This window comes from Falco peregrinus, chromosome 3 (genome assembly GCF_023634155.1).
Source record: "Falco peregrinus isolate bFalPer1 chromosome 3, bFalPer1.pri, whole genome shotgun sequence".
NCBI classification, from domain to species: Eukaryota; Metazoa; Chordata; class Aves; order Falconiformes; family Falconidae; genus Falco; species Falco peregrinus.
In genome coordinates this window covers 93472400-93535649 of record NC_073723.1, presented here as the reverse complement: position 1 = coordinate 93535649, position 63250 = coordinate 93472400, and the positions used below count along the sequence as shown (strand labels likewise).

The 63250-nt window shown below is 38.5% G+C and overlaps 1 protein-coding gene and 1 long non-coding RNA gene across 6 annotated transcripts; one reads left to right on the top strand and one right to left on the bottom strand.

Moving 5' to 3' along the window:
• Positions 1-13559: 13559 nt before the first annotated feature.
• Positions 13560-39620, bottom strand: PRPF4B (pre-mRNA processing factor 4B). 5 transcript variants are annotated; one of them, XR_008746626.1, is made up of 19 exons: positions 39112-39620; positions 34106-35299; positions 30906-31079; positions 30493-30648; positions 29690-29771; positions 27976-28186; positions 25380-25453; positions 23811-23901; positions 23306-23453; positions 21951-22088; positions 20708-20861; positions 19632-19746; positions 18963-19114; positions 18396-18482; positions 16837-17610; positions 16278-16323; positions 15669-15754; positions 14805-14850; positions 13560-13744 (listed from the first exon to the last, which is right to left on the bottom strand). XR_008746626.1 is itself a non-coding variant. In XM_055800379.1 (15 exons), exons 1-15 carry the CDS (start codon positions 39495-39497, stop codon positions 17407-17409), a joined length of 3366 nt encoding a protein of 1121 aa, XP_055656354.1. In that variant the 5' UTR covers positions 39498-39620; the 3' UTR covers positions 16072-17406. The 5 variants fall into 5 exon arrangements, 2 of the variants coding, with proteins under 2 accessions (XP_055656354.1, XP_055656355.1); XR_008746625.1 differs by having other exon boundaries at positions 16278-17610; XR_008746627.1 differs by lacking the exons at positions 13560-13744; positions 14805-14850; positions 15669-15754 and having other exon boundaries at positions 16072-16971; positions 17333-17610.
• LOC114012634 (uncharacterized) lies at positions 37220-62481 on the top strand. The gene is made up of 5 exons (XR_008746628.1): positions 37220-38791; positions 40090-41172; positions 44303-44403; positions 58129-58252; positions 61699-62481. It is a non-coding gene; the product is annotated as an uncharacterized LOC114012634 (long non-coding RNA).
• Positions 62482-63250: the final 769 nt, after the last annotated feature.

The following is a 63250-nucleotide window of genomic DNA, read 5'->3' as shown; positions in this document are numbered from 1 at the left end:
TGTTTAGGGTCTTCCTTAACCATGTGTGAAGGGTGATGCTGCCACACGGGATTGCCAACAAAACCAAGTTTGCCGTTGTACGGGATGGTGGCAGCAGCAGCAGCATGGGGGAGAGAAGCGGGGGAGGGGGCAGGGGAGGAGGAGAGGGTAAATCTGCCAGGGAGGCCTGAGACCAGCTGACGGGAAAAAGCAGGAAACCAAAATAATTTCCTGCTACCATAAAATAACATGGAAAAGGTCCGGGGAGAGCACGCTTCCAGCTTCCCTTGGCAGAAACAGCCAGGGGACGTTCCCCCCCAGCACCCAGGGAGGGGACATGGCCCCAGGCCCCAAGGCAGGCGGTGGGAGGGAGGGAGACCATCTCTGTGGGGTGACACAGGCAGCACTGCGGGGCTGGTGCAGTGGTGAGACCAAGGGGTGGCTGAGGCCCAGGGGGTGGCCGCAGGAGAGGCAACGAGAGAGGCTGAGGCAGAGACCCAGGTGGGCAGTGAGTGCTGCTGGAGGGGCTCAGGGCCACCACGGTGCCACCGCCCCACGAGGCAACGGCCTCTGCCATCCCACCCAGCCGCCCCCCGCCGTGGATGGGCAAGGAGCACGCGGAGGCAGTGGGCTGCCCGGCGGGGCCGCGCTGGCTCCAGGGAGGCATTGCCGGAGCACCCCAAGGCGTGAAGCTCCGTGCTGGCTGCAAAATGGTGGCAGCTGTGTGGGGCGCGGAGGAGGCCAAGCGCTTGGGCCAGGCCTGGGGCAGCCCTGGGGCTTGGGGCAGTGCAGGGCATGTGCCTCCGGGACCGGAGAGTGAAACATGGCTTTGTCCTTCCGAGGTTCTTGTGGCTCATACGCTTTTTTTCCCCTCTGCCACATTGCTCACCTGAGCCTGAAACACTTTCTGTGGGGTTTTCATGACACTGTGATGCCACCATAGTGGTGGCCGTTGTTGGCGTAGCCAGGTTAAACGGTTGTTCAGTCTTTTGAAAACTCTTTATCAGTGACAATGTTTAGTAGATTTAGTAGTGCATGAGCTCTGTCAACAAGTGTATTTTTTGTGCACGTGTGAGATGTGTTTGCTTTCCTCAAGGAAAAATGCAGCCATGGATAACCTGTTGCTGGATGAAATAGCAGAAACAGGGTTTCCTTGATCAGTATACCAGCATACAGCAATGGGAGATAAACCATGACTGGTTTTGTAATGAATTAGATCTGTGGAAATATTTCCTCCTGTTCTGACTCTCCATGAATAATGACAATAAATCAACGTTGCTTCTAGGGAATGGAACTCATGGGTTTTTAGTTAACTTCTTGAAAAGTTAAATCATTCTCTCAGATCGCTTATGAAGGTCACTTCATAATTTCTTTATTCACAAAATGTTTGTTTCTCATTAGCAGAATCTTTAGTAATTTATACACATTTTAGAGGTGCCCAGTATTAAGAACAACAAAACAAGTCTGATGAATCTCTTCAAACAACTTCTACTTACTCTATACCACAAACTAGTAACTTTAGATACTTTTTTCTGAAATGCAGTCATTTATGGATTGTGAGAATTACATCAACTGTTCTTGAAAGTTTCTTAAGTTCCCCTTCAAGGTATCACTATTGGGTGGTGTCTATCTTGCTAACACGGGTGTGCAATGTACAATAGAATTCAGGTCACGCTTGACACAATTATACATGTGCTTAATGATCTGCCTTCGTGTTTGCATAGAATCACAGGTAAGTAATCAAATAGGTTGCACAGAAATACAAATGGCAAGGTGTCTGCACCGAGTTTCAGAAAACAAGGTGTTCTGAGCTTACACTGGATATCAGATCTGCAACATTCATTGATTATATTCATTAAAGTTACTGCTAGTACAACACCTGTTTGTCTAAAAACATATTTGAGACCAGCAATTAGAAATCCAAAGTGTGTCAAAACCACAAAACTCTGCATATAAGGGCATTGTGAAAAAAACTATTTTCAGGCTGCATCATGATGCTGGCTTTAGTGTTTCTAACTTTGAATTTACAGTTCAGTTATATATACTCCATAACAATGCTGCTGTGTTAAAGTGCTTGTTCCAGATGAATGTGATCACTTCCATGAGGGCAATGTATCTCAGATTTAAACATAGAATTTTATGTTTTTCAAACAAGTTAGAATTTATGATGAAAAACTCTAAACTCTGGTTATTTTTAAAATGTTTCCTGCATCTATAGACTTTCCTAGATACCTACGGACAGACAGCTATGCATGTTATATAATCTTGTAGAAACTAAACAAAATATTTCCATTTGCCACATTTCCTTGAAGGATTAATTTTCCTCTTTGGTTTGCAAGCGAGCAAACTTTAAAACACTCTGTGTTGCCTGTAACAGGTGAAATGTAATATCAATACTTTTTAGCTCTAAGTAGGTGGAATAGATCTAGGATGCAACGTCTAAAACCTGGGGGGGGGGGGAACCCATAACCAAATCCTTCTATGAATTATTAAGCACTTCTCCATTCAATATAATCAAGATGTGTAGAGCTGAAAGCAGTTTGTATAGAGTGTTTAGTGTGATATTGCTTTAATTAATTAGTTGTAGTGGAACACACCTGTCAGCAGTTCAGCAGCTTCTCACCAAGAAGGTTACACAGCACAGGACGACGACTAACAGAACTGGCAGCAGACTGCAGAACTTTGCAAGGCAACCAGTTTGGGGTTTGCAGAGGGCTGCAGCAAAAAAGCTAAGATTTCTCTCGTCATATTGTCCAAAACTTTGGGACTAAAATACAAATCTATACAGCTGAAAATTCAATAGTGGCTTGTCAGGGAGTAGCTGCAGTCTAGACCAAAGGGTTGGTTTTTTTCCATTCCTGACAGAAAACCCTGACTCCCTCAGGCCTTCTCTCATCACCTCCCGGAGGTCAGGCTGAGAGCTGGTGGGATGCTGCTGCGGACCTCGTGTCTATTAGTCTGCCACAAGTGGTACAGGTGAGAAGTGTCATTCGAAGGAGTGCCAAGCTGCATGCAGATGGTTGGTCATAGTGCTGCTGCAGAGGAGTCCCTGCACAGTGTTTGTTCCTACATGAACCTTCCTGCTGTCCCAGGGGTGCCCTGAGCTCTGCACTCCAGGTGGGGATATTCTTTTACTGAGACTTGCAAACATCACCATTTTCATGAATGCCAAGTTTATATGCACCTGTATTATGTTAGAGACATAGTGTGCTAAGAATGCGAACAAAAAGTTTGTAGGAAGATATCCTTTGTTAGAGTGGTTAGTGTAGCAGAAAAAGTTGGAAATTTTTCTGGCACTTAGTTCTTTCTTCATGTATCCTCAAAAGCACACCTCTTTTCTCCAACTATGGTAGTTGGTTTTATAGAAGTTATTTCTCCCCACATAAAATCCCCTGTTTGTTGAAACGCAGATTCAGCATTTTGGGGTATGTTGTTGAAAGCCAGATTCAGCTCACTGGAGCTAACAGATATACAGATAACAGAAATTTTCTAGAAAAAGACCAAAGAAAAAAAGTAAGTGATAATTGCTGAGAAGTGTTTTCGCATGCACTATATCCCAAATTGGTTTGTTCTTTATGCAGGACTCTTGCAGAATTCCAGCAGACCTATTGCTAGATTTGAGGTCATCTGAAAATATGTGTAGCGCAACAGAAGTGGACTTTGTTGGTCAAATAAATTAAGTATCCTGTTTTATTTCATATTCCTTGTGCTCATTCTGAAACATGTTTCTGATAGCAAAAGAAAACTGTTTTCCTTACTTTAGCTAACTCAAAATATCAGCAAAGAGTGTTTCATGCCTGGAAGAAGACACATAATGAAGGCAATATTGCTGTGAGCAGGTAAAATAATGTTTTAATAATTATATCAATTTAAATTGAGTAGTTAATGTCATAACCAGCCAGCCAGGCTGAACAGGTGAGAGCAATGCATGCAAAGACATGTTAGCAGTCTGTGGAATTAAATCTCAACAGGTAATTTTCAGCTTATATAGTTCTAATTGAAGCACTCAAAGGGCTTTTATTAACTAATGTAGATTTATTTTCATTAAAGTTAAGGAAGGGCACCTGGGAGGTAACAAACAGTATTTTCAAGTAAAAGCCTTTTGTCTTCTAGAAGATGTTATTTTGTACCATAGTTACACCCTAAGGATGCTTGTAGATATCTAAGCATACAATTCATTAACTCTATTATTAGCATAATTTCTTCAGTATATTCTCTGTATACTCTGATGTTTGTTTTCATTATTAAAGGAGCAGTGTACAGCAGAGAAGGAGATTTTTGTTCGGCTATTTTTGTTTTATTGGTACTAGGCTTTCTCTTCCACTTTAATTAAGACCCTAGAACTGTAAGAGCCACTTCAGTAGTTTTGATTACAAACAACATTTCTTATACACCACATGTTCTAATGCATAGGAAATACTTATGCAGATTGAAAACTTCAACCTGAACCTTGAATAATTCACTTACCTCATTTTCCCTGAATGTATCTGTAAAAAACATGATGGTATCTCCAGTTTGTATCCTTCACAATAGTATATGTTCACCTTAATCAACCTTTTGTGGTGTGTAGGGTTTCATAATTTTCAGCCGGTAAAACATCTATTGCAGGTGTATTTTTTACCTGGCATTTTAGATAAAAGTAGTATAACTAATCTCACAGATATGAAACAAGGAAATCCTTACCTATGGATATGAAGGTTAGTTTAAAAAACTGTAAAAGATTTGCATAGATAAAAATAATTCAGAAATTAAAGTACTTACAGAAATTCCATGCTGTTTCTAACAGCATACCTAAAAGAAGATAAACAATCTGTAAGTTGTGACAAGTTGCATTGTTTGAAGGGATGTTTTTGCTGTCTCACAGCACTGCTAAATATTGTTCTATTTCTTTTTGACATTTAAAGTTATTAGATTTGAGTAATGTTTTAAAACTTTAAAAAGAAGTATCTAAGCAACAAGAGGCAGAAGCTAACTTCTGATCATGTTGTTCCATTAGCTCTGATCTTCTGAATATGTGTGATTTGAATGTGAGAAGAAAGCATTACATTATAAAATAGGTGGCTAACACCAGGTTTTAAGATCATCTTGGTGAGTTGGATTGTTCATAATCAACAGGCTGAATTTCAATAAAGAGAAGCACCTTTCCACTTCTACTACTACAGCTGAATTGTCTTTTGACAATTGTACTGATGACTAGATTATCTTCTAGTGATGCTGAAACTAGATACGCCAAGAACTGACATAATTGCTCTAAAATGGTTACCTCAGAACTATTTCAATAGTGATTATCTTATTTTAGCAAAACCTTAAGTATTTTCACTGATCTGCCCATAAAGGGTCAACAAATTCTGTCATATGATTCTGCTGACGATACAGAGCCGGGAGGAGCGGCTGATCCACCCGAAGGCTGCGCTGCCATTCAGCGAGGCCTGGGCAGGCCGGAGAGCTGGCGGAGAGGGACCTCATGGGGTTCAGCAAAGGCCCGTGCAGGGTCCTGCCCTGGGGAGGGACAGCCCCGCGCACCAGCACGGGCTGGGGCTGAGGGCTGGGAGGCAGCTCTGCGGGGAAGGGCCTGGCAGTGCTGGTGGGCAGCCAGTTGCCCGTGGGCCAGCAGTGTGCCCTGGTGGCCAAGAAGCCCCACGGGACCCTGGGGTGCGTGAGGAGGAGCGTGGCCAGCAGGTCGAGGGAGGTGATCCTGCCCCTCTGCTCGGCCCTGCTGAGGCCGCACCTGGAGTGCTGGGTCCAGTGCTGGGCTCCCCAGCTCAGGGGAGACTGGGAACTGCTGGGGAGGGGCCAGCGGAGGGCCATGGCGATGGTGAGGGGGCTAAGTGCTATGCGCAGAGCATAGTGGGGAATTGTCCCAGGTTTTGCTACTCTGTGCTGTAGCTAGCAGAGAGCACACTGGTGTGTGTTTGAATGGTTTCATATGCAAATGCATTTTTCTTGATCCCTTCGGCAGCAGAGTGCAGGCTACAGTTTGCCTTCACTTGGAAGGGCATCCAATACACCTGGAATCGACTGCCCCAGGGGTGGAAACACAGCCCTACCATCTGCCACGGACTGATCCAAGCTGTGCTGGAACAGGGTGAAGCTCCAGAACATCTGCAGTACATTGATGACATCATTGTATGGGGTAATACAGCACAAGTTTTTGAGAAAGGGGAGAAAATAATCCAAATCCTTCTAAAAGCTGGTTTTGCCATTAAAAAAGCCAAGGGATTCACACAGGAGATCCAGTTTTGTGGAATAAAATGTCACAATGGACATTGTGAGATCCCAATGGATGCGATCAACAAAGTAACAGCTTTGTCCCCACCAACTAATGAGAAAACTCTGACTTCCTGAGGACTTTTGGAGAATGCACATTCCAAACCACAGTCACAGTGCCGGAGCCCTGGGACAGGCTGCCCAGAGAGCCTGTGGGGTCTCCTGCTCTGGGGACATTCAAACCCGCCTGGATGTGACTGTGCAGCCCTAGGAGACCCCACTTCAGCAGGGGTTGGGTAGATGCTTTCCAGACCTTCCAACCCTGACTGTTCTGTTGATACAGGAAAGAATCCAAAATACATGCAAAACCCCTTCTGTTAAGCACTTCCCAAGCCCTCCACTTCCTTCATATTTTTTTTGTCTCTAAGAATGTGCTCTTCCTTTGTGCTTCTTGGAAAATAAAAGTGAGAATAATGGTGTAGAGTGGGGAATTGTCCCAGGTTTTGCTACTCTGTGCTGTAGCTAGCAGAGAGCACACTGGTGTGTGTTTGAATGGTTTTTCATATGCTTTTGTAAGTTTTTTGTAAACTAGGTACTTCAAAAGATTTAGGGAGAATCTCTGTGGGATTACACTTCCTGTTACAGGACATTCCTGTAGCAGTTGTGTCATCTGCTTCTATAGGAAGTTAGGAAAAAAATGAAGATATGCTTGATTGTCTCTGCTGGGAGCCAACTGGAAACTGGCTTCTGCCAATCTCTCTTTCCCTACTCCATAAAACCTTGTGGATGGTCAGTGGCTTAAGCAGTGCTCAGTGAAGGCAGTTAATACTTTACTTCTGTAATGGCTAGTAAACCAAGGAATGACTTAAACTTTTAAAAACAGCTTTCACTTGCATTTGGTGTGAAATCAGGTTGAAACAAACCAGTTTCCCTTGTGCCTTTCAAGCTTCATTTTCTTTTACCATTCCTATTGCAGATAAACACAGGGATACTGCTTTATTTTCTTCTTCTGGACAGTATCTAAATACAAGTATTCATCACATGGGCTTCTCCTGGTTATTGGGACAAAGGAGATTGGAGCTAGAATACTTTTTTAAACCAAACCCAGACTACTCTGTTTTTTGTTATTATTGCCCAGTATCTAGCTGCGTTAAGGCAGTTTTTGGGTAGTTTTCCATTCGTCATGTTGCAACACATACTCTGAACAAGGATGTGCTTTGCCACAGTAGGATTCCTTTCATGGAGGGTCAGCTGGAAAGAAGGAGGGAAGCCTAGAAGGTGGTACATTGGCGTAGTTTGGTACCTATGTTTGGATGTCTTGGTCTGTGCTAGTGTTCGCTTTGTTCTGTAACGGGTCTATTAGAAAAGCAAAAATACATACTGTGTTGTGAAGCCAGTAGGAACAGTACGTAAAAGGCCCTTTGCCTCCCCCAGCCTCCCCCCGGCCCGAGGAGCGTAAGGAGCTAAACTGGGGGTGCGCCGTCTTTGGGAGTCCGGAAGAAACTTGCAAGTCTGTTACACAGGATCGGTTTCAGTCTCTGGGGCTGAACACCACTCATGCAGACTACAAGAACGCATGTTCCTTTTGGGAGCGCCCGTTTTCATGTAGAAGATAAAGAGCACAGGATTACTTTTTTAAAAATAAAAATTCACATTACATTTTTTGACAATAGAATGGATGAGTTGCAAGCTGAATATGTAATACCCTGAAGAGAAAAGCAGAAGACAGGGAACGCAGCAGGATGTTCAGCTTTTGATATTTTCATAAAAATAGCAACCTTGCATTTATCCTTGAGTGAGGGAAGTAGAGTTGGTTTTTAGTTGCTTGTAGGCATTGAAAAACAGTTTGAGCAGTTAGCCCACATTTATTATACGCTTAAATCAAAATAGCAGCAAATTCCAAATGAATCTAGTGGAGTACTGCTTTCCTCCTTGTGACACACACCCTTAGCATACAGAGTATAATGAAGGCCAAGGTCTTTACTGGATTCAGCAGTAAAAAAAACCACTACTGCAGTTCTAGTGTATTTTCCTCCTCTAAATGGAATCTCCAGTTTATTTTGGTCTTTTTTTCCTTCCTTGGACACACCCATAAGCCTCCAGTGGAAACTCCAGCTCACATGATAACTTTTAAACTTCTTTGCTGCTAATCATGCAGTGGGAGGTAACGTGAATGAATATTTAACAGCATCTTACAACAATTTTCAGCAGACACCAATAGTAATCTGTTGGGCAAAAGGAGACTGGGATATTTTTTCAGTACTGGAACCAAAGCTGTTATTTCTGACTTTGAGCCTGCTGGTGAATGCAGTACTGAAGATCCCCTCTCTGTTTCCAAATGTAATTTTGGGTTACAAAATAGTTACACAGAGGACAGACTTTTTATGGAAGAAACTAGTGCATCTGAGAATGAAAAGACAAATGATGGTTTGCCTAGATATTTCAAAGGCATAAAGATAAAGCTATAAGCAATAGAAAACAACCAAGGAACTAATAGCCAGACATGAAAACAAAATATTCCTTTCTCTTCCCTTCCCTGCCATTCATTAGGCTTTACTAAAGGCAGTCTTTTCAAAATAGGATGACCACAAGTTAGGTTTTGATGTGTCCCTGGAAGGCTCTGATGTGACACTGTTCTCTCATCTTCTAAAATGGAAGGAATGAAGTCCTTGACTACATTCCAGGAGAAGACCAAGACCTCACAGCTTCTCCCTGATGGTTGTCAGCAATCGACCTTATTTCTTCAAAGTCCATGCATCAGTCAGCCAGGGCTATTTCATTCTCCCTGTCTTCAGACGGCTTTTGATCCAGAAAAAAATGCAGCTGCTCTACATGTGAGCAGAGCTGTTCCAAATGTGTTTGCCAGTGCTGTGGGCCAGGCAGGTGCAGAGTGGAACACCCGCCGCTGGGAGTTCGGCTGCGAAGGCAGTTAGAGCATCACGCAATTCTCCAGAGAGCTCTGAGACGCCCACCACGTTAAACTCAAACCATACACCGGTGAGATCTTCCTCTTGCTCTGTTGCTGAACCAAGCTCTCATTCGGCTGTTGTAGCGCTTTCAAAGTTCCAGCCACCAAATACAGCTGCCTCCAACCCTTTCTGTATCATTCTGCATGAGTAATACAGGACAAAATGTTCTTCAGAAAGAGCTCAGTAGCGAGTAAACTTTTGCCTCGTGAAAAAGGTAGAATCTCAAGCTTGCTGTGGCAAAACTGAAATACATTAGTACTGAAAAATATTAATTTCTTGGATTCCTACTTGTTGTGAGTGAGTCCCGTTCAGCACTGCTGGTTTAGCACGGTTTATAAATTAAGCCAGCAAGTGTTTTCTTACTGTTCAGAAGTGATGGGTAATACCTCATCAGAATTGAACACAACTGTGTTATTAAAAAAAAATAAAATCAAATTTAATTCATTTTATGTGCCAGAATCTTGAGACACTTTCTAAGACCTGTTTATAATACTGTCTTCCAAAGGGAGGATGCCTCGCTACAACTACAGCTTATTTCAAATATTTGTAAAACAGTAATAAAATGTAGCATACAGACTGCATGTTAATTACAGATGTATTACTTAAATACATTGAAACAGTGTAAATGTGGTGATACGACTTAGATAGTCTCTGGGCCACATTCCAACTGCCTAAAACTGGTGTGGGCTGAAAGTGTTTCAGACTCCAGTGGAATTAATTACTTGTATTTACCTTGGTATGAATAGAATAATCTGTAAAATAGCTTACGGAGAGCTTGACTGTTGCCTGAGACCAAATAATGGGTGGCCTTGTAAATAAAATACATACGTGAGTTCTGTAAATACATTTACCCCCTCTCAGAATCTAGGACCAGAACATGTTCCTGTGCGCTCCTGGATTTTGGAAAACTATGATAATTATTCCAAGAAAACCACCTTCAACTTTGAAGAGTAAATTGCATACTTTGTTTCATCTTTTTTTTGCTATAAAAGAGTTATTGCCATTAAGTATGTGTTTAGACTGCATTCATTTCTCTGTCTGTGTACAGGAGCCTCCCACACATGAGTTTTGCTAGTTTTTGTTACTTTACAATTCAGCTGTTTCTTCAGGTTTGCAGATCTTCTTTGAGATGTCTTAAATTGCTCTTAATCACATATATGCAATACTGTGTAATGTACTACATGGAAAGAGAATTTCTGCATTATTTTTAAAGAAGAAAAACCTTAAGAAAGAAGCATGTTGACCTAGGCATTACTTCAGACTCTCGTAAACATAGCTGAGTTTTTCACTAAGCCTTTATGAACAGAAATGGATCAATTACTTCCAAATAGGAACGGATTTACTATATTAGATTTAATGAGCTAGCAGAGCAATTTGAGACAGGTTGTGAAATCACCCATTTCCTATCCTGTCAGACTGCCTGGATGTTCTGTAAAAGAGGCAGGGAACTCTGCACCTAGATTTGTCCTGGCAGATTTATTTAATTTAAGCCTCCTAGGGGAGGAAAACAGATAGGCATTGTGCATGTGCACATTGCAGATTTAAGTTCCTTTAAAATTCCCCCAAGGAGTGGCTAAACTGCCATTTTCCCGTGTGCAGGAGACCGTTCAAAGGAGGAGTGATTGCTGGCACTCCTCCTGCTCAGCCGTGATGAACCATCTTCCTTCAAGAAGCTGAAGGGAACGGTGCCTTTACCTGCTTCAGCCAGCTGGCTTATTTTGTCCGGATATTAAATCCAGACTAAATTTTGTAAAATTGTTTATGGAGTTCTGTGCATTCCCTTTCAGATGTCTAGTAGATACACAAGTAAACAAGGTCATCTTGGTTTTAGTTGAGCAGAACTTTGTTCTTTCCCCTGGCAAGGCTGCAGCCCAAACGTAGAGCTGTTCTACACCAAGTATCTCATCCGGATAATGTTTTTAGGATGAGCTTTATTTTAACATAGGAGATAGATTTGTAGAATGTCAGAGCTCTAGGTGTATTTAGATAAGGTAAAGCTCCTTTTATAGGTAGCATGTGAAGTTCAGCTTCCTCATTTGAGAACAGGGTTTAAGGGCAGAAAGAATACAGATAAATTGAGACCGGTGAATGTGACAGCTCAAAGCCACTGTCAAGAGTATTTGCAGGAGAAAATTGTTCTTGTCACAAATCACAAACATTAGTTCTGCTGCTCCTGCTTGTAATGCGCTCAGCAGCATAATTGCTCTTTGCTGGAGTTCAGCTCACATTCAATCAACTGCAGGAAGAATATTCTCCCATTTATTCTGAGGTTTTTAAACACTGAGTGAGAATTGTGGTAACAGTGAGGTATAGGACTCATAAAAGGATAAGACTTCAACATTTGTGTTACTTTAGAACCAAAACCTCTGCAATTCATTGCAAGGAACTCAGCATAAAAATCAACGCTGCTAGTAAATAAACCTTTGCAAACGACAGAAAAAAAATCCCAAATCATAGCAGTCCTCTCTAAGCTGTAGGTCATTTGGTCTGGCCCCATGCTTGAAATAAGGCCAGCTGCAGAGGGAAATCACATTCCTCGGCACCACACCTTGTTCACTGCCGGCTTCCCATGACACCACCACAATTTCCAGCAGCCTACCAGGCAGGCTGCTTCCCTGAGTTACTTCCCCATCTGCAGCAGCAGCTGCACCATTTAGACCCTTATACTCCAGTCAGGATGCAAGTAACGAAGTGGCCAGGTTTCCAGCTTGTGCAAACTGAAAAACACCCACATGTAGCCAGGGTGGTTCGCAAGTGGTAGAGTTAAGAGTGGCCATGGACTGTTAGAAATGTGGACACACAGAATGTCAACACCAGACAATTACCATTTATTCTGCTTAGACAGCAGATGACTTACAGTGGTTATGTCTTTCCATCAATGCAGAAATTCACCTGCATCCTCTCCTGAAGAAATTGTACTTCTGCCAGATAATCTACCAGATTCTGTGACAAATCTACCTACCACAAGGAACAGGTCAGCTGCAGCTGCAGGTCTAAAGAGGCCTTCAAAGACTCATAGAACATGGCAGAGACAGTTTTACTATGAAAAGATCCATTTCCGGTAACAATACAGGATTAGTGGTTCTGACACGTTACTGAAACCACAGTGCTTACTTTTTGGAGGAGGAGGATTGGTTTGCCCCTTGTGAATGCAGCGAGGGCTGGGTATGGGGGTGCCACGGGCTCCAGGTGGGGCATTCTGTCCTTGCTCTTAACGGGACCTCCGAGAGAAAGCGGCCCCCCAGAAACACCAGGCACCCTGCACACACAGCGCGTGGCAGGGCAGATGAGTCAAGAGTTTTCTTCATTCTGCAGACTGCAGATTCCTGTGCCCAGTATCCTCCTTTACCAGCTCATGCTCGTTTTTAAAGCCATACAGACTTTCTTTGCTTATTATTCTTGATAGCAACTATCAGCCCGATTCTTATAATGGGGTGTATTGTGGTTGTCCCCAGTTACCCTCTCCCGTTTCTGTTTTACAAGAACACAAAGCCACATTTGTTGCATTCCCACTTGAAAAGTAACAGTTTTAAGACCAAACCAGGAACAGTTATAGACAGTGACTGTATCAGTATCCACCTTCCAGGTTATGACCTATTTATTTCTTATCTGTAGCTTTACATTATTTCTCATTAACTTAAACCGAACGCTTAATCTTTCTAAATATTCTCCCTGTGCTTTCACTATTTTATGAATAATTAGCTCATACCTACTTTATAGAAAGATCTGGGCCACAACCATCAAAATCGGTGTTTATAAGGGAATAATCGAGACAATGAAGAATTCAAAAGGTATAGCATGGAAGGAAGGGCCAAGTTTTTCATTTAGAGAAAGTAATTTAATTTGTTACAAGTTTATATTAAGTTTTAGTTATTTAAGTATTTGGATGAAAAAAACTCCAAGATGTGAAAGCCTAGGAGGTATATTTGGTAGTTTCACTTCCGTACCCACGTAATGAGTACAATGAAAATACACATTCCATCCCACTTTACCATGCTGCTTCTCCCATTTGATTAGCCTCAATTTTTTTCTTACAAAGATTAATCTATAAATACACATGGCTTCCCTTCACTGTAATACAATTAAATTCTTTCATCTCCCAACTCATACAGGGTGGTAGTACTTCCCTATAAAATATTAAAAAAAGGCGTGGGAAAATCAAAGTGAAATCCACATGAATTCTTTGGCACTGACAGGGCTTCCAAAAACCAGGAGATGAAGACAACAGCTCCATTCTACACACATTCAGGAAGACTTTTTCACAGATTCTGTAGTACCTCTGATACCTACGCAGACAACTCCGTTCAAAGAACTACACTGGTTTTAGTGTGTTTAAAAATTGTTCATATATTTAGCAGCTTTCCAGTATGACATTTGTAAACACAACAGAAGACAGGATGCAACTAAGTTTTAAGCATCCTTTATTAATTTCAAACAACTGCCACTTCCCAACACCTTCCACCCGAGTTACAATTTTACACGTACTGTAGAAGATTGCTCTATCTCCAGCAGTGTCACAGACTGGTCTGCCTTCTGTGTACAGGTCAATATACAGATAAAGGCTCTTCAGAGGTTTAAGGCCACTTACCCTATGTATGGAGATAAAGTATTATTAAAAAGGTTTTAAATGAATCATTCTATCAAAAAACACTTAAACAGTTTTTAATTTTTAAATTATATCAGTATACACCAAGGTAATAAAAGCACATTCTAACTGCATAGGGCTGGTATCTTGTTTTTTTTCTGAATGCCTAGCAAACTAGGGATGTTAAATGCGAAGCTCCTTGTCACCATGAGGGAGAAGGGAACAGAAATCAGCACAGCAGATTTAGCCAAACTTTCTATTTGTAGGACCTCAGGTGAAGATACAAATTACATCTTCATGTACAGGAGAAAAAGAGCAATTATCCTCCCTCTCAGATCAGCTGAGAAACATTCAACATGAAAACTCTTGTTGCACAGCTCTTCTGTTTGCGCCAAGCTGCAGCCATGGGAATTCAGCTGACTGCAGCAGCTCTACTCAGAGCACAGGCTACCGGGACAGGTACTGCCTAAAACTGGAGAGGTTCCTCAAGACTGTCAGTTAAGTCCTTGATTCCAGAGGCTTTTGAAGCCAGAACTAAAGATTTTCTATTATTGTGAACAAGAAGTATCAGCTGAAGCTGACACTGGACGGAGGACTGAAATCCACTTGTTTTGAATAACCCATCAGCTATTCTCTGTATCAACAGTAGTTGGAAAGAATTAAAATAAATAATGAACCTGCTGAAGTTAAAGAAGAAAGTGCATCACCTGTTTCAGTATTTACTAGTTAAAACAGACATATTTTAACCAAATATAATGGGAGATTTTTTCCTAAATTTCACAGGTTTTGTACTGATCATTCTACCATTTTAAGAAAACTACATTTAAACAGTAATACCTATTTACCTACATTTAATCACAATAAATAAATAAATAAATAAATCTCTTCAACCAGAAATGAAAAAACCCACATCTACATAGCAAATTCTAATACAGTAAACAGTCTGTTTCAGGAATTATCAGTACTGCAGCAGTGTTAATCAATTCTACATTGGAATGCTGGAAACCAAAAGATTAAGACAGAACTACATGAAGAGTATTTTTCATATCTTATAGGACAGAAACCTTTGTTCATGTCTTCCGGTAGCCATCATCTTCTTTTGAGCTGCACCTACAACACAAAGAACAAGTAAACGAGCAACTTTATGCTTCTCCAGAATAGCTTAAAACAGTTCTGTAGGCATTAAGGGGCATCTTTTCTACTGCTTTGTTCCTGTATCACCACCTCATTTCATTGTTTTATACTCCTATTTTAAGAATAAGGTACAAAGCAACAGAAAGAATAAGCTACTACTACATCTGTGTAAAACTGCCCTCAGAGGTGCTGCCTACGTTTAAAAGTGCAAGGTACTTTCTGTATTTAGCTAGCAAGCAACTAGTGTTTCATTAAACGTGAAAGCTAATTTTTTTCATTTCCTGTATGAACAAGATACCTTAATATGTTGAAATAAGGAGAGATTATTTTTTATTAAGTATTTTACAATATAAATTGAGAAGAGACAGGCTGAAGGTTCCAAATAGGCATACAAAACCACCCATCTCCTGCTTGTTTTCGTAGTTAGTTCATTACATCTCCTCGGTGGGGTATTCCCCACCAGCAGAATGACTGCTTTGTGTCATTTTTCCATTCTTGAGTGCACTAAGAGTGCATGATTGCTGCCATTATGTACCTAGATGGATACAAAAACCCTTCTTAGTTCAAAGAAGTATCATAAAGTACGTGAAACCAGTGGGGTTTTCACAGCTTGTCAGGATATGTTAATAAAAACGAAAAGGTGACTTCTTAACATTGTCAAACAGAACATTAGAACAGCAGTATAGACCTGAAAAGTTGGTTCTGTTTTCCTCACCCTGTATAACCAACTCAAATGTTTCAAGCTCTTTTAATTTGTTGCTAAATGTTTATCTACACATGCTGTCAGAAATAACCTTGTTAGGAAGGTGAAGTTGGTGTCTCAGCAAATCAGACCCATGGAGTAGGCGTTGAGTGGCCTGTGACTCGCTTTCCTTTTTCTCTTTCAGCACCATCAAAAGGAAAAGTGAGAAAAACAGCACAAACATTAGTTAAAGCCTGAATTTAATCCCATGTCCTACAGGAATAATTTCATTACAATGAAAGCAGACAGACAGTATCTGTAGGGCTTTTTGCTTTGTTTTCGTTTAAGCAGTGATAATTATATATCTAATTAACATAGCCTATAGCTCTCCCAAAGATCATAATGTTTAATAATCCCTTTAATTAAATGATTAATAGGAAATGCAGGGGTGGTTCTTACGGATTACCTGATTTACCATCACTGAAGACAGATTCTTTTAAAAATGGCTACAAATGCCTTGTTCACAAAAGACTTTATTATCTAATGATGCATACTGAAAACATACAGAAATCTGCATGGTCCACTTTACATGCAGCAGAACAATCTTCACTTTACAATAAGTAAGTGTCAACTGTTTTATGCAAGAGACAACACTTTAAAGTCACATTTCTTAAAGAAAAGCTTCATTTACAAAAGAAATAAAAGGTAAAGAAGCAATTACCGCTTTTAAAAAGCAGCTGCTTTGTTCAAGAGTGGAAGGTTTATGCCTGTATTGAAAGACAACATGATCACAAATAATGAAAACAATGAACAAATGAAACACTTTTAGCATAAAGCAGTACACTTTCAAAATGACATACAAATAGTTAAAAATTTCCTTATGTTGTCTATCTATCCTTTAGATATAAGGTCTTTCGAATGAGATCCCAACATACGTAATTACTAAATGAAAACTCTTCTGTAAGTATTGGTTCTATGTCATAGTGAACTGTATTTAACAAAATGTATACAAAGTCTATAGCAAGTTGATTAAAAAAATTAAAGTAATAAGAAACAGTACACTGAAGGCGCTCTATCCATCAAGTGCGCACTTTCAAAGTTTTAAATGTGATGAACAGAACAGAAGTTGTAACTATGCCACGGTTGCAATGCCAGAAAATAAAACAAGATCATTTATCAAACATGCAGGGAATTCTGCCACAATGCTATTGTCTCTCATTTGTCAGTTCTTCCAGTAAAATAACAGCTTAAACACCGGTGATGTTGATGGGTTAGCTTACCTTCAGTGTACTGAAAGTTGTACACAACCTGCTTTAAAAGAGGAGACCATCCCTGCGGGCAGGCTCAAGAAGGAACAGACCCCCTTCGGCACTGACTACACCAAGGGCATGCTGCTGTGGCCTGCACACACACACCTAGGAAAATGTGAATATAAACAGCATTTATGCTGGCCATTTTTTAAAGACAAAAATGAAGCCAAGTCTGCTAAAAACAAATCAACCACCCAGTATTACTGCTCTTTTTTTTTTCTTCCTTTTTTTTTTTTTATAACAGATGCTTTTTTCTTTTTATAATATATACGAACTGCAACCATATACATTAGCATTGTACTTCTGTGCAGTCTTGGCAATTAAAAGAGTTCTACAGTGAAAATTTTCACATAAGACACAAAACAGAATTACTCTAACATTTCTAAAAGAAATATCAGCCTTGATGTTAATTCAAATGTATCATCTCTTCCTCAACTTTGCAGGGGAAATATTTATGTTTATATACATTAATAACTGCTGTGAAATTTCTTCAGTCTTTGTATCTTAATTACTCAAACCCTTTGAACTTCTTCATCTGGTTTAAATTTTTTCCTGGATGAAGGCGTGCTGCAGAGCCTGGTTGATGCTAATTCGTTTAGCTGGGTCTAACATTAGAATCTGGTCCAACAAGTCCTTTAGCTGGTGCACTTTTTTACGCTGGTCTTCAGGGAGTCGTTGGCACCCAATCAAGTCTGCTAACAGGTCCTTGGTTGGATTTATGGTGCTCATAACAGTAACTTTCTCCTACAAATACAAAAATGGCAACCTTGTAGAACGGAAGTAACACACAAACCCCCCTATCCCTGTTACAGAGCTTCAGCAGCAACTTCTCTGCAGGGTTCTCTCAGATCTGATTAGCAATGCCCTTCCTCATCATACGGCCTCATAAATCCCCATGTGGGCAAAGGAAAAGTAGAAATAATACTGTCAGGGGCAGGCCAGGCTGCATCCTTCACCAACAGCCAGTGCATACACGAACCTAACATCCCGGTTAATGGAAAACATCAAAATTTCATGTGGAAAAGTCCCCTAATTCTGTGATTCGCAATAAATATACTATGTTAAAATGATACAGAAAGTAATAGTGATCTTGTGAAATATCTGTGATTATGTGAAATCCCCTAATTCTGTGATTCGCAATAAATATACTATGTTAAAATGATACAGAAAGTAATAGTGATCTTCTACAACATAAGCATATCATACTGGAATTGGACGTCCTTCTCCAAAATAAAGGCAGAATTTCTTTTATTAGTAATTTAAGGTTAGATTATGTGGAGGTACCCTGTGCACCTACCAAGATAAAACTCAGCTTTCTCTTAAACGTGTTCCTAAATAGTAGGGGGGGGAAATTAAAAATCTCTGTTGCCAGTTTACAACTATGTATCTTATCCATACCACCACGAAAGGACATTCTAACAGTTTGTAAAAATCTTATCTTTAATTAAGAGGACAAGATACATTTGAAAGGTCATAATAGTAAGAAAGCTTGGAAAAAATGAATGTTAGTCAACACATTAAGGACTTACCCTCTCTGTCACTTTATCTACTTCTATATACATAAAGTTGAGATTTTGATCAAAGTGCTGATCTTTGAACACACCTTTTCGAATCATCTGGAAAATGAGGGAAAGGCAAGAGTTTCAGGCAAGTTCTCTGTGTTTTACAAATTCCACAATTAGCATTGATGTCTACTAACTTATTGGAACATGAATAATTCGAAACTAATGAAAAATATATCAAAAGGACAGCAAGAAATATTTAGATTGAATTAAAAAAAAAATACAGTTCAAACCAGTTGAAAAAGACACAGGATCTTACATTGACTTACGTATTTTTTTTTCAGGTCAGTGCTTAGAAGTTTTCTGCTTTCACTTTATACTTAGTCTATGAAAAAGAAGCTGTATACTTTCACTTCATAAGATTTTAAATCAATATAAATTATACAGTCAGAATGAAGTCTGATATTTACTTGCTGTTAAGAGAAGATGTACACGATAAGAAACAGAATGCAGATTGAAAAAAGGAAGTATGTTCTACTGTTCATTTTAGCAGTTTCAGATATTAATTAGAAATCATATACTTATTTTCCTTACCTTGTTTGGCATCTTTCCTTTGAGATCCATGGCTAGTTTCAACATATGGTTATTGGTTTTGCCAGGAAAGAGTATTTTTCCTGTATAAAGTTCATATAATGTGCAGCCTACAGACCACATATCTATACCATAGTCATAGATTTTTCCTATAACTGAAACAGAGCAATTCCAGTTAATTCCATAAAGGAGCCTTAAACAGTATAATATCACAAAACCAGACAGATGAACAGTTTCCAATTTGTAAATTATATTGGTGCTCCTCCTCTTAGGAATAAGAAGTTACCCTAAAAGGACGCAGACTTAACTTTTACAGTATCCCTATTTTAGAAAGGGAGGTGTTTACCTAACACCCAAACTAATCAGCATGAATTAAGTTAGTAAAAAAACAAGAAGTCAGAACAATACCTCTAAATTAAAACATAACTATAACCAATCAGAATGACTTCTCCCTGTCCTCACTGAGCTGACCACCAACATACATGAAGAGTCACACAAGCATGCTTTCAAAGTCTGAATTTTTGACTGCCATCATATTTCCAGAGTGGTGTTTTGCTAAGACCAAACAGAGAGTAAATTCAAGTCAAATTCTCATTTGCTAGTACTGGTATGGTATATAGCTACGTTAAGTATACTGCTTATGATACATGTAGCCAGTACAAAGGTACTTACTGATTTCTGGAGCGCGATAAAATCTACTAACTAGATACGGTGTGATGTCATTATCTGCGACATGTGAAGCTGATCCAAAATCACAAAGCTTTAATATCGTTTTAGACTCATTCACCTGAAAGTTAAATGTAAATATCCATTAGCACTATTTGTAGACAGAATTGCCAATAGCACTGTGAAAGTGACAATACATAAAGTCTGAGATAAGAAAAGCATTCAGCCTTTAAATTGGAAGTTCCTCCCATATTTCAATCCTTCCTCTCTGTATTCTGAGGAAATTGTGAAACTTTCTTAATTGAAAGTGACAGTTAATGTCTTGAGATCCTACAAAACACAAAAAGGTCAGTTTCACATACTTTTCCTTTACCAAAATATCCTTGGTGGATCCAGATTTCATTCAAGATACTGAAATTGTATCAGTTTAGACTTCTAATTCTAGTATCTGGAGTACCACTCATAAAACAGCATATTATTTACATAACCCATGCTTACATAGTAAATTTTACTGCTGTGGTGGCAAGAAGAGAACATTTTAAATCAAATAAAAATACGAGTTTGTCACAGGGATGACACCAAGAAAATCAAAGGAAATGTGTTTGATTCCTCTGTTGTAGATCTCACACCCTGCTAACCCGCAGAATGTTTAATGGAAACAGAAGAGGAAAAAGGCATCAAGGACTTTCTGCCATTATCTCATTCACACAAACAAAATCTCCATCCAGACTCAAACCACCTACTTCCATTTTACAGAAAGCAAGAACATTTTTCAACTACTGATGGAAAAAGTCCCAAGATTTCTCCTGAGAAAGAACACTGGAAGGTATGCTTTCTATAAAGAAATGCATGGATGCAGGTTTGTTTGAGAAAGACTGTATTGAATAAAAGATTTTATTTAGATGCTGTATACTTCTTTCTATTTATACCACAATAGCATCTTGTATCAAAACATGAATCCCTAACATTTTCAGATAAAGTGAAATTTGACTTCATCTAAATTAAAAGAATTATATTAATTGTAAATATTTAATTTTCCAATATAGACTCTGCAAAATAAGTTTCAATTATTTATTACTTACCAAAATATTATCTGGTTTAATATCTGCATGTAGGATATTGCATCTTTTAAGAAGTTTTAAAGCCAGGAACAACTGCTGGCTGTAGGAACGCACAGCTTTAATATGGAGGCCAACATCTTTCCCATACTTCTTCAACACCTCTCGTAAATTCATACTATTAAAAGAAAGGAAGAGAGAAAGAACAGAAAAGCTTACCAAAGACAAACATAGTGGCTTCCTGAACTGTAAGACAAACTTCCTATATTGTATAATTACTTACTAGACTGGACTGGCTTAATTCACAACACATTCTTAATCAAGACTAATTTGAGTGGATTTATTTGCACATGAACAGCATTTTCTTAATAACTGTAAAGCCTTTGTACTTGCTTTCTTCAGAAATAAATAAGGAAGGAAGTATGCAAAAGATACAAGTTGAGAAGGTGATTTTTTGGTGACTTAAACAGCAGATAAAAAGAGCATAATTCCAGGACAAAACCATCACTGGATATAAATAATGTTCAAGTGTGTTATAAAGAGATAGTGCAGCACAAAAATAATAATTTGTTGTATGGCTTATTTATGAAAATATAATAGCAATTTCATAAAGTTTGCATTGCTTCAGCATACAACTTATCTTCACCTGAAATATGGCAAAAATTAAAATGACATACACAGAAAACTCAGGATAAGAACAACTGATGTCTCTAAGTGGGAATGGGAACTAAGGCAATTAATATATCCACATCTACCATCAAATAGTGTCTGCCATTAACCTGTCATAAGACCTTAATTATTTAAAGGAAAACTGAGCATGCAAAGAAACCACCGTAACAATTTTCTTCCTTAGAGCGTTGTTATATATGTACTCTTCACAGAATATACAGCGCTTGCTGAACTTCTCTGCGAATTAATTATGAAAACTAACAAGAATATTGTGACATACACACAAGCCCCCCTGTGCCCTGCAAACCAAAGAAAAAAAGAGCAGCATTGGTGAGATGCCCCATTTTTAATAATACATTATTTTATTTCAAATATTGTCCAGGCAGAAAATTCACAATGATGCTTTAAGTACATCAGCAATACTTCAGCATTCTGTTCGTCAATTTGTGCCTCCAGATAATATTTTTTTTAAAGGTCCATGCGTTTTTGAATCTTGGCAATAGAACAAGGTATCAAAACAATAGCCAAAATAAAAAAGTAAAGATCACTCAATAGTACATTACTTTTTACAGAGAACCCCAAACATTTGTCATCTTACCTGAGTGGCTCAAATACCAGACAGAGATGTTGTTTGTGGTAGAAATGCCTGAACAACCGTAGACAATGAAACTTGTCATCAGGATCTGCATCATTGAGCTTCTTCAAAAATTCCAGTTCTTTTAGGCCAGTTTTTTGCCTGAAAACAAAGAAATATGATTATAAAGGAAAACCAGTGAAATTCTAATACCTTTTTAAAAATCCAGACATTCACTAGTGCGGTTATAATTATCCAGAAATGAGAAGTGTCTTGTCACTACTTAATGCACCACGTCTTGAAAAAAAATCACAACAGTCTTTTGCTGTCAGAGTCGACACATTGGGTAAGTTTGTTTAATTCCCTGATCCTCATTGTGCCTTTGTATTCTGGTTAACCTTTTCCTCCTCCCTCCTGGTTGCATGTAAAGCTAAAATTAAGATTTCCTCCTGTGATATGACATTTTAGTTTCAAACAGCACTCGCTCGAGAAGTTTAGTTTTTTAAAGAAGTACTTAACCACATACATTATTACAAAAAGTTTTCAGCTTAAGACTTTTAAGAGTCAAGTACACACCCAAACTTAATGATACAACACACCAAACTGAAATAGCTTATCACCCCCCTCCTTTTTTAAAACTTTTCCAGATACCTATTCATATAACTCAAAATAACACAGTTATACACACAGCAAGTCAACTTTTAAAACCTCCAAGGTAAAACGCATGGAAAATATTTTTATTTAAGTTGTCTTTAACGGAAGAGAACATAATATACAACTGCAGAAATACAGCAGCAGTTACTTAATACAGCATTATAGGTAAGTCCTCACATAAAGTATGATCTATTAAACTGTGTTATTCTGAAAGATCTCAAAAAAAATTTTTTGCCAACAGAGAGTCCCATTCCTTTTCATATATCTTATATACATGTAAACATATAGACTATACAAAAATAAATAATGTACACAGGTCTTTTTGTAAGTTACAGGTGATCAGTTAGGATCCAACCCATACGCCTGACAAATCGATTTGGTCCATCAAAACAAAGTTTTTTTTACAGTCCACAACTCCCATCTCAATAATTTTAGGGCTGGGCTGGCCTCGTATTGCTACCACTGTTCCCTGCAGTTTTGCAAATGAGAAAGTGCTTGATGAAAATGCAAGTACCCTTCTTCTTCCTGTGATAGCTGTAAAGAAGTGTGGATACATAGTCCTCAAGCGCTTCCCATTATCTGGCTCATATTAGCAGAAAAGGCAGGAAATCACAGCTGTAATCTGTTACTTCACTTGAAACAAAGGGAGATTCAAATCACAACATGGAAATCGTCCAACTGTTACATACACTGTATTATTATCAGTGAACAAAAACATTACTTACATAAGTTCATTGTTCCTGATGATTTTAACCGCTACTTCTTGGTTTGCTCTTGCCATGTCCCTGGCTCGCACTACGTTACTGAAGACTCCCTGACCAGTGTAACCATAGACATTGTAACGTTTATCTAGAACTTCACCTATATTAACACCTGAAGGATAAAATCAAGCAATTTAAAGTTAAGTGACATATATAATGAAATTTTAACACTCTCTAAATTTCAGAAGAAGAGGGTAATGGTATAATCACTTCATTTCATAATGTGCAATGTCTTCTATCACCTAGCTTTACGGAAATTATGGGGAACAAACTGATTCTGGAAGTCTGGAGTCTTTTTGTAAGCGAGGTTAAAACCTGCATGATCATTTCATCCAGTACATTACACAGTCAGTCAGGGCACGCGTGGTACATCTACACTAGAGTAACATTTCAGTACTTTTACATGAGGACCTTTTCCATTCAGCATCCTCATTCTAGCTGTCCCTGCCAATCAACAGATAGAACTTACGGTAATAGCCTTCTGCATCAGTCCAGTTATCCCTGAGGTTGGGGTTTTCTTTGAAGTCTTTTCCAAACCCAGCAGCCCTTAGACGAGCACTCTGAAATAAACAGAAAAGTAACAGCTTTGCTTGTATGCTCTATGTTCTTCCTTGATGTTTACTTATCAAACCCCCTTTTTTCCTACTGAAACACTGTTCCTCTCCACAGCACAAACACACTTATCTTGTAGGAGAGAGAAACTACTGAACACAAAATGCTATTTACATACCAGTATCTATACACTGATACAAGGGAAGATGATGAGGTCCAACCAATAGAACTATTATTAAAAATTAATGGGAAAAGTTTCAGTTAGTACTCAGGAGGAATTTATACAAGTCATGTTAGAATGCACATTTTGGACCATCTGAAGAAGATTTTTTACTTACAGTATGTTTGTAGTAAAGAAGTTTAGCAATTTGCAAGGAAAATGTAACTGTTTAAGCCTTGAATTTCTGTTCATTCAATGCCACTTCACAGATTTCATACTATTACACTTACAATCATAATATTACTAAAATTGCTATTGACATCTCTGAACAAATTTAGCAATATATTATCACAAATTAAAATCTGTAAAGTAATGAAAATCTTCAACTGAACAACAGTTTCTGGAAGGGGGATTGCATACTTACAAGCCATATATATCTCTACTTGTAACTTTCAAATCTTTAAAATGACACACACACTCTTCACTATCCTTCAAGTATCTATCTTTTTCCAGGTCAAAGTGGTTTTGATTTATTTTATTATTATTACCAGTGTTACTAGAGTGCCACCATGGCAGCCTTTTGTCACCAATGCTTCTGCCATAGCAAATAGGTTTTACCTGTCATCACCGAAAAATAACTAGAGAATTTCTAACTTGAGGAAAGTTGTTGTCTTGAGACTGTTGTCTCAAGTGTTGTACATCAGCAACGATGAGGTAGATTTACAGAGAATGGCAAGAAAAGTCTCAAAACTGGTCACTGGACTGCCCATATTCACAGGCCACTTCAGCACATTTAGAGAAAAACTGGTGGAATAGGGCAAAGTAAAACCAGGAAATGTATCTCTTAAAAAACAGCCCCAACCAAAACCAACCAACCAACAAACCCCACCAAACAAATCACCACATTACTCCAACACAGCATCATCAGGAAATTAAGATACCTTACATACACTTTTTAATTAACCATACATGAATCTCTGAAAAAAAGCACCTATTTAGAACAGTGCAGCGTGGTAATATTAACATAAAGCTTAACTTAGAAATAGGTTTATTACTGTTTGCCACTATAGGCCCTATCCAAACAGCAGGTGAATTCCCCAATTGCTTACTCTGGCCAAACTCCCACTAATTTCAGCAGGTTTTCTTTCACTGAAATACTAATTAAGAGCTACTTTGCCTTGGCTGATCAAAAGATTCAGAACATATTATCCACTCAGTTACACATCCTCTTACAAATCAAAGTTCCCACAAACCTCAAGTGACAGTAATTCTCTAATAAAAAATGAAGCAAAAAAGTCATATATTTCATCTCCAAGAATTACCTACATCAAAGTATGCAGCGAACATATCATCTGATTCTGTGAACATATCAGGAGCTAGCAGCTTCTTCTGCGCTGAACCTTAAAAATGAAATCTAGATTACTCAACATGAAAAAGATGACAAACCACTAACTCTGTTACCAGTATAATTCGTGACTTGGTATCTTTACAATATAATCTTAGGTCAGTATGTTGGCAAACAGGTGGCTCTACTAATGTTTCTAGCAAATACCATTTTACAGTCTAGAAATACAAAGCTCAAGATTGGTTAAGTTCTTCAAAGCACTCAAAAATTTGTATCTCCTTGAAAAATTAAGTACAATAGCTTTCAAATAATTCATGTAGTAGCAAAAGTAGTACATACTTATGTGATCCCTACAGATAATTACTATATCTATATAGTATATATTATAAATATACTCTCTCTATATATCTATTTATATATGTTTATGTATAAAAAGAAACCTAGAATGAATGTCTATGTATAAAAACCAATACAGACATGGTTTCAATATAAAATTCAGGCTTTTCTGCTGACAAAGTATTTTACTCAAAAACAAAGCTGTAAAGCCCAAAAGATGTGTCTTTGGAAAATGTTTTCTTCAACCCTGCCAAAAAAGGACCTCACGCATAGCTTTTAGTCAAAGACAATGTTTACTCTTACATTTAAGAGAAACATTTTTAACGTGGGCAAGATAATCCCTTTCTCACCTTTTTATCATCTCTAAAGTTCCAAAGACATTTTACTTGGTTGATAAAAGCAGACAAATATAGATTAAGTACACATTAGTGAAAACAAGTAAACTTCAAACTATCTCGTAACACGCATTATGGTAGCATCCCCTCATGACCATGGTAAATCACAGGCACTCCCTCGAGGGTATTAAGCAATGGAGAAAAATAAATGGTTAATCTCAGGTGCTTCAGGTCTCAGGATGTATACAGCCAACCACATGCATACAAAATAACCAGACTGAAATCTTTCAACAGCATCAAAAACTCTCATCCATCACACTGACACAGTTGTTTCAAGGTATAGACCTGTCACCTGATACTATGGGGAGACAGGTTACACCATCATTTCACAGACAGACCCTTCCAGCAACTTCCTCAAATGTCTTTTTTAGTTCCAGTTACTCACACTTGCACTGGGCTACAATGAGTTATTAACTAGTTCTGTAGGAACTTACTATCCTGGCTCTGTATGAGGTCAGGATAGAAATAAAAAATAGCTCGTACAAAGAAAGATGATCCACTGCTTCCATCTGTTATAGCCACCTCCAACCCCGAATCTTACCCATACGTGAAAATTGCCAGATTTTAGAGTAACTGCTCTGTTTTCAAAACCAAACCTTTTTCATATCTTAAAAATATCTACATAGTTAACAGCTATATTTTCATATGCTTTGGTGGACAAAATTATAAAGCAGTACATGCCTCGACAAAAAAGTAAAAAGACATACAAGAAGACTAAGTCTAAATTTGCAGTATGTAAATCAAGAAAAAGTGCGTAAGGTAGTTCCTTTCTACCTCCATTGCAAGAGAACAATCTGAACACACACTGCTCAAGGGTAGACCAGTACAAACTACAGGGCAGTACACCGGTCCCAAAGAGATGCAGCTTTATTACTTCGAAGAGAAGCATCCACTAGAGGATAGTGTATTGAGCCCCCAGGGATACATTTAGTGCATGACACGAAATACAAACCAACCGTCCAACTATTTCCTGAGGGGTTGGGCAGCTTTCACAGCCCTTGTTAAACAGCATGCTGTTGCAATTAAACTGCAAAAAGAAACTGATGTAGGGAAAACGAGCTCAAAGTACGACCACACAGCAACTAGGCACACCTTTGACTACTTTAAGATGTACAGTAATCCACTTTCAAAAGACAGTGAAAAAAAATAACCAACCCCCCTGATTTTCAGTATTACAGGCTGCACTGCAAGATGCTTTATGTTCCTTTTACCACAGCAGGCACAAGGCCGGTTTTGTATCAAGATGTATTTCATTTCAGTATTGCTGTGTAATAATATATAATGATCACGTGCAGGGAGGAAGAGGAGGAAATGTCCACTTCTCCAAGAAATTATGCCACCAAAATGGACTTACTAGCATTGACTTTCAAAAGCTTTAATCATTCTATAAATGACTACAGACCCACTTACACTTGTCCGACACCGTGGTTTTGACCAAAAAAAGGGACAAAAGGGGCACAGTTCCCAACCCACCCCGAAGTAAAGACTAGGACTATATTAAGCTTCTACGAAAAGAACATGCGTAAGTGAAAAGAAAAATTTGGAAGTTAAAAGGGTAATTCTTAATTATAAAGACAGACATCGTTATTTACTCTTCCAAATGTACAGGACACATTGTATTGTGTTAAGAGTTACTAGAAATACAAAGAACGTGTTCCGTTTGCATTCTCCTCCTCCTTACAAGCAAGCTGTATTTTAACGTTGTCAGTATGTAATATTTGTGGAAATTCTCAAATTCTGTCCAAAAAGTCAATCTACTGCCAAGTCCTGAAGTATAGTAAGGAAACTAAGCAAAATGTCTGAGCTTTCATAACCTGCACTATACAGTGAGATTTCAGATTCTTACCGTTGTTCTGTTCAACTGTCATGAGGTTGTGCTTGGCTTTTACTGACGCCTCAAATGTGTCCACGTTTTCTCGTTCGTACTCCTTAACATCAGCAGCTACTCTTTCTAGGATGTCATCTGGTGAGTTCGAGCGACTACGCGTACTGCTTTGAGGACTGCTTGGTTCAGATGGTACAGATATATTACTGTCTTCTGTCTGGCCTTTGTATTTCTAAAAAGAAATCTAATTATTAATCTCACCATCACAGCTTATCACAATTTAAACATTTTTACACTCACCTTTTCAACAGTTTGTGCTAAACCTTAATCTTTGCTTTCATAATCATCTACACCTCTAAAAGCAATGGATTATTTGCAGAATGGGATAGACCTTCTGAAAATTATTCTACCACAACACACCACAACCCAGAGCATAAAACAAGACTGAAAAATTCATGTGTCTCTATTTCCTTAAAAACTGATTTTTATTGAAGATTAACTATTTTGTTGTTCGTGACAAAATGTCAGTAGAGGTAAAATAAACCATTCTAACATGTGTTGAAGTCTTTAAGGACAAATTAATGATTTTACATCTTTCATCCTAGAATCTTTCCCATTTTTATTAGTGTTATGTTACAGAAAAGTAGTTTTTAGATTCAGGGGTTTTTATTTGAATTGGAAATCCTGTTTATTCATTCATTCTTGTTGAAAAAGTTCAGATGCATTAAAAAAGTTCAAGACAACACCTGTACAAATTATTTTTTTTTAAACTTTAAGTAATATGAAAGTATACAAATGTCATTTCCTCTCCCAAAAGTTAAAAATCAAAATGAACAAATGCTGAGACCACTCACTTATCAAGGTCGAACTATTCAATAATACAAACAGAGGTTTCCCATTGTTTTTGCTTCCTGCATGGACCAACAACAGGTGTAACCTGCCTTTAAAAATAATTTACTTTATATGGTTTTGCTCAGTCATAGTTCTGGAAGGATTTTACAATGGGCTTTGCATAGCAGTCAAATCATGAATGCTATTTTTAGTGCTGCTTAAAATAAGCAGCACATTATAAACAGTGGTTTTATAACTAAATACTAAGTAAATAAGCCACAGCATTTTGCTTACTATGTTGTAGCTGTGAGCCAAATAAAAAAAAGATACCCGATTCGAGCTGTAGAATTACATCCCCTTTTGCCACAGCTCCCTTTCAGGGGTCTCAATCACATTATTACAGTCATTACTATTACCTTCTTATCAGGAATACAAAGTTCATGGGAACTCACATGTGTAACTGAATATATCATCTATATTTATGAAGGGGGAACCCATGTTAGTGGCTTTACAAAGTTTTGGAAATGGAGAAGGATAAATTCTACTTGAAACAACTGACCATTTTGCTATATTGACAGAATGATATCAATGATACAGCTATGAAGAAAACCTACAGATTAAAATAACTGAAGAACTTTTTTTAACATCATAGGACTGTCAGAGAACGTCCAACTGTAGCACAAAAATGGCTGACAGAAGAGCTGCTTCAGTTGTAAAAGCCATGCTGTTGCAATAGGAGTGTAAAGTTTAATGGAGACCAACATTTACAATAAATTAATTGGAAAAAATACAGTAATTACTAACATAATGTAGTAACGAGCAAAGAGCCTTCCTTTATCACAACATTCTACACTAAAAACATAAAATTACTTTCTGTAGCCCACATGATAATATAACCAGGTACCTGAACAATTGCTTGCCGCTGTAATCTTCTTTGTCTTATCTCGGCTTCTTCATCCTCTTCTTCCAAATCAAAGTCTTCAAGACTATAAAAATACATTTATTTTATAATGTAACATCATAAACATAGAATTATCTACTGAATTTTACCAAATGTCATTCTTCTATGTAGAAAGCACACAATGTATTAAACAATAGCTGTTCAACTGACTCAGAAAGCAAAGGTGTATTAAAGCCCAGTGTGTGTATTTACATCTCCTTACAGAGAAAATTTATCTTCTGGTATCTCATTGGGACTTTGTGTATCTCATTTTTAACTGCAAACAATTAATAGTAACTGTTTTTAAAGAGAAAGAAAAAAACCTTCTTCATTTTCATTCCATCATTCTTCCTTAGTAATTATTTGGTTAAGAATGCATACGCTTGAGCAATTTAATTAAGTAGATATTTAGCAAATATAAAACAGATTTGCAGATAGCAATTAACCCTTTCAGCTATTACCATTTTTCCTCAAGGAATAAGCTTCAGGAAACAGACCAAATATTTTCACAAGGTATTGATCAAGTTGAATTTAGAAACTTAACACTGTATCATCCCCTCAGGTCTGCCCACTAGCCAACAGGTCCTGGTGTTTCTTGCATACTCTAAAGTTTTTCAGATCATCCCAATAGTAATTTCACAAGATCACAAGTACTAAAACATGATTAAGGTTTTAGATGACAACCACCCAAAAAATATCAATTCATTCGCAGTATCAGTGGATCTGTATTTTCAGATAATCAGTGCAAGTTAGAAATTTATTCTTACTTTTCATCTGATGAAGACTCCTGTTCAGCTTTCATACCCTCAGAAAGACTACCTTTAAATTTGTCTTCTTTAGCTTTGCTTCTGCTCCTTCGTCTGTGGCCACCACGTGACCTGGACCTCCTTCGAAGGCGAGATCTACTTCTTCGGCCTCTATCCCTGGTAACAGTAAGGAGGGTTTGGATTTTGGTTTGGTTTGTTTTTTTGAAGAGAAGGAGAAAAATCTATTCATAAAACACCAAGGTACATAATGACTCCAAGTAATAAGACAAATAAATTCATGGAGAACAAAATTAATTCAACCATGCTAGCATATATAAATGTGGGCAAAAAAATGCATCACCTTTTTGCACAAAAGATAGCCATCTTTTAGTAGTATTTTACAAAATATATTAAAAAATGCAGTGTGCCTTTACCTCCTCCGAGGAGACCTACTCCGCCTTCTTGGAGATCGGCTGCGTCGAAGGGGTGAACGAGACCTCCTTCTAATGGGGGACCGAGACCTTCTTCTGGATGGAGACCATCTACTGGGGGGGCTAACATCTTTTGATCTTTCACGTCTAGATAAAATATCATCTCTGGTCCGCGTTCTTAAAACAGAGGAAGAGAATGGTGGTAAAATCAGGAGCAAGCTGAAAACAAAAATCCCAATTCCCTCTAAGGCTCACTTCAAAATCTTACTGCAAGTGAAAGGCCACTAGAGGGGCTTCTGAGGGAGGGATGGGTAAGTATGCTGCAGAGCTGGCTGCCCTTCTGCACCTCTCCCCCGTACGTACCCTGGGAAATATGTGCCTATACATAGGTCTAGTTGAGGACAACCCTGAAAAAAGAGCTTGTTAATTGCTAACACAACGCTAAGACAGGTTTTAAAACAAAACCTGTGCTTAGGTCTTACATAAATATTGACCTGTTTTTGTGTTTACCAGAAACTGTATTTTAACAATAAATAAAACCCAAAAACTAATTATTGAGAATTTTCTCAGCAACTTTACAATTCGGTATTGAAATTTAGGGCCATGCTAATCCACAGCAACGACTTTAATGTCTAGTTCAATTTGGGCACTAGAACTGGACAGCTTTAACATTTTGAATATTCTAATAAGGCAGCTGAAAACTAAAATTCTTAATTAACATGTAAACTAATCCTTCTCAAATTAAAAAACAAGTCTGACACTATATACTATTCAAAATTTGCTCATTCCTGTCTATACACATTCACAAGTATTCAAGAAGAAAAACTGTTGATAGGACAACTACATTAAAAAGCTTAATCGCATTCCACAACAGCAAGTCTTCAACCGCAAACTGTAAAAGGATATAAGTTAAAAATATTTAACTACTATTCTAATGAGGCTGCCACAGAAACTCTTGGAAAATACTTCCACACCATGGTTTAAAGAAAACGTTGCCACTCTATTTCTCCCTCCTGCTACCCCCCCCCTTTTTTTTTTAAACCAAACTGGGCTAAGTTATTTCAGGTGGTGTATTTCATCAATGAACAAAACCTCTGGGGTCTGAAAGATTAATCCCACCCATTCTGTAATGTTTTTTTGTTTGTTTTGAGACTACTATATCAGCTTTAGTTACCTTAACTACGTATAATGACCAGGCATACAGAACTGATGCAATATACTAAAAGTGGGACAGAAGGAAACTTTATGCATATGCAGAAGTACTGGCAGTTTCTACAAGAAATTACTGTAGACTCAAATGCTGAAGCAGGCTGATGATCCCTCTAGTCCATCTAATTTACATTATGTTCTCGTAAACAATCTTGCAAAAAGTCACAGGATGAACTGACAGTTCCAGGTTTCCTGGCTAATGAAGTGGTTGTACTGCCAAAACCCAATCAAACTACCTAAAAAAATTAAATCACTTCAGGAATCACAGGTATGAGATAAAAAGTAGAAGCTGATTAAGAATGCCTAGTAACATCATATAACGAGTAAATTCAGTCAAAAGACCTGGGAAGAATCTTACATGATTAGAACTTGCATGCCTTAGAACACTAAGACAACAAACATGAGAAATAAAATTACTGGAAATTTTTTGCTAAAACTTCTAAAGCCCCTGAAATTATCTGGCAGCCTGAGTAATTACAGGTGTTAAAGCTCCAACACAGTGGAGGTAGTTCAGGATGTCCCACAAAGATTATTACTGCTGATCTGCAAACACTTCTAGCAAAAAAGAAATTAGCAGTCCCCCATTCACATGCTGCTCACCACAGTGTTACAACATAAATTTGATAGCAAAATTCTAGAAACAAGCACCACTTGAAATAGCATCTAAACAACTAATTCAAACTGGCTGCCATGCAAGCTGTCATCGGAAATGAAAACTGAAAGATTCAAAATGCTATGGAAGAAAAGTCAAATAGTATGTCAAAGAAATATAGTGGTTGTGCCAATAATCTCCTGATTCACCAGAAAGCAGACAGATAAAACTGCTAGCATTTACAATACTTGCTTAACCTGGTTAACACCACTGGGGACACCCTCCAAAATATTACTAAGGAGCAGTACAGACAAATAAGCTGATAATGTGCCTGTAGAAGACACCCCATACCTGAAACCAGAGTAACCTTCAGCTGTACAGGCAGAGAGACTTTCACATTTATTAGGCACTTATTTACCAAGCTAGTCTTTGTGGTTCTAATCCACTGTTTTAAATGAATATTTCTTTGTTCTTAATTCTCAAGAGCGGGTGAAGCTAAACCCTGTAGTAAAAAGTTTTAAATTATTCATTATCCAGAAGTAATGCTGAACTCTTCTGCCGGTTGAGCTTCCTACATTTAATGAATTAACTTCCAAAAATGTATACACTTATATTGTTCTCTGCTTGGGAACTTAGCATCCAGGCTTTACAGCTTCAGAGTAATTATTAGTAATTATTGTCTCATGGTTTATATTAAATTTCAAGGTAACAGCTTTCATAGGCTAAATTGTCTTTTTTAAAAAAATCCCAGACTAAAAATAAATGAAAAAGATTTCAGCCTTTTTCCTTTAAGTGTATGCAAAACATGGTAAGGATATATACAGACCAACAATGAAGCAACACTACTATATCCGTAGCAAATAAAAAAAAAAGAATTTTTAACAAAAAAAGTGACTGTGAGGAGGACATCTTGATAAAGATTTGCTGACATTCACACATATTGCCTATTATTAGGGTTGTTGGGGTTTTGGTTTTTTTGTTGTTTTTTTTTGTGGGGAAAAAGAGGTTAATTACCCACTTTTAGCCAACACCAATATGTAAGAGAGGAGGCAACTCTCAGTCCACAAAAATTCCTGAAAGCAACAGGACTAAGAAACAAAATAGAAGTCAGACTCTGAATCCAACCAAGTGACAAAAAGACAACTCTGAGCTAGAAAACTTGTTCCCAGTAACGGTGTGAGCAGCAGATAACTCAGCACTTTAACAACCAAAGCTGAATTTGCATGTTTAACAGCTGTGGGGAGTATTTCTTTAAAACCGAACACATACAAAGTACGATCATAACACAATGCACAATCTGACTGTCTTTTTTAATAGCTATTTTCAGAATAAAACACTGAGCTAGGAGACAGTTCATCCTGTAACACATTTTTGCGATGGTTCATGACATCTTTTAAGTTACCTGGGAGAAGACAGACGCCTCCTTTCCGATTCTCTTCTTTTCCTTTCGGCAGATCTACTCCTCACTCTTCTAACTGGAGAACGGGTTCGAGAGGGGGATTTACTCTGTTTAGATCTACGATCATTAAAGAGAGGGGATCTGCTTCTTCTTGACTTTTCTCGTTGTTTGGGAGACAAGCTTCTTCCTTTTGGGCTACGGCCAGGTCGTCTAGGGGACCTGTTTTCTTTCCCTGAAGAAGCATCTTTAGAAGGAGATTTAAGTGGCTTTTTTTCTTTGTCAGTCTCTGATCTCCTAGGTTTTCTATCTTTGGACCGTGATCTTCTATCTTTGGATTTGCTTCTTAGTTCTGTTGGGGATTTAGATTTTCTGCCACGATCTCTGCTTTTGTTTTCATTTACAACTGGAGACTTCCTGCGATCTCTTGACTTACTTTTATCATCAGCTTTATTTCTATCCTCTGGGGGAGATTTAGACTTTCTGTTTTTCTCCTGTGATCGCCTTTTAAGCATTGGAGACCTAGATTTCCTTGTCTGATCTTGAGACTTACTCCTCTTATAAGGGCTTTTGGATTTCCTCCTTTCTTTTGACTTGCTTCTAGTTGTCTTCTCTTTGATTCCATCAACTCCTACCTTGCCTTTCTTTTTGTCAGATCTGTGCCTAGTCCTTTCTTTTGATTCACTCTTACTTCCTTTCTTGGAACTAGTTTTGTTGTCCACAGGTTCCAATTTCCCCTTAGTGTTTGACTTCACTGTAGGTCTCGTTCCATTTCGCACCTTTTCGTTAATCTCCCCCTCTTCTTCAGATCCTGACTCGTAACCTTGTAATATTAATCCCATCCCAGACTGGACTTTTCCTTCCATTAACTCATTTTCAAGTTCAGCTTTTAATAATGCTCTTTGTTTCTCCAAGTCTTCCAGAGGAGCTAAAAAATCAATTTTAGTTCTTTTGGCTGGTCCATCTTCTTTGTCAGAGGTATCAGCTACCTCTTTCCATTTATGTTTCTTATGTTTGTGTCTGTGTTTATGTTTTTTGTCCTTATCTTCTTCTGAAGAATGTTTATGTTTCTTGTGTTTACTTCGGTGTTTGTGTTTCTTTTTTTTATGTCGGCTGTGCTTGTTCTGAGGTTGGTCTGCCTCTGATACTTCCCCATTTTCTTCATTTACACTTTTCTCAGATGCTTCAGCATCCTCAACCCTGCAAAAAATAAAAACTACACATCAGTACTATCAACTCACTGCAGTCCTTAATCTTGCATTGACAGCCTTTTTAATGATAAGATACTAACTGGCATCTAATTACCTACCTTTGGGAGAATTAAAAATGTACAACTAACGTAACCAAGTTATAACAGCAGATACACTTCCTCAGGAACAGACAGCTATGACCGCAAAAAGCAACACTACGGAAGGAAGATACAGTAAATGCACTAACAAAACAAAATGTGTGGATGAAATCAATGCTTGTGCTTTTAGATTTAATACTGACAATATCTGTTAATAGTACACAGCAGTGTTGCAATTTTATGCACCCTGTCAGTCCACCATCTACCTTATTTACTGCCCCATTCCAATGCCTAACCCAAGTTAAGCCTTTTAAAAGTATTTTCAAATGGCAGAACACAGCTGACTCCAAACAAAACCTATTTCAAGGGATGATGCTGATCACCTAATGAAACCATCTTGCAAAATCTCACAGAGTCAACCGATTCTCTTAACTGCAATTTCTTTCTGTAAGTATATACATCTGTTAGAAAAATCAAGAACTCTTCTTATCATGTGTTTATTATTTATGCAATACAGGGAACACTTGATAAATGAAAGAAGCCTAATTTCAAAAAAACATTCTGTTAGTATACAGCAGACTATCAGCTTCCCAAGAAAAAAGTGGTAATCTTCAGACCTGTAAAGTGGCAATGGCTGAAAAAGCAGAAAATAAGTCTACAGCAAAATAATTTAGTGTTCCTTCTAAAGAAAAAACCAAACCCACTCCCATTAGCTAGTCACAGCAACAAGCAATTTAAATAGTATACTTCAAAAATGATAAAATTCAGTCTTGATGTTAATGCATTCACTTACATTATCTTCCTCAGATGCTAAAACTGGCTTATCAATAGGGTTTTTTTTATGGTGTTTAGCAAACACCTCCTGATCTCCTTCAGAACATCAATTAAGTTACTGCCTGTGGCAAGATGGACATTTGCTTTTTGAAATCTGTCACCCAATATTATAGGTGTCAAGAGTTCACCTTTCTACTAACTCATCCCATCTAAACTACAGTTTTGAAATTTACTAGTTTAACATTTTAATAACTTAAATGTAGCTCTTTCTGTATTCCAAGCTTCATTCAGAAGTATGAGAAAATTAATTGAAAAGAAATTCTCTAAACATGACAGTCGGGGGGATGGGGGTGGGGCAGAGGGGATGTACACAGAAATGTAGAGTAACTTTTGAACTCTACTAGTTTCATACGACTTTTGTTTCTGAAGAATAATAAGATCAATGATCCAATAGAATAAATGTATCAGAGGTACTCTAAGCCAGGCCTAAAGGATGGCACTTCACTATAAATCAGATTAGTGTCTTCCTAATTAAGGACAGGATCTTCAAAGAGTGTACAGTTACTGACTCTCTCATGCTTCAGTTAATGCAAATTCTAGTACTAGTAAATAATCCAGGCTTTTCTGCAACATAGACTAAAATTATTTCCAAATACTATTAACACTACAGTGGTCTGAAATGTGACATTTCCTAAGGGAACAGACTGATTTAAAAATATGCAACACTCAGAGACCTAACTCAGAATGCTGTATGCTTTTTCTTTTACATCTTTTACTTCTGCTTACTCAAAGCATATAGAAAGAAGAGTGTTTTTCTTAATTACTTCCTCCTGACACTCCACACCATTATGACAACAGAATGTCAGAAAGAAAGAGAACAAACATAGAGCTTGCTCTATGTTGCAATTTGCATAAAAAGACATGAAAAAAAAGGAAAAAATATTAAATGTATAACTTTTTAAACTTGGACTTGCAGTCCAGAGCAAGTATGTCAGTGACATAAGTTGACTAAAGAGCAGTGAAATATCACAAGGAGAATTTTTAAGGGAACTATGCATCTTTCAAGGTTTTAGTCTCATACAGAATACTGTTTATGTCCCCAACTAACACATTAATGGTACTTCAATACATTATAAAAATATTACAGAACAACAAAAATCACATCCATTCAAGCTGCTCCAGATAAGTCTTCCTTCTCTTAAGAGTAGTTAAGAGGCACTGAAATCTATAGGCAAGTTATCTTGTTATCATGTGTTTTAATGTTATGTAATAACCTCACCTTACATTCCATAAAAGCAGGCTGATAGCAGAGGCGCCAGATGAGAAACATCACCGCAGTTGCATCTCAGACCACTACAGACCACTAACACAACTGCCAGCTTTCTTTGTATCCGTGCCTCAGCTAGAAAATTGCTATTAACTTCATTAATATCCATGACATATTTCAGAGTTTCTTCATGCACAGGATTGTTTATTTCAGCTAATTCCATCAAAACATGGATAAACTTTTACTTCATTTAAATGCTTCAGAGTTGTAATGACAGGGATGAGAAACCTTTCAAGAAGATTGCAGGTGATGAAGCAGATACCCATCTACACGTTTAGGTGCTTTCAATAGAGAGAACTGTGACATGATCTTGTTATAGCTTTTTTGTTCTCCCCTCCTTATTTTTGAATTCAAGAAGAATGATAGGAAGTTCATGAAGGTTTGCAAAAAGATTTCACCTGTCTTTTTCTACATTCAGGCTTCCTATCATCAGTTTTTACCTTATCACCCTCAGTTACATTTCTTTATACAGTACTGAGCTCTCTTTGCCATGGGCTGATGTGTTTCACATAGTTCACATGTACATCCACTGACTGCTTCTCCTCATCCGTTTTCTATTCCCAGGAGTAACAAACAGAACCCAGAGCCTCAAGTCGCACCTTTTTAAGGTGGAAAAAATACAGGAAGCCGTTCATACGGCTAAAACACAGGGAAGAGGAGCGGCAGGTAAGCGTTAGGCTGTCAACACTGGGCAAAAGTTACAGGGAGGAAAGCGCCCGCCAGCCCCAGCACCTCAGCCAGCCCCCCCGGCTCACGGCGCTCAGCGGGCCGCCCGCAAAGCGCTCCCCGCAGCCCCGGGCCGGCGGGGAGGCGGCAGCTCGGTCTTCGCTTCCCAACGGGAGCCGGGAGTTGCCAGTCATTTCGAGGGCTGGAAGGAGGGGCTGGCGGCAACAAATCGCTTTCTGCTTCCACCAGCGCAGGCAGTTTTTATACCGCGAGAGAGCCCGGGACTCGGGGGAGGTGGGCTCGCCGCAGGGCGGGAGCGGCTCGGCGGAGGGGCAACCCCGCGGCACCCGCCGCTCGCCCGGGGAGGCCTCGCCCGGACAGGGCCCCGCGGCGGGGCGGGACCAGACCCCGGCCCGGCCTCGCCCCGGGGATGCCCGAGCTCTGCGCGCCGCCGGGCCGCCGCCCGGCCCGGGAGGGCAGCGGCCTCGCAGCCACGCGGAGGATGAGGGACCCCCCCGCCCCTCCCCCCGCCGCGGCAAACCCGCTTCCCGGGGCGGCGGAGCGGGGAGGGCCGCGCCGGGCCGGAGCCCCCCCGAGGCGGGAAGGCGCACGCGGAACTGAGGACACGCGCCCGCAGGTCCCGGCTCCGCTTCCCCTCCCCCCGCCCCCAGCGGGCCGGCTCGCGCTCTCCCGGCCTCCCCACCCCCATCCCCCCGCCACGGGCCTTCCCGGCTCCCACGTCCCGGCCCCGCCGGGCAGCCTCGCGGCGGGGCGAGCGGCTCCTATAGCAACCCCCGTCCCCCGGAGCGGCCGCCTTCCCCCGCCTTCCTCCCCCTCGCTCGCCACCTCCACCCGGGCCGCTTCCCGCCCTCTCCCCTTCCCCTCGCCCGTGCTTCTCCCCCCGCCTCCCTCCTCCCCGGGGCGCCATCGCGAGGAGCCTCCTAGCCGATCTCTTACTCGGGCGCTCGCAGCTCGGGCTCCGCCGCGGCGGCCATTTTGAACTTCCAAACTCCTTCGCTGCCGCTGGGGAGACGCGGGGCCGGGGCGCACGCGCGCGGAGGCGCCGCGGGGGGGGGGCGGGCTGAAGCAGGGGGTGGGCAGCCTGGCGCCGGAAGTGAACCGCGTCCCGGGCTGGGAGCGGGCCGGAAGCCCCGCCCCCTCGTCGCTCGGCGGCGGCTGAGGGGAGGCGGCGACTTGTAAGCGGCGGGAGCGGCCTGGTGGGCGGCACGGCTGGCGCTCCCGCTGTCGGCTGCGGTGGGGCGAAGGGAAGGTGGAGCGAAGGTCGGGAGGGCTTTGGAGGATGCGCTGTCCCGACGCCCGCGTTCGTAGCGGCGCCTCCTCATCTCCCGGGGTGGCCGGGCCGCGGTCCCGGGCGTCTCCTCAGGGAACCTGACGGGGACGAGGGTGCCGCTTCCAGCCCTTCGAGTGCGGAGCGGGGCAGGCGACGGGCGGGTGCTGCCGGACGTTTCGGTACGGGCTCTCCAGAGGTTCAGCGTAGTTTGCTTTTCCAGACCCCGTCTGACTGTACCGAGCTGCGCGGAGCGGTTGGCGGGCCTTCAGCGGCGCGGTGCTAGGCTGTGTTTGGGGTGCGCTTGTAAACGGCGGTTGGGCCAGAGGGCTCCGGGCATTAGCGGGGCAGATTCCTCCTTAATTTAAGATTAATACAGCTCGTCTCTTAACAGGAGCTGTTACAAACTTCATACAAAACCGCTGTAATATTATTAACCTCTAGTTCATATTTAATTTCAACAAGGGGTTTGAGTTGTCATTTATGGCATCATTTTTCTCACAGCAAAACCCTCACTTCTTTCAGATAGTCTTAAAATCCCTAGGACTGGAATATGAATCTGGATTTCTTTGTGGCCTAGAGTTTTGATAAATGATGCTTGAAATCATAAAGTGGGTTTTAACTGTTTTGTTTATTGTCTCTTGTAGATTTGCCAACGAGCAACTACAGAAAATGAATGAATTTAAATACAAATACCAATGTGCTCTGTTAATGAACCTGCGTTGCCCCGAGGAAATCACAACATCCCAGTTGTATGGAGTTCAGATGGCCAGGCTGGTGGAAATGTTTTTGGTGGAGGTATACAGGTGCAAGCTGTGCCAGTTCACAAGCAGCATCAAAAGCAAGATTAGGACACACCTGGCTAATACGTATGAAACGGATACGGCACATCAGATTTCAGGCTGTCCTGAAATGGGCTGAGACAAAAATTATTTGTGTAGCATAGGAGATGAAGCTAATCAAGAAAATAAAGAAAACTAAGACAATCTTGCAAAAAATGTCTGTCACATTTTGAAGCATCTGAAACACAGGTAATGAGTCCTGACTGTTGTGACGTGAGCCCAAGCAGTCAGAGCAATAATCCTTATGTCTGTCAGTCCTGTGAAGTGAACAACTTGTTTGGAGAAGCAGAAACTCATTTGCAGCTTGAGGATCCCTGTTCTGCAGTGCTCACTTCTCTTTCATATTCCAGGAGCAGAGATGAAGAACACCCATCTGTGCGTCTTTGCCTCTGTCGTGTTTCCAGTGTTAGAACTTGGACCTTAGCTAGGAAGATAAAAACCCTAAGAAAGCTAGATGGGACAGTAAAGGGCTACCTCATCCTGTGAAAGATGCTTGTGCCTTAAAGCTGGGTTCAGAGAGAAAGCAGCATTCCTGCAACGCATGTAATGTAGCACTGCAGTCAAAAGATGCTCATAAAATCCATGAAAAGGGTCATGATGTGGATTGTGGCTTTAAATGTGTTTATTGTTGCGTGACTGAGTGGGACTTAATCGGAAATTATTTAAAACCACAGAAGTGGATAAAAGAAACCTACCAGTACCTCATCTGTGAAAGTCTTTTTATGTCACAAAGTGCCTGGGAAGTGCACAGAAACAGCCATCGGAGGAAACATCATCTCTTTTTGTGGGCAATATATTCATCATCCCTTGAAAATGAGTGGATAAGAAATCTTCATGTAGCTTGTCATTCTCAGGATATATTTGAATGTCCACACAGTGATTTTACCAGTAAGTCAAATTTTATTCTTTTGTTCTCGTGCAGGTGCCTCGGCTGTGAACTTTTCTGTGCACATAGCTTTATTTGGTCAGTGCAGAATTTATTAGTGTGTTCTAGTGTGACTTGTAAATGCTATCATGAGAAGCTACAGTAAAACATCTTCATGCTACTTTAAACACAGAAAACACAAGAATTTCAAAAATTCTAAAAGGTCGTGTAAATATTCACTTCTTGATGATGTTCCTTCATTCTGCAAAATCCCGTCTCATATTGTGGACTCTGAATACTTCTAGGAGTAGTTGACATCGTATTCCAATAATCTCAAAATTATTAGCTTTTTAATGGCTTTGTAACATTACTGTAAAGGTACTTCTATCAAGGTTAATGCTTGTTATCTCTTTAAGTTTTGTGACACTACTAATAGCTAAATATTCTCTCCATTTATAAATGGAGGATATTGGCAGAGTGACATGATCTCTGCCTCTTAAATCACAAAAGCACATAATTCTGGTGTTCTAATGCTGTTCTCATTTGTATTGACTACAAAAGTTGCTTTTGTACCAATTGTAATTTATGTAAGTAAGCAGGGAAAAATGTACAAATGTTTCTGTCACTAATGGCAAGTGTTTTGGCCCAATAAAGCCATGCATTTAGTGCTTACCTTCAAGTCTGTAGGTAGAATCTTGAAAGATTTGTGTGCAAAGGTAGTCTGGTCATTTTTGTTTCACTATTAGGTGTTGCAGGTGATTGCAGTGATTGATTTTACCAAGGTTTCAATGGCTGCTACTGCTAATAATATAGAGCAAATCCTTGCTGTCTGGGTTGAACTACTGGTTTGGTTCTGATTGCTCAATAGGGCCAGGTAATTACCAAAACCAGGTAATTTATGTGAAATAAGATGATGGCTTATAGGAGTGCTCTGTAGTTTGAGGGGGTGGTCAGGTGAGAAAACAGGCAACGTTAGAAACATTGTGGAATAGCAGGGCTTCCTGTGATTGTAGCCAGGCTGGGCATTGTGTCTGTTGCCCTGTAGGTTTTGAAGAGTTTAGATTAGATTGTGTTGTGCAGTCTTAATTTTGAAGTAGTCTTTGTTTTTGGGATAGGATGGGTGGTTCTGAGGTTTTACTGTTTGAAAGGGCAAGAGAGAATTTCCATAGAAAGTTATTGCAGAATTTTTGCGTGGAAAAGTAACTAAAAAAGGCGTCCCCCTTTAGAACTAAAAGCAAAGTGAGTATCTTGGTTCATAGCAACGAGCAGTGTCTCCCCCTAATTGTACATGACTGTAAGCCAACAGCAAGGCTGCAGTCTGGTCTAACTTTTTCTCGAAGAGGTTGGGAAGGAGGGCATGTAGGAAGCTGAAATTCAGTACTTCAAAACAGACATGACTACAACAGTGAAAAGATTTATTGGTGCTTATACAAACAACGTTTTCTTAAGTGAAAGGTGAAGTGGTTTGTATTGACAAATTATAAATTGTCTCTTAAGTGAGTCATTTCCTTCTGGAGGGGGGTGTGTGTGTGCGCGTGTAAAAAATAAAATATCTCCCTTTCCTTCATGTTTGGGAGCAATGAATTTTGAAGATTATAACTTACCACTTACTGTTGTGTTAACATATGCAGAAAGCTTACTTAATTTTAACTTTCTGTTGAAAAATTTAGTAGGTTAAATACTTACAACTTTTTAAGCTATTGGTAGTATTAGAGAATTGTAAATATTTTATGTTTGTTTTGAATATTGTTTGCATTTTTGTGATAAACGTGAGCAGAGGAAGCCTTTCTAAATATCTATTTAACATTAAAAATATTTAATTTCTATACATTTTTGAGGTGGAGAAGAAACATTAAATTGTGAGAAGCTTGCTAGTATTTTTCAGATGTTTCACTCCATTAAATGGAGTTTTATTGTAACATTACAAAGAACTGTCTGCCAATTTGTTAGGCTTGCGAAGCTGATTCAATAAGTATTGGAGCCTTCCTGCTTGCGGTGGGGATAGTTTGTGAAGTAAGTTTTAATTGTATTTTCTTGTCACCAAGTGTGTGTTTAACTTGGCGTCAAGGTTTAGCTGTAATTGCTAACGGTATTTGCTACAGTATACTTGTTAATAGCTTCTAACATACATGAAAGCCTAACTGGTTGGCAGAAAAAGATGTACAAATTGCTGAAATACTTTAGTGGAGTATACTGAACTTTCTTCTTAATTTCTTATTTAGGACAAAGTTATCAATTTTTCATGCTGAGAGATTCTTTAAGGTGATTAGGCAATGTTATTTGTTCTTCACTTGTCTAAATTAAGAGTTGTCAATATTTGTAGAGGCTGTATGGTGATAGTTTACCATCTGCATCAGGGATAAAGGGTCAAAAGACCTGAAAGACTAATTGTGCTACCTGTCATGATATTTGGTCTTTGAATCTTAAAACTTAGAGTCCAGAAGTTGCCACAAAGTTAAGTGATTTAATATTAAAACCTTTACCAAAAGGGGTTAGTGATCTTGATTGCATTTCCCATTAAACAGTGATCCTCTATGCAAAACCCACAACCTCCAACCAGTACATTCTCCAAACCAAATTTAGACTGTAAGCAGATGTTTAGAAGAAAACGGACAAAGTATATTGTATCTTGCCACTAAAAACAATCCTTTGAAGCTTGGGTATTTCAATGCTTCCTAAGTATCTGTTCCTTCAGTATTTTTCATATGCTCCATAATTCACATTGAAATAACTCCACTGCAAACATATATTTTTGAAATATATATTTTGCTAACTCATTTTAAATTGTGGCTTGAAAATTTTGAGAACTGCTTGTTACCCTGTTTCTTTTTTTTTTTTCTGTTTTGACACTGGGGAAGAAGAGTACATTGAGCATCCTTAAAGCTGAGCTAGCCTTGTTTTTGCTGCCAGAGCCCATATGGTTGAATTGTGTCTTCATAATAAATAATTGTTCTTTCTTCTGAAATACTGTGTCTCAGCCAAATTCAGCCTCATATTGCTTAAATAAGCACAAAACACTTTAAAACTACATAGGAGTTAAGCTGAACTTTTATGTTAATAGTTGTTTGATATGGAAAAATGTGTTTTCTATTTTAAATTAATGTATTTAATCTGTTTTTAACCTATTATAATAAACTTAGGTTTTTATTACAGCTAAGGAATGGATGAAGGTCTACAAAGGTGCACAAACCACGGTTACAGTTTCAGACTGCATCCTTGTACTGAATGTGAGATGAGAGAGGTTTTTTCCAAAGGTAGGTGGATTTTTTGTTATTTTATTTTTATTCCCCATTCCCTCCCTTCAACAGGTCTCTTTCTTTTACTTTTTTAAACTGCTTAGTTTATAAAGTGCAACGAATGCTTTGTAAATACTATGAACATGTACTGCATTTCTGATTACATGTTTTACTCTTGTCTCTTTTATAGAGTGGACTTGAATTTCTCAGTGCTGAATGTTTGCTCTATGCAAGTGCATGTACAGGCACATTCGTTTTAATTGGTGGAAGAAGGCTTTAAAATTCATTAAGCTAGATTGAAACTGGTTTGAAGAGGGGGAAAGAGTGCTAGGGAGTTCTTATTAGTTTTCTTGAAGGTACTAAGTAAGGATCCCCATCTTCAAAGGCCAGTGGGTGGCGGTGGGATGTAACAGCTGTATTGAGCTTGCAGCTAGGCAGCTATTCAGTAGGTAGAGGAGAAAAGACAACAATGATGCTCAGTGCAGGGCATCTGGATGCAGGACGTGATGAGATGCTTGGGTTTTGGATACTTTCTGTGTTGAGTTTCTGGTAGGCTTATTTGGCAATTGATAATTGCTTGGCTGGATAATCACTTGTGTGTTATTTTAAAAGGAAATTCTTCAAGTTAGTAGCAGCAAGTTTTGTCTTCCTTCATCAGTCTTATTCCATGTATACTCGGTGAGAGCTTTATTTCCATCTACAGTAGGTAGAGATCCTTGCTTAATACAAGGAAGACTATATTACCTTACAATTACTTTTTTTTTGTTTTGTTGTTAAACTGGGCTCTTCACCCTGGGGGGGGGTGTGTGTGTCTGTGTAATACTGTACTTAAAATGTCAAAGCTGTGAAGGATGCTTCATGTCTGAAGCTTTTCTGACTTTAGCTTTGTGTCAATGTGACTGGAGTAACACCAGGATTGTAATACTTTGAATGACAGTCAGCCAGTTTCAATCTGCAATTTAGGTCTTTTTTTGACCAGGAGTTTGGTTTCTTTCTCTTTTGTTTTTGGACATTTAATGATGTCAGGTGTGCATGTTGCAGTTCATGCTGTTAGCAGTTCCAGTTCCTCAGACCTTGACCCACAAAGTCCTAGAGCTGTGGTTAGAACAGAGCTATGTGGAAAACTTGTCCCTGCATGCCTGATTTCTGACTTTGTTTAATCTCATTAACTGAAGCAGGGTGTATCTGATGAGAAAATGTATAGCAGCCTATAAATTGATATCTATTTCCTTTAGTTCCATCAAAAGAGCAATAATTAGGGCTGACCTCAAAGCTTCTTAAATCCTAACGCAACTTTCAAAGGATTCTGTCCAGCTTTGTCTCTTCCAGGATGAACAAAAGTTGGAGGGACCTGTGCATTTTTACACTGTAAAATTTGATTTTGTAATTTATATTTTATAATAGTTGTAGAGGCTATACATCCCTAGCAGCAGTTCTTCTATGTTAAAGAAACTCCCTTCCTCTAATTAATTTAATTTTTGTTTTCAGGACATATGCCTGCATCTCTCACATTTCTTCTGTATTTTAACTGCATACTTCATATTTAGTGTTATAAAACCGTACTGCATTTTTTTACTACTCCAGATGCTCTGCTTTGTTACCAGGGGCGGTGTTTGCCTAAAAATTACTGTTTTCACCTGCTCTCCTGCCTTGCTTTTTTGTTTGTTCAAACTGTTGGCTGAAATTTCTCATGTTGTTCTTTGCCTCCAATTGATAATTTTCTTTTAAAAACAGACCAACCAAAAGGATTAAACTAATTTTCTAGAATGCATAGGGGGGAGAACTTTCTGTTCATAATGTTTTCAAGTGGAACCAGTAGGACTGTGGGTACCTTTTATTTGTAAAGCCCTAATAGTCCATGGCTTGCAGGAAAGATGTAAGCATTTTTCAAATTATATCTTCCGTTAGAATAGATGAAAGGCACACTCCTGATGCAAAAGTCTTTCAAAATTTGGCCTCTTCACTGCCTCTGAAAAATGCAGCGCAGATACCTTTACTGCAGGAAGCTAATTGTGAAAGACTGTTTTAGGGAGACAGGGACAGGAACTAAGAAAACTTGACAGCCCTCTTTGGTACCTGGCTGCAAAGGTTTTTAATTCTTTCATAGAGAGTGTATAAAAAAATTTGGATGCTAAAGACCAGTGGGGCTGGAAAACTTGTGAGAAGTTGCTAGAGGTCATGATGAGATGAGAACAGGAACTCAAGCAGAATTTTGACATGCTAGGAAAACTGCTACTGGGACAGGGCGTAGTAGGCAGAGAATGACATAGTTGGGTATCTCAGAGAATGAAAATAACCTTAGCAAGAGGGTGGCTTGAGGTGGACTTAGTCTCAGACTTGCTAATGAGCATTAAAATAACAGGGTACACAATCACTTCTACTTACTGTTGCTGTCATTCAAACTGCAGTTAGTTCAAGTGTCAGAGGTTTCTGGTATATCTAAGGGTTTCAGCAATGCCAGTCAACCTAAATTTAATTCCTCGTTGTGAGATCTGGAATTTGTTTTAACTTCTAAGGTACTTTGTTTCAAAAAATAAAGCCTGTAACTTGTTAAATGTTTTTAAAAACCCACAAAAAGTTAAAGAAAACTCGCAATAAAGGTTGCAAAGTCAAACACTCCTATGTGTGAGTGGGGTACACTTGTAAAATCTTCAATTGCCTGACTTGACTGTATAGAAATCCAACCATCCACCCACCCCCAATCCTTCCAAAATTCAGTGTGTGGAATGGGTAGTGCTTCATTAGCCTTGGTTTATTGTTAAGAGTATATACACAAAAAACCCCAATTAAATTAAGGTTACCAAGGCAACTTTAATTGTGGAAATTCCTGATTTTTATTTCTTGTCTTCAACCTTAGTGAGCTGAGCTTTTGTTTGTGTTTTAGTATAGGATTTATTATGTGTTGTGGGAGATACGCTGGCAGTCTACCTTAACATACTAAAATATGTTTTTAAAAATGCCATTATCTTTAGCAGTATGTGCTGTATGCTCTTAGTTACTAGGCTGTGAGATTGTGCAGTACATTACTAGATAAAAGTTCACCTATTTCTTCCTTAGGTCCTGTGACATCTAGACCCTTCAGTGTTACTTGCTTCAGCTCCATTATGACATCCTAACACACATTGCGTGGTGGTCATGTATTGACCACTGAACCACAACTGGAGAAGCTGGTGTACACTGAATGGAGGGTCACAGAAGTGTTTATTCATTATGCTGTCTTGAATATACCATCTCAAAAATATTTAAAAAAAAATTTTAATCTGTAAATGGTCATAAAATCGGCAATTTGTCCTCCCTTCTCCCCCAGTCACTACAAGCTCCATAATCCAGCAGCATTTGTAATCTGGTGCTTGCTGTGCCATCACATTAAAAGGAATTGGCAATTTAATAAATAAGGCTGCATGACACTGGGTGAGGAAAAAAAAAAATTATTTTTTTTTTCTTCCTGTAAACAGCAGTGGGCTGAAGTGTCCTATATTACAAAGTTCTTGTGGGGAACATTTGATACATGCTGCTTAAGTTGATGGATTTTACAAGTCACCTTCAGAGTTGGTGCAACTATTTTGAGAGTGATTCATGTATAACAAATAACATCAGGGGTTTTTTCTCATTTGTAGGCTTTGGGGAGAGAGTTGAGATTCATTCATACTTGGTTGCTAAAATAATTAACTCATACAAAAGCGGTAATACGCAAACTGTCAGGACCAAAAATATTGAGTCAAATTAAGTGATTCTGTGCCAAATTATATTTTCTATGGATGAAAGTATTCCACTATACTCTGAGACAAATTCTGGCTATGTTCTCAATCATCTAACAGGCTTATTTATTTATTTTGTAAGGTAAGGGAAAAAAATATGTTATATTTTTAAATGTGTATGCAGCACTGTGTTATACAGCTTATATATTGAGGTTGGAAATGGCTGGCATTTCACTGATCTTGATATTAGTCTTAATGTAATTAGAATTTTATGCTAGTTTAACAACACTACAAGAAAGGAAACTTAATATTTGGTTATTCCTGACAATAAAAATAAATCAATTCCTTGCAAGATGATAACTATGTTATGTAAATAAGTTGCTTGTTCTGTGTAATGATCATTGGAAGTTTAGCTGAGGAAACTTAGACAACTATTTAAAATGTGTATTGTTAGAAAAAGCTTTTGTATGATAAATACATTGTAATCTGGTAAACCCAATGGATTCAGGTCAAATGAGATACCTGAAAACCATTTTCCTTCCTGCTTTGTCACTTCAAAAAATCCAAACCAACAGGGTTAGCTATTGTGGTGGCAAGCGTGAGAAACACAGTAGTGACTTTCCAAACGCTGTCATTTTTATCATTATAATTTGTATTTATCAAATTTTGGTTTTCTCTTTCTTTGTGCTGAGCAGCACTGTGGCAATTTTATAGTGAAAGTGTGGATCCAAGAATGATAATCTGTACTTCTAGGGGGTGTATGACTGGCAGTTAAACATTGCTGTAAGTAGTCTGCCTGCCTGCTTGTGTTTACAATACATGCAGAAGTCAAATAGAGCAGTTCTTTTCTTCAGCATTACCTATATGTAACAACTTGGATCAAATTCTGCCCTACAGTTGAAAAAACAACCAACACAAAACAAACAAAAAAACCCAACACAAACAAATGGCTTATCTAGCTTTTTTGAGAAACTGTTTTTTTTCCCTTTGTGTGTGTTTCACAAACATAACACAGAACAATCAGCAAGGGTTTTTTTTTCCTCTGTTGGTGGACTGATTTATGAGGGTTACACTATTTCAAAAGTCCTACAACTTTTACCTGAAAGTGTCTTAACTCAGATTCTGGAGTCTTTCAGTCATTGATGGCAATGTAAAATATTGGTTGATACTGTATTTTGGATTTCTTTTTTAATTAGTTTACTTAACATTTCTTAATTGGCAATCCAGAGAAGAGTTGAAAGAGCATATGGAAAGTCACAAAACTTCTGCAGCCCTTCTGTCTTCATTTTGAGATCAAATATTCAAAACCAGATGTCAGATGAACAGACATCAAACAAATCCATCAGAAAACGAACAAAACAAACCAACCAAAAAAAAAAACCAAATGAAAGAGGAAGAGAAGAAAGCAGGCTGAAGATAATCCTTTGTGCTCCAACATAAAAGCAAATAGAAGGATTCAAGTTAATTTACATGTGGTACCTACAGCAGGTGTGACCTGTGTTATAGCAAAGCTTGCCATTTTCTTTGTTACGCTTCAAGTACTTCTGTAGACCTTCACTGCAGAACAATTGATAATGTGGCACATTTATTTTAATAAGATAGTTACCCACAGATAGTCTAAATAAAAATAAGGTACCTTATTCACATAGCTGTCTTCTAATTGGTTTGCGATAGTACTGGTCTATTGCATAAAGTAAACAGGTGCTGATCAAAAGGTGCTTCTAAAGATTTTTCTCGTACATTTTGTTATAAGCAATAACAAAGGGGAGTCACTGAGATGTGCTCTTTGAAGAGCCAAGAGGTGTGCTGTGAGACTCCTTGGAATTCTGTGTGTAAACTAAATACAAAAAACTGTGACGATGTACAGCTTCTTTTGCAGCCATGGCTGCATTTCTAAGAGGGACATTTATAGAAGCACCAATTTTATCAGTTAATGCAAAATTCCACTTATCTGCAGTTTTAAGAGTTAACACTAAGACTTTGTCTGACCTCGGGTATATCCTCTTTTCCAAAGAGAACTTGAGAAGGCATTTGATGCTTTCCTGTTATTCAGAAAAGATCTTTTTTTTTTCTTTGATAGAGAAGATGGTAATCTCTGGTAGCCACTAGTCTGTGAGCTGACATCACACAATATTCTGATAGCTTTTCTGGAATTTAGGTAGAGAAGTTAGTGTACATTTTGTTTCTCTAGGTTTCTTCTAACTATGTGAGTTTGGTTTGGGGGATTTTTTTGTTGTTGTTGTTTATGGCCATACATCTGTATGTTACATTATTAGAAAATTTTCACAATGGGCACCTTCAGTTTAACTAAAGAACTTCCTGGCTTTTGAATTAATTAATTAACTATAACACACAACTGTAAACTGTCAGAGTTTTTTCCCTAAATGGTTTATCTCGCTGTTTTCTAGGACTGATAATTGTCTGTACCAGATCTAGATTTCCTGGTTTGATGTTGCTATTGCTCACATGGAAAGAAATAAATACATGGTTTAGTAGCTTGTTGAAATTGGTGTAATAGAAAGAAAGAAATTTGGGGTTGGATAGTTAAAGGCCTGGTTACTTGTAGTGAACTAGCAGCTTTGCTAGTAGGTAGGGAATGGACCAACGTGGTGGTGATGTTATCTTTCACATAGGCATTGTTGGGGTTTTTTTACATGGGTGTTTTTTTTTTAAAGTAAATAGCAAGCCTTGTCATACTCAAAGCGCAGTTAAGTCATTACAAATTCACAAAGTAGGTAGACAAGCTGCATCCATGTTCATAGTGAGATATTTTGAAATAACTTGTCTCAGCTTTAAAGAAGTTGGAGAAACATAAGGTTAAGCACTTAACTCTTGTAATGATATCATGATTTAATGTCTGAACCAGTGGAGTATGGCAATGCAAATTTAGTCTGAGGTTGTATATGAAATGTGTGATTATCAGATGAAAACATTACCTCTCTGTTTCTGAAGTAAGAAGCAGCATTTACAGACTGGGTCTCTGGAGCTCTCCCTGAACGATGCATGTGATTGCTGCCAACTTTAAGAATTGAACTTTTCATACCTAGTTCTGATTTGAGTTTTGCTGTGCTATCTGTACAGCAAAACAAACTTTGTGTTAATACTGTTCCTTTCTTACAGCCTCTTTGAAGGGCAAACTAATTACAATAGCAATTAGCTATTGTACAATTACAATGTTGTACAATACAAGCCTTGGCTGTCTCTTACTACTTTTCACTGAAGGCCCTGACCCTGTGGCAGAACAGACTGCTGCAAATCGCAGCCAGTTCAGTGCTGTGTCCTGCAGCTTAGGCTGAATAGCTGATGGTAGGATGGCATAAAGATAATGCTGCTGTGCTGACTGTGACTCTGAGCGCGCAGTTTGTGCTGTTAGGCGGAACTCTAGAATGCCAGAGCAAGTAGCCTCATTTTCTCTTGTTCCTGGAATTATCTCTCATTAGCCTAGATTAACAGACTCATTTGGGAAATATATTTTAGAGTCTATTGATACTTTAACATTAAACACTTTTAAAAATGCCTTTACACTGGAAAACATCTGCTGTGATAAGGCTGAATTATCAGGGGAGTGTAGGTAACTATGCAGGGAACAGCTATTTTCCTGGCCATCTTGTGGTGCTTTTTTGGTTTTGTTTTTCCCCAGAAGAGGGCAGCAAATGAACAACATCACACTGGCTTTTACTTTTCAAATGCCTTTTCAATGTTCCTCTTGGCCTATAATCCTCAGTGTAGGTTACCTACTGATGTTAAGCATTTAAAATGATGACTTCTACCTAATTTATTTGCTGTAAGGATAGCTGGAATGTATGAATTGGAAGTCTAAATTCTTTTCAGTATTAGGCAGTAGAACTTGTTTAGTAAAATTTGTTGCAAGTTTATAAAGAAGGCAGTTATATCTAAAGGTTTAAGATGTTTATGACTGTGGCATTAGGTGTATGTATATTTTAAAGGATAAAATAGCCAAACAACCACACCCCAGGACATTATTAGTTAATGTCACCTAAGTCTTGTTTAACATTTTTCAAATATTTCTTTTCCATATTTCAAGTTAAATTATTGTAACATTGCAATTGAAAATAATGCTCTCATAGCCATTTTTCTCCCATCAGAACATAAACCTGAGAATACACTAAATGTAGTGATGCTTTTAAATCACATATGATTCATGTGTTCATGTACAAGTATGGCTTGTGCATTCTTCTAACAGTGCATGTGAGCCGAAGGCCTCAATTCAGAGGGAGTACTAATCATACTAAACAATATAACCAGATTTTATTGTCTTATTTCAGCAACAAAGCACAGTTTTATAGTCTAAAACTTTATGGAGGTGTACTGTATTGCTGATATGGAGTATAGGTTTTTTTGATGACTGTATTGGGAAATGCTGATTAATACCTACCATTGTAAATTTCTTGAATGTGTGTGACCATAGTTCTGTTTAAGTTACAGATCAAGTAGTTAGCAAGAAGCCACAGAGAGAGGGCAGTCTAACCTTTTCAGTTGCTGAGTCCTACCCAATAGGTATGCAAAGAAGGGAGAATCTGGGAGAATCATAGTGGCATCTGTATCAGCTGCCTATAATCAGTGTTCAGAAGCTAACTGGGAAGAAGGAAACTGACACCTAACAAGACTGATTTGTTGATGACCTTGCCTGACTTTTTCATTAAAATCATGTTGTAATGCATGTGGGACCTTTATGAAGCCTAAAACTTGATCAAGAGTACTGGAGACCCTTTGGTCTTAATGGGTCAGAATTTCACACTGTCTCAAATACACCTTATTTATATTTGAAGGATGAAAGGTTAAGTCATCCGTATTAGAATTCCAGGTTGCTTTGGACTTTCTTTTGCTTCTTAACCTTAGAAGATTGAACCAACTGTCTTAGTAACGCAGTATTCTTTCTTATTAAAGAAAAAAGGGCACATCAGTATTTGTGGAGAGTTTGCACCACATACACTACATAAGGTAGGCACTACCAGCAACATTATGAAAATTCTGGAATCTGCGTTTAAAGCTATTAAGTATGTGGGAAATAGGCAGCTATGCCTACACTTTTCTTAAGGAGTAATTAAAATAGCTAGAAAATCCAAATAGCTCTACTTTTCTACAAAGTAATCTCTCAACAAAAGAAGGTTGTTCTGTTATGTCATTGTGAAAAAGTGTTGTTTAAATGCATAAAAAATACAGTTTTATTTCTGATTTCAATGAGTAGAAATGGTAATAAAACATTTTCCTAGTCTGTGAATTGGCATGTTATACCTTTGAACTACTGTTGTGTTGGATTCAAAAAGATATTACAGAAATTAGCCACTGCATTTTTGGTCCCTGCTTCATAGCTCTAAATTTCTCTCTGTCCTGTAGGAGTTCAGAATCTAGATCTTAAACAATTCTTTTGTGTGATGGTTTTTCCTCTTGAAAGATCATAAATGTTTAGGGAAGAGGGGAAAAGTTATTACAAATTGTTATTCAGAGTGGCGCAGCTTGCCTTTTAGAGTTGGCTTTCATCTTGAAGCTCACTGTCTAAATTTCAGATTTTTCTGTATAGCCCCTTGGTTCTACTAAGATCACTGGTTTAGCTTTCACACCTTCTATGCATCAAACGCTTCAACATCTCCCCTGTGTATTTAAGCTTCCTCATGCAAGTTAAGGGATTTTACTCTTTGAGCAGTGTCAGCTTTATTTCTCTGGTGCAAGAAAGTGTTAATCCACACAAATAACTGAGGAGTAATTCTCCTTTTGCATCTGTCTTGTTTTGAATACTGTTGCAAAATGTAACAGCTGTATAGAATCATAGAGTCATTTAGGCTGGAAAAGACCTTTGAGATCATGATTCACTCTTAATTTAGAATTACCTGGAATACTTCTACCAGTAGAAGTCTTAAGTATAATATAAACTATTCATTGTTTTCTAAAATACTTTGTTTTCAAAATAGCAGGACTTTAATTACCTTCACAAATGTACCATGAACGTAGGCATGTTTTTGTTAGAATGTTTAAAGAGTGAGTAATCCTGTTTATTACATCTAACGTGAATGTAGTGCATGTATTTGGAAATAGTATTTACTTAGTAATTAATTATTTACAGGTAAGATTTGAAAAGACATATCCTTTTGCTGAGTGCTGATCAATAATCTGGATAGAGATGTAAGCATCTTTTAAACCTGCTGTAGCTGACTTCCACAGGACAAGGATTTTAAACAACTTCTATGCTTTTATTTCTCCCTTTGAAATTACTGTGTGTTGAAGATGTGACTTCACAGCATTATAAACTTGTGTTTGAATTTTTGAACAGCCAGTGCTTCCTCTCTTGTTGCTGAGTTTTGAGGAACTTTTAAGTGCTTGAGACAGAGTTACATGGTTTTGAGGTATTCTCAGCATGGGGCAGGGAAGAATCTGGAAAAATTGAAGAATCTGGAACAGCAGATCTGTGATCTGTATAAGCCTTTTTCAAATGTTTTATGATTTTGTTTCCTAGGAATCCTCTCTTTGTATATAAGTGCACATATAATTCTCATACACATTATTTTCCCTTTTAAATAAAATCCACTTACAGGCCTGAAGGAGTAGCAGGTGGAATCTGTCTTTTCTGTCCAGACAAAAAAATTTCTAGAAAACTTACGTGGACCATTCAAACATCAAAATAAACAATCCTATATGACCATTTGCATTATGCAGTATTGGCTGGTAGTAAATTACTTTAACACAGCAAAGTATATATAATTCTGGGAATATAAATAAATAATTGAAAGATAGTAAAATAACTGAAGTATTTGATTATAGACAGGTCTGATAGGAATCTTTGTGCTCTCATCTCTCCCGCAGCGATATCTGTCTTTCCTGACTGATAGCCTTAAACGCTCATGATAAAAGGCATTAAAAGCCTGAACTAACACAGTAATTGAGAAATGTCATCCCTTTGGACCATTTACACAGGAAGAATAGCTGATGATTTTCCAGCTGTGACAAGGTTAGTTTCCTTTCTGACAGGAAGTGTTTGTATCGTTAGCTTTGCAGAAAGACATGGGAACATGTGCTGGCATCAAAGCTTTTCCACTGCCAGCACCATGAGTATGAGACAAAGCTCAAAGCCTCTCTGATACAGAAGGGGCAAATGCATACAGGTGGATTATACATGTATGTCGTCTTTATGTTACCACTTAGCTAAACTGCTTGGGGAGAGGGAAAAAAAAAAAGTATGGTACAGTTGAATATTGAATGCTGTGTAGGAGTGATGCCTTTGTGACATGAAAAGGATTTCTAGAGAAAAGGGATCTTTTTACCTATTGGTTGGTCTTCCTCTTACACTGAATATACAAAACACAAACATTGTGATCCTGATGTAACAAAACAGGCAAATCTGTAATGGAAATGTTTTTTATTGTAGTTTACAGATATTGATCTTTAAGGTTGTGTTTGATCCTTGTTTAGGATTTATATTCAGAATACACCTATGTAAAGATGTAGATACTGCAAAGGCAAGGACAGCTTATGTCCCTGACTTGTTAACTGTAAAGGATGTGTTTGCTAGTTCAGGGGGATGCAGACTTCAATCAGTTCATAAATTTAGGGTTTTTCTGTACTGGTACTCCACGGCCAAGAAAGAATAGGAATGTCTTCTCAAAACTTTCTTAATCAACTTGCACGTGTTGGCATATTTCAGGATTTTTAGTATAATGGATTGTTGTTTATCTACCTTGGCTGTATTCCCTTTCTTTTTCTGGAAAGCTTCCTGCTTCAGTTTTCTGTTTTGAAGCTTCATGCTGAACCTCTATCAAAGGCCCAGCCTCTCTGTGACCGATGCTCTGGGGCTCTTTCTGTGTTCATCAAGTGATTTGTTTACATAGACTTTGTGTTGCCATGGTTCTGTTAAGTCCCTCGTTCTGCCAAAATAAGGCACAAAAAAGGCATTAGAATTTCTGATCTATGCAGAAGAATGTACTTTGTAGCACTGTCTGCTTGGACTGTTGGATCTGCTCCATCTTGTTGGTATTTAAAAAGTGAAGCCTTTCTACTTTCTTCTAAACTGAGTGTTTTGCAGGATTAGAAAATAAGTTTAACTGAACAACTAGGATGGGAACGTGCTATGTTGTGTTAATGGCCTTCTGAAACCTGCTACTTGATGCGTGCAGTGAGTGGGAGGACAGGACAGTGGGGAGCCAATTAGATGCTTTTGACAATATTTAAATAAATCGGCATGTGGAGAAGTTGTCCTGTAGGACCTGGCAGCTTAGTGAATAGGGAATTTCCACCTTTGTCCACACTGGCAAAATTAACTTTTCGTCAAGTTGAAATTAAATACCTTGCACTGGCTTGGCAGGAGTGTGGTGCTCTGACACTGGAGTGACATGGGTGGTGCTTCATCCTGCAGCGTTGGAGCCATGGCATCACACACGGTGGCAGATGTCTGGCAGGAAACATAGGTGTGAAGGAGGCTGATAGACATCTTATGCTACTGGGACAGATGGCTCTCAATCTCTGTGGTAGCAAGTATGCCATGTCTTTAAAGACAGATGTTTGCTTTATTAAATATTCTTAGCTTATGTAGAAGGCAATTGACAGAGCTTCAAAAAGTACAGGGAAAGGAGAGCGATAGCCAAAGAAGAGATAACCGACTTCTCCTAGTAGACTGACTAGGCAGTGAGGCCAGGAACTGTTAATGATATTCAAGTGTGTATTGTAGGCAGGTGACCAAAACAATGCAGAATAAAAACTTTTGCAAAAACTGAAGATATTTTCAGTCACTGTCTAGAAGAAGGATTGCAAATCTGGAATTCTCTCCTGCTCCTTGTTCTGCTGCCGACTTGCTATGTAACCTACAAGCGAACACTTAATGAGTTTTAGGAAGCTGCTTATTACCTATGAAAATGTAATTTGTTTTCTAGATATCAAGACAGCTGCTCCTGAAAATGTCATCAGCCTCTTCCTGTTTGCTTCCCATTGACAACTGGGAGTAAACATAAAAAATGCTTTGATTTCCACATCATGCTGACTATGCAATGGTCATGCAATGTGATATCCCCTGCATTAATTCTCTAAAAATACCAGTAATAAAACTGGAGCTGGAGAGTTACTTGTAATAACATTGGTGTGAAGTGCTGTCTTGAGGAGAATTACTGCTATACCAGGGTTGGTGTTAGGGCTTAGATTCTTAAAATAAGTTAATTTTTCATTGGTTTTTAACTTAAATATACTTGTTTGGTTTGTGTTTTTACTTTTGGCTGGAAAAATGAAAATAAGTTTGCCTGTTTGGGAGTTGGACCAAATGACCTCCAGAGGTGCCATTCAATCTTGACTATTTTGTGATTCTTTTGCTTTATTTTTTCTTTTTTTCAGTCCGTGGTTTCTTTCTGGTCGGGTTCGTTTCAGGTTTTCTACTGTAAGGCTAGTATTTCAGAATTTTCATACATCAGAGAGGTATGAAGATAAATACTGTAAATTAGAAACTGTTAGTGGGAATGTAGATGAAGGGGGAGGCTAGTCCTTTAAGAATGTACCTCTCAATGTTTTTGTTATTGAAGTCATTGTTTTCCTTTCTACTTGTGACCTAAATGTTGTCCTTACTGTCTTTACAGAAAACTCTTTGTGTGTTTTCTTTATTAAATTAAAATTACTTACCCTTAATGTCATATCCTATTGCTTCTTGAAAATTTCCTGTTATGCTACATTTTCCCTTTCTGGGGGATTTTTTTGCTTGTTTTAGCATACTCTGTGTCACCAATTAAAAAGCTTGCCCTCTGAACTTTGATTCAGAAAAAAAGATCAAAACTAAATTTGGAAATGCTTCTGGCTGGTTTTTCTTGATAGACTTAGGGTAGAAGCCAAATTTAGATGCACTAGGTCTCCTACTAGTAAAACAGGCTATAACCTTTAACTGCCTAGGCCATTATCTAAGATCGTGGTTCATTAGCAACAAGATCGTGTGAAAGGTGAGGTGTGGCTTTGAGGATGTTCTGTAAATGCTAATCCACTGATACTTTTGAATTTCACACACACGCTTTTTGTTCCCGTAGAACTAGGTCCTTCATATTTGCTTTCCATTTGCTGGTAGGTGAGAAGCCGTTCAAATGTGAGATCTGCTCTTACACCTCCATTGATGTAAGCTCTCTGCAGCGACATTTCTGAACATGCACTAGTGAGAGGACCTACAAATGTTGACTCTGTTCATACAGTCGGTAAGTGTAAATAGTTGTGGTGTTGGACAAATTCTGTAAATCTGTTGTGTTGTTTTTGTTTAAAAAAAAAAACAACAAAACCCCACACTTCAAGGTATGCACTCCTGCCAAAGTCAAGCGTTTAGATATATTCTTGTTTGGAGCTAGGCTCTATGAAGGTTTTTTCATTTAAGGAGATTGTTTTCTGTCCCCTCTTTACAACTCTTTCTCTATATAACTACTGCATAGACTGTGCTGGAAGACATATGGAACGCTAATGTGATAAATACCAAAATACCTGGTAGAAGAAGGTGATTGTGCCTGTGTGTGAAGGGGCATTGGGACAAATGGTAGTGACTTGTATAAAAAAAAGAAAAAAAAAAAGACATACAGTTAGTGAATGAACTTAATTTGCTGTGTTAGGTGTACCATGCTGCTTTTTCACACTGATTTTGCCTGCAGCTTTGCATGTACTGTTTTGATTCCACCCTCCCACCCCCACCGATTGAGGAAATGATCACATTTCTGACAGCGCTAACACATTTCATTTTGCAGTGTTGGCAGTGTGTGTCATGTGATGAGTGGGAGCATTAGCTAGTCTTAGTAAAGCCAAAGTACACGTTGAAAGCATGTACTTAGCAGCCTTAGACACTGTTTAAATGTTAAATTCTTGTGTGTTTAAACTCTGTACAGTAAATGATGTACTGTTTGCTTTCGTTTTTTTAACTCGAAAGGTATAAACTAAGATAAGCTCATGTCCTCAAGTCACTTCAGGTATGTGGTGGTTGATGGAGTGACAGCTTGATTAATTTTGGTTTGTTACTTATGTGGGAGAAAGCTTAATTTACTCAGTTTCTTTATCTGTCGGAACAAAGGTAATTCTGATTACAAAACTAGTGCTCCTTTTCCAGAGTCTTTTGATACCAGAATTAAAATCTGGACTTGCATTCATCAAATATGATAAGATACCTTGAGCTTACAATAAATTCATTCTTCACCAAGAGCTTTTCAGTATCTGGCGATGGAGTAACAGGGGAAAAGGCTTTTTTCTAATTTTTTTGTGGCAGCTGTATTAAAATGCAGAATGGTAAATATTATCTAAATATTGTAACAAAAAAGAAGGAAATTTGTGTAATGGAATGGTCACTTGCTTGCCTTGTTACAAAGAGAGATACTTGTTTGCAGATACTTACTTCCTAGAAAGTAGCATATATGTCCTAGTACATGAGAAAATAGTGGTTGGAAAATTTGAGGGAAATGGTAGTGGTGAACTCCACCTGTTACTCTTTATGCATTACTGTAGTAGGCACAAGAAATCCAGTTTCCTGTCCTATCAGAAAGCTTTGGTTTATAGGATACAGCTGAGCACGACAGGGGACTGTCATTAAGTCCTGTACTACTAAATATCTGGGTTTTAATACACCATTATGTTATACCTGTCACAGTATTTTGTCTCTTTCTGCAGTATTACTTTGAAGTATATACTTTTTCCTTTATTTGTATTAAGTCAGTCCTACTTACAGGCATCAAAGATTTTCTTGCTTTCAAATTAACAACGTGCCTACTTTGCCCTGTTAGATGCACATTAGCCATCATGATGTAAACACTTGCAAGCTTAACTTTTGTTGAGGAAATAGTTCCCTTTGCAGTTAATAGAATTTTTCTTTAATGAGTTTGACTCTCATTACATAGTAAGGTTTTTTTGAGATCAGGAGGTGAATGTTTGAACCAATGTCTGTAAGACTAAGTGATAACACTGTCTGAAAGTACCCTTCTCTTGTATGTAAAATCTCCACTTACAAAGTATTTAGTTCTTGTCTGCGTAGTGGTAACTGCAAATGCCTGCATAGTGTTCCAGAGCTAAATAGTTTGGATGTTTGAAATGGCCACTCAGTTTGCCTGAGTTGGGTAAATACAGTTAAGGTGTTTTTTCCTTAAGTGATCTCTTTCAGGTCTGCAATAGTCTTACGAATGTTAAGCACACTAGAACATAATGCTCTCTATTTCTGAAATTGTATAAAAAATACAACAAAATGTAGGACTACAAAAGGAGGGAAAAAAAAAAAGAGGGGGAGAAAAGCCTTAAGAAACCCAACCCTTCTCCGGTTCCTAAGCATATACTTTACACCCACACAGAACCTATAGGCTGTTTCAGGGGGCTGTACTCAAAAATGAAATGTAAAGGGTAGAAATCACATGAAGATCTGAGTATAAGCAATACTAAGGATGGCATAACTGCAGTGATGAAATATACAGAAAAGTGTCATCTCTAAACTTTTTGAGTATTCTGATTTAGTTTGTGAATAAATGTAGTTGACTGCTAATCAGTTAGAAAACAGTTTCATTATTCAAGCTCTCACCTGTTAAAATTATTTGTGCTTTGAGTTTACCAGATACATTGAATGGAAAAAATACAGTGAAATCTGCAGTGGCAACTGCTCATCAAATTTCAGGATTACAGTGAAATTTAATTTTAAAGTGCATTTCTGTGTATATTGATATGTGTGTATATATATATTTGGGGGGTTTTGTGTATAGTGAACTCAAGACTTAAAATGTTTATGTAACTTATTACAATAGTTACAAAGGCTTTTGTCTTATCAAGAGCTTAGAGCTACGCAAAAGAAAAGATGTGAATATCTGCCTTAGTGACTTGGAACTGAGGTTTTGATTAGGATCAGATGATGATTCCAGTGTCTCAGGGGAAGATTTAGACCCATATTAAGTATGTACCAGACCTCACGTTTTAACATAGAAATAATCCTTGACAGTATTTGTGTTAAATGATTAAGTTCTTGGTTTTGAGGTATGTCCCCCTGTCATAACGCAAAATAGGTAGTATGAAATTACAAATACAGGGTCAAAACTTAGCAGTATATTCAGACTGGTTTGCAGTTTTCCCTATGTTGAGCTGGAATTATATGCAGATGCACACACAAAAGTGTGCACCGCTGGTGTAATTGTAATCTAAGGATGTAAATGCATGTAAGTCCTATTAAGACTGAAAAGTAAATGGGGACACTTGTGCTTGTAGGAGTTTGGATTCTTATTATCTATACAGAGGTTTTATTTTCAAAGAACAGATATATTCACAGGTGCACAACTGACACTAAACCAGAAATACTGCTGAAAACATGGCACTAACTTGCTCCAGTGGTAGGAAAAAAAAAAGGTGAAAGGTGTCCTCTTGCTTGTGTAAAATGAGAGGTATTTTAGGACTAGGAACCCTCATTTGGGGACACAGCTAGCTGTAAGTGAAATCATTGAGGTGTGAGTCAGGAGAGCTGTGTTCTGGACTAGCTCTGGACAGAGCTATGAGATCTTGCTAGGGGTGACTCATCCCCTGACCTACTGTATGGCCGCTTTGGATTTGTGAATGCTCCAGCTAGAGACTGACTGCCTGCATTTGTGCAGTGCTCACTGCTACTGGTGGTACTAATGACTGATACGTTTTTAATTTATTACAGCATTCAGAAGAAGAGCTTGGACCTTCAGATGCACTGACATCACACTTGTGAAGCATTTGGCTGTAGTTTTTGCTGCTATTCTTCCCATGACAAACAACTTCAGAAACACATTAAGAAATGTCACTTGGGTTCAGGAGCTGGTTCCCAGCCCACCTTTACCCTCAAATCACTTCCTGTGGAACATTAGGTCCTTCACTCTTAAACTTCACCAGAGCATCCCAGCAAATAAAGAAGCTGTTGGCATTGTCAGACTTTTGTGCTGAAAGCCAGGGGTTATCTGGAAGAAGAGAAGAAGTGATCCTTGTGTGCCGATTAAAAGCACTTAGGAATGGTCTTCCAAAGAACTGTGTGCGCATTATGGTGCAGGTGGTGACTCCAGTGTGCTGAGAGGAGTGTGGAGGTTTGGGTTGCGCAAAGGGTAGACATGTAGATTTGTTAGGGTTACCTCTTGCTCATACGTTCCGCTTGCTTACAAATGAAGGGTTTGACATTTCAAGGCAGAATCTGTTGAAATGTATGTACCAAAGCTGACAGTGACAAAGCTAACAGGTGGTTTCTGTACTAAGTCTCTCATTTTTAACACAGGTCTTTATATAAAACAGTAAATTACTGAAGAAAATCAACTGATGCAATAGCACTCACAATGGGGTAAAAAAAAAGTCAAATAAACTTCTTCATGGTTATTTTTTATAACAAAACGTGTTATCATAAGCTAATCCAATGTTGAAGTAAAAATACAAACTATTGAAATATGACATCAAATAAACTTGACTTGAAAATCCAGTGATTAAACACATCTGTACCTTATTTACCCCAATAGAAACTGCTTACTTTAAAAAAGATTAAATTAGAAGAATGGAATATTTTCTAATTTTAGGCTTAGAGGACTGGTTTTACTCTGACTGCACATTTATTTCTTGACTATGGTGGTTTTGTGGAGTCTGTTATTAGCTATGAATGTTACTCAAGAAATGTAACCCTTGCTAAAAATAGAAAACCTGTTATCACAACTTGCTACCAGACAGAAGCAAATAATGACTGAGCTGTGCCTACACTGTTCTCTTAAACATAATTGTAAAGAATATACTACTTCAACAGGATAAAAGTTTCCTTTCAGGTAAGTTGTGGTTTTCTTGATTTACAGTAAAATGTTAGTAAAAGAGTCATGGTGGAGAGTAGCTATTAGCAAACTGTAGTAATATCTTTATTAAAGAATTAAGGAGAAACCTTTTTCAGAAAAGAAAATTCTTACGTTCTTAGAAACTGATGAACATCACAGACCTCATCTTCCTGTTGTACAGTTGGAACAGAAAAGGTTTGAAATGCATACCAAACATAAACACTTGGTTCCTCTTTGTCTGGAAGTATAATAGTTGGACACTTGCAACTGAGCACATAATGTAATTACTAATGGGAAATATTTTCTTTCCTTAATACAATTTGTATGGCAGCATTTTAACTTGTTTGCGCAACAGTCTGTTCTTTTTAACTGGTAAGTTAAAAATGAGTGGTAAGTAGTCATTTAGGGTTCCATTGGCTTTTCACTAACTTT

Coding starts and splice junctions, on each gene's coding strand:
- PRPF4B (XM_055800379.1), bottom strand. CDS start 39,497: ATGAGGAGGCGCCGCTACGAACGCGGGCGTCGGGACAGCGCATCCTCC. Junction 35,300..39,111: donor CCCGAGCTGCGAGCGCCCGA/GTAAGAGATCGG, acceptor TATTTTTTGCAG/GGTTGAGGATGCTGAAGCAT. Junction 20,862..21,950: donor CTGGTATTTGAGCCACTCAG/GTAAGATGACAA, acceptor TTCTTTTAATAG/TATGAATTTACGAGAGGTGT.